A 71,755-nucleotide genomic window follows, 5' to 3' on the forward strand; every position below is an offset into this window, starting at 1 on the left:
GGATTGAGAGTTCATCTTGGTGGATTTTTCCTTTGATGAATATGAAGTGTCCTTCCTTATCTTTTTTGATGACTTTTAGTTGGAAATTGATTGTATGTGATATTAGAATGGCTACTCCAGCTTGCTTCTTCTGACCATTTGCTTGGAAAGTTGTTTTCCAGCCTTTCACTCTGAGGTAGTGTCTGTCTTTGTCTCTGAGGTGTGTTTCCTGTAGGCAGCAGAATGCAGGGTCCTCGTTGCGTATCCAGTTTGTTAATCTATGTCTTTTTATTGGGGAGTTGAGGCCATTGATATTGAGAGATATTAAGGAATAGTGATTATTGCTTCCCGTTATATTCATATTTGGATGTGAGGTTATGTTTGTGTGCTTTCATTCTCTTTGTTTTGTTGCCAAGACGATTAGTTTCTTGCTTCTTCTAGGGTATAGCTTGCCTCCTTATGTTGGGCTTTACCATTTATTATCCTTTTTAGTGCTGGATTTCTAGAAAGATATTGTGTAAATTTGGTTTTGTCATGGAATATCTTGGTTTCTCCATCAATGTTAATTGAGAGTTTTGCTGGATACAGTAATCTGGGCTGGCATTTGTGTTCTCTTAGGGTCTGTATAACATCAGTCCAGGATCTTCTGGCCTTCATAGTTTCTGGCAAGAAGTCTGGTGTTATTCTGATAGGTCTCCCTTTATATGTTACTTGACCTTTTTCCCTTACTGCTTTTAATATTCTTTCTTTATTTTGTGCGTTTGGTGTTTTGACAATTATGTGACGGGAGGTGTTTCTTTTCTGGTCCAATCTGTTTGGAGTTCTGTAGGCTTCTTGTATGTCTATGGGTATCTCTTTTTTTAGGTTAGGGAAGTTTTCTTCTATGATTTTGTTGAAGATATTTACTGGTCCTTTGAGCTGGTAGTCTTCACTCTCTTCTATACCTATTATCCTTAGGTTTGATCTTCTCATTGAGTCCTGGATTTCCTGTATGTTTTGGACCAGTAGCTTTTTCCGCTTTACATTATCTTTGACAGTTGAGTCAATGATTTCTATGGAATCTTCTGCTCCTGAGATTCTCTCTTCCATCTCTTGTATTCTGTTGGTGAAGCTTGTATCTACAGCTCCTTGTTTCTTCTTTTGGTTTTCTATATCCAGGGTTGTTTCCATGTGTTCTTTCTTGATTGCTTCTATTTCCATTTTTAATTCCTTCAACTGTTTGATTGTGTTTTCCTGGAATTCTTTCAGGGATTTTTGTGTCTCCTCTCTATGGGCTTCTACTTGTTTATTTATGTTTTCCTGGTATTCTTTCAGGGATTTTTGTATCTCCTCTCTATGGGCTTCTACTTGTTTATTTATGTTTTCCTGGAATTCTTTCAGGGATTTTTGCGATTCTTTCAGGCATTTTTGCAATTCCTCTCTGTAGGCTTCTACTTGTTTATTAATGTTTTCCTGTGTTTCTCTAAGGGAGTTCTTCATGTCTTTCTTGAAGTCCTCCAGCATCATGATCAAATATGATTTTGAAACTAGATCTTGCTTTTCTGGTGTGTTTGGATATTCCATGTTTGTTTTGGTGGGAGAATTGGGCTCCGATGATGGCATGTAGTCTTGGTTTCTGTTGCTTGGATTCCTGCGCTTGCCTCTCGCCATCAGATTATCTCTAGTGTTACTTTGTTCTGCTATTTCTGACAGTGGCTAGACTGTCCTATAAGCCTGTGTGTCAGGAGTGCTGTAGACCTGTTTTCCTCTCTTTCAGTCAGTTATGGGGACAGAGTGTTCTGCTTTCGGGCGTGTAGTTTCTCCTCTCTACAGGTCTTCAGCTGTTCCTGTGGGCCTGTGTCTTGAGTTCACCAGGCAGCTTTCTTGCAGCAGAAAATTTGGTCTGTCAGGACCTGTGGTCCTGAGGCTCAGGTTCGCTCGTGGGGTGCTGCCCAGGGGCTCTCTGCAGCGGCAGCAACCAGGAAGACCTGTGCCGCCCCTTCCGGGGGCTTCAGTGCACCAGGGTTCCAGATGGTCTGTGGCTTTTTCCTCTGGCGTCCGAGATGTGTGTACAGGGAGCAGTCTCTTCTGGTTTCCCAGGCTTGTCTGCCTCTCTGAAGGTTTAGCTCTCCCTCCCACGGGATTTGGGTGCAGAGAACTGTTTATCCGGTCTGTTTCCTTCAGGGTCCGGCGGTGTCTCTGGCAGGTGTCCTGCTGCTCCTGGGCCCTCCCCCACTGGAGCCCAGAGGCCTTATACAGTTTCCTCTTGGGCCAGGGATGTGGGCAGGGGTGAGCAGTGTTGGTGGTCTCTTCCACTCTGCAGCCTCAGGAGTGCCCACCTGACCAGGCGGTTGGGTCTCTCTCTCACCGGGTCTGGCTATCTCCATTTTCAATGTCACGCGGTTTCATCCTTTTACATTATTCCTGTTCTCTATTTATTGAGTACAAGCAATCATTGGCTTAGACTTGATACAAATTTGCCCTTTGTGACACTTTGAACTCTTCGGCCTTTGTTTAAGGTTTACTGTTCACTGATATTTAACTGCCTTATTCCTTGTGGTTGGTTAATTTTAATTTTCAGTATTTTGCTCTGGAGAGTTGTGGATTTTTGTGGATCACTAGGTCCTGAAATTCAATGGAGTTTTCCCTTAAGTGTTGGCTTTTTATATTTGTTTGTTTTGTCTTTTACTAATTCTTTCTCCTCTCGTTTCTTTCATCTGTTTTTTTTTTTTTTCTTCAATGAACATCTATTCATAGTATTGACCATCTTTGGCCGCCCAATCCTATTGTAGTATGACGATTTTTATTTTCATCATTGCATTTAGTATGTGTGTGCTCTTGGCTTTCTCTTTTGGGGTTGGTTATTTGGGTGGCTTTTACTTATGACTCTTCATATTTTCCCCTTAACTTTTTCATAATTTTGCTCTATTTTTCTAGTCTAGTTTTTACTTTGTCTTTTTTTTCTTTTGTTTGTTTCTTTTAGGTACCACAAGTGTAATTTTAGCTCCTATATTGCTCCATCTTTTTCATTATTTGATTCCATTTTTGTTATTTTTAGGTAGCATTAGTACTGATAAAATGCCTACAGAGACTGAGGAGGAGTTACCAACCCCTACACCCGAGCCCAGTATCTCTGAGGAGGGCAACTTCCATTCCCAATACCAAGTATTGAGGACAATTGGGCAAGGGGGCAACGCCAAAGTCCTCCTGGCCCACCACCGGCTCACAGGAACCCCGGTGGCTGTCAAAGTTCTGCGAAAGGACAAGCAGTGGTTCCAGCCAGCCATGATGGAAGCAAACATAATGAGAAAGATCAACCACCCCAACATAGTGTCTCTCATACAAGTTATTGAAAAGGAAACGAGAATATACCTCATAATGGAGCTGGTGGAAGGCCAAGAACTCTACCAGTACATCAGAGAGTCAGGGCACATAGAGGAGGATGAGGCCCGGCAAATATTTGAACAGATATTGTCAGCAGTGAGCTACTGCCATGGAAAGGGGATTGTTCACCGAGACCTCAAACTGGACAATATAATGATTGATAAAAACAAAAAGGTCAAAGTCATCGACTTTGGGCTTAGCACCCAATTTCAACCTGGAAAAATGCTAAACCACCACTGCGGCACGTACTCTTTTGGTTCCCCTGAACTCCTCCTTGGACATCGGTATGACGGGCCGAAGAATGATATGTGGATTATAGGAGTGGTCTTGTACTGTATGGTAGTGGGAAAGCTCCCATTTGATTCAGTGATCATCCAAGAACTGCAAAGACAAGTAGTGGCAGGGGTATATCCTGCTCCCTGTGGGGTTTCAAAAGAACTGGAGGACCTCCTTACTAAATTACTGAGAGTAAATTCCAACTTTAGACCAACAGCAAGAAAGGCGATGAAACACCCTTGGTTCAAAGAACACTGGAACGGATTGATAGGTCCCTATGAAGAACTGCTTGCCCTCACACCAGACCCGGCCATTTTGGATGCCATGAAAAGCATTGGATTCCAAGCCTCTGTAGTAAAACACTCTTTAAAACAAAGAAAATATAATGAGGAAATGGCAACTTATTTCTTTCTACAAAAGCAGGCTCTCCAGGGGGATGGCTGCACAGCCCAGGCACAGCAAGTGAGTCCCGTTGCAGCCCCATTCCCTAGCCTTGATCCTGCTGCTGCTTTTAGATTAGAACCAAAGAGGAGTGGAAGCCTGCCAGTCCTTGGCACCTTGCGGGTGTCATCCTCCCATGGTCACGTATCTCACTATGGCCAGAATGCTCATCCAAAAGGAGGCAAAAGATCCACTGTGGCTGGTCATCTCAGGCCACTACCGATGACACCTACACAGGACCACTATCACAAATGTGCCGTGAGTGTCCCATGCATTCAAACAACAAGCATCTTCAGTGAGAAGAGTAGCAATAAGGAAATCAAAGAAGACAACCCACTCTCCCACAGAGCCCCATTAGAGGATAAGCCCATCCCCAGCAGGGTCCGGCACAGAGGTTTTAAGGGGTGGACCAGGAATATAGCAAATGCCCTGATAAAGCTGTGTTGCTGCATGCCAAGGAGAAAGAAACCTCGCCTGGGGCAGAACAGAATCTCCCCCCAGAAATGAGCCACAGGGAGAGTCCAGAGAACAAGCAGCAGGCATAGCCCAGGTACCTTTGTGCTTTGTCCTTTTCAGTTTGCTCTATGCTGGTCCTTCCTCTGTCTCTGGTTTCCATTTTCCCCACAATTCTTACCTTGTATCTGCTCTAAGTTCTTTATGAGGTTTCCCCAACACCAAGCCTTCTCCCTCTTCTTGATTTCTCCTCTTCCCAGCAGGGACCCAATAGGATTGATGAGTTCCACACTCTACAGAGTTTTCTAGTTGGCCCATCCCTTCAGATGGACTCCAGCTCCCCCTTAGGCCAATAGCTCCCACAGGGTGAGGACAAGAGGTTCATGGGCTCATGGCCTCCTCCAGGGGCTACTGATCTTTTCACATGTGGTCATCAATCACAAGTGCTGCAGAACAGAGTCTTATGTTTTCAAATGTAACATCCCATTCCATTAAGCCTCAAAACTAATTAACAAGGTTTGTCATTGAATAAGTATCAACAACCTAGTTTGTGGGTTATAGTTGATGGTCAGAATCCTGCATGCATGCATATTATTTTGCATACTGGTTTTTTTTTTGTTCCTAAGACCTAGTGATCTATTGAATTTTATAGGTTGTAGTTCTAAATGGTTTCTTTCAAAGACCTCAACTGAGAAGTAGAAAAAAGAAGTTATAATATAGTAAGGCAAATCAAAGCCCCAAATGGTAAGCTAAGAATTCTACCTCACTGTCTTTTTTGCTTGGAATAAATTGTCTTGTCTATTTCACAGTGTCATCTGGAAATTCTTTCATGTCCTCAGTATAATAAACAGTAGGTGATTTCAGACACATGGCAATGGAAAAGACACCAGCAGAAACTACAGCAGCAACAGGAGTAGCAACAATAGCAGAAGCAGCATTAGGCACAGCAGCAGCAGGAGGAGGAGAACAAGGAGGGTAGGAGGAGGAGGAGGAGGAGGAAGATGAAGAGAGGAGGAGAAAGAAGAGGAGGAGGAGGAAGAGAAGGAAGAGGAGGAGAAAGAGGAGGATGAAGAGCAGGGGGAATATTTTGATTCCCTGTCCCCGTGAGAATTGCTGATGACTACTTCTGGACACAGATATCATGCTGAGAACTGTTTATCAAAATGATTTAACAGAATATTAATTTTCATAGAAGACATGTCAATGTTCCTAAGGGCATGCAGCCCGGGAAAAGAGAGCAAGATGGCAGAGGCAAGCAGTGTGGAATGTTCTTACTGAGGAAGACCTTCTCAAAGCTGATGATGTAATAGGTATGAAGGAGCATTTCATGGGAGTCACGGTCCCATGCCCCTGTGTCAGGGCACACAGAGCTCCTAGCCTTGCATCCTGCGTGAGAGGGGTCCTGGAATATTCCCTGATCCCAACAGGGTCCTGCATTGCATGGTTCCCCCTCAGTTATGGTCCTCCCTGTGCCTCATGGGGTACGCAGCTTCTATGGGATGAACTTATATCAGTGATTAACTGGAGCTGGACCACATCCACACCACAGGCAAGCCCTGGACACTGAGGACATTAAGAGCAGCAGACAACATCTCCTCCACTGCTTCTGACTCTGCTCCACAAGGCAAGGCAGCTCCCACACAGCAGGCATCCAGCCTAACTCCCAGCAGGGAGAGTGTGAGATGTCTGTGGATGAGCCCACAGGGACTACAGGATTCTGTGGGAAGACATCTGGTAGGTTCTGGAGCAGCTGCAGCAGCCAGGACACATGAACTACAGTGGAGGTGAGCTATAGGACCAGGTAGCAAAGAGCCTGATCTGGCCAATGCTGATCTGAATCCCTGAGGGCAGGCTGGAATGGTCACTCAGGGCTATTAGAGTGAAGGCCAGCCAAGGGCATACAATGTGTCACTAACATTCTCAAAGTCTTGTCCAGGAAATAAACCACTGGCCTTGACCACTAAAGTTGAGTCCAGACTCATGGGCTACAGGATAGCAGATTGAACTGAGTCTGAATTCCCATGAGTATGACCTCTGGCTGATCCCTAGGCTCATTATAGATGAGCATGAGAAGGCACCATTGCTGTGTTTGCAGGAGTAGCAGAGAGCTCGGAATACATGACCCACTCCTAACCCAGACTGGAGCCACTCTGGGGAGGAGATGGCATCATTTGAGAGATGGGCTTATGCGGGACACTGTGCTCTGGTTTGTGGCACATACATCTCCTGTCTTTCTTGCTGACAGTTCAGATCCTCAGCTGGCCTCATCACGGACAGTCCCATGAGGAGCGGGTGTTTGGTTCCTGCTTCCCAGTTAGGGTAGGAACAAGCCCAGACGCAGTGAGTAAGGACAGTGCTTCTGTCTTGACCCAGCTTCCTTGTCCTCCCCCCTCCCCCAACTCATATCAGGAGCCACCCAGAGACCTTCATAGGAGTGTGGGTCATGTTAATCGGAATGCACAGCTGGAGATTAAATTCTGGGTAAGGTCCCCATACAGCCCTGGTGGCTCCCACACCCTGCCTACCTAAGTTTTCCCAACTGGGTCCTCAGGGTCGTGGAGAATCTTCTACAGGCTGCCATGACGATACAGCCATTTTCTTGGTAACATTGTGTTTAGCAGAGGTTCTCTGCTTCAGGCACAGAGCCTTCCAGTGAGAGGGTTTGCTGAGTAGCACACCAGGACCAGAAAAGTGTAGAGCCCTCCAGTGGTAGAGTACTGCAGGAGTTTATTTCCTGATTTCTTCACATCTACCTTGTTCTAAAGGCTTTTTGTCAGACACATAGGGACCTAAGAAACTTGAGTTTGCAACCCCATAGGGAACCCAGGACACTAAACCAGCAGCCCTGTTAAACGTCGGCAGAGGACAGCCTGGGATCTGTGTTTGTAGAATGGCTCTAGAGTAGAATGAAGACTGATTGACCAGCCAGTCAAGGAGAGTTAGGGACAGTTAGACACTTGGAGGAGAGCATGAGCGGCAGACACAGCAGAGTCCAGGCCAACAGTGGAACCAGTTCATTTAATAGAGACGCATATGCCCTCCCAAAAAGCTATCAGCTTAAGGCACTGCACTGAAGACCTGACCCAATAACATGCCCAATTTACCCATCACCCACCTGTGGCTTGTGTAGGGTCCTCAGGGTAGATCCTAAAGTCCATCATGGCTGAATGGCAGAAGTTTGCCCATCATTGCAATGTGGAGGCAACTCTCTGCTGATGGGACCCACACAGTCTGTGAAAAAGTTTGCTTAAGTGAAATTTGGCCGTCCTTGAACTCTCTGGTCTTCCAGGGTAGTTTGTGTTGACCACATGCAGAGTCATTCCTGAAAAACATAAGTGCCAAAATTCAACAATAGGGAGAGAATCCTGTGCCAGATGGAATCCCTCAGGCCAGTGCGGATTCAGAGACATCCTATGCCATGGCATGGAGGCTCCCAAGGACTTCTAGGATCAATGTGAGCCACACAAGAGCCCACAGTCCATCCTGGGAGAACATTAAAGTATCTGGAATTATCAGGGACCCTAAGGTAGGTTCGTCAGGATATGGAGCTGATGCATGGTGGGATGCTTGGAGGATACAGCCTAAGGCAACGTAGAGGAAAGTGTGTTATGAGAGCTAAGACAGAGCAACCACACAGACTGAGAACAAGTTTGCTTAAGTGCAATTTGGCCGTCCTTGAACTCTCTGTTCTTCCAGGGTAGGATGGCCTATCGGGCCCAGGACAGAGCGACTATGCCAGAATTACAATGGTCTGTAATAGAGATGGAGAAGGTGTCAGGATGGGACTTGGGCAGTGGATGGAGCTCTATGACTGCAAAGCCTGCCTAGGCTCCAAGGACCCAGAGCTGGCTGCTGCAGGAAGTCATAGATCACAACTCTGCAGTTCCTCTTCCCAGGTCTTGCTTTTAACTACTGGACCCAACACAAAGCCTCCCTTGCAGGCTTACCAGAGCATGAAAATGAAATGGCCACCTCCTGTAACAAGAAAGACTTCTAGAAGAGGAAGGAGACATCAATACATTCACAAAACCTTCAACTCGAAATCTGTCTTGCCAATAAGTGTGCAGGGATAAAGGTAAAGCAGATATTGAGGGACCAACCAATCAATGAGTGACACAAAGTGAGATCTGTCTCATGTGACAGACACAACCTCTGACGTTATTTATGATATTCTTTCTGATTTACTTGCAGACAGAAAAGTAGCACACCTGTCTCCAGAGGCTTCACTCAGCAGCTGAAAGCCACAGCCAATCTTCAGATGGAGCTCGGGAAGTCTTGTGGAAGAGTGGGGGAGAGTGCCAAGCAAACTGGTTGGGTTAAAACACTACAAGAAGTCCCCTACCATCAGATACCTTGGACCATGGAGTATGCTAGAGCCTGTGCAACCAACCCCAGAGCCGGGTTAGCTATCTGCCGTTGGTCTCCATGTGGGTCATCTGACAAGTAGATCCAGGACTCTCTGTCTGTGTTGCCTGCATTGGATCTGTTCCCCATACCCGGACTGCCTGATTGTAAATCTGTGGGGCAGAATGTGCTCGGTCCACCTGGGACTAGAAGTCCCGGGGTGGTGTGGTACCCAAGGGACTCTCCCCTTGTCTTAAGAGAAGGGAGAGCATTATGGTAGTAAGGATTTTAAGGTGGGACTGGGAAGGGAAGAGGGAGAGTGACTGGGATCAGGATGTAACCTGAATAAAGAAGAAATTATTGGAACTAAAAAAGTTAGCCTGGAAAATGGAAAGATTGGTAAGTGGCTAAGAGCACTGAATGCTCTTCCAGAGGTCCTGAGTTCAAATCCCAGCAAACACATGGAGGCTCACAAATGTCTCTAATGACATCTGATGCCCTCTCTGGTCTTTCTAAATACAGCTACCCTGTACGTATGTATAACGAATGACTGAATGAATGAAAGAATGAATAAATAAATAAATAAATAAATAAATAAATAAATAAATAAATAAATTTTACCCTGTCTTAGTTATCAGGCAATGAATAAAATGTCGAGAAAATGTTCAAAACCATGTCATGGATTGCCTGGATCTTTTAGATCTGCAGGAAACATCTCAAGGAAGAATAAGAGAGGGTGGAGAAGAATGTAGAAGGGTTTGATCCCTGAAGTTCCTCAGTGTCCACTAGCACAGCACTTGTCTTTGGGAGGTGACATCTTTCACTCTTCCAGACTGTCTCACCAATCAGAATTACAAGCTCTGTGGATTAACCTGTAAGAAGGACAGTTGCTCTTGGGCCAATATGGAGGTTCCTGACCTCTCAGCAAGCTCACTGCTGCCTTTTGAGGTCTCTGGAGGGTGAGCAAAATGAAGACACACAGAGTAGCCTCAGGTTGAGTCAGCCAGGCCCAGGGGGCTCAGTGGTGTCTCTCAGATTCCCAGGCCCTCCCTGAGATTGAACACTCTACACAGTGTAAGAGGATTAGGGGATAACCAGGTAATGCAGTTGCTCAGGTGTCTGGCTCTGTAGGAGGGAAATAAATCACAGTGGGAAGCTTCAGGACATTCAGGTGACCTGAGCCCTCCACAGAGTCTAAGTCAAGACTCACAGACATTCATCTGTCCACAAGTCTCCTAAACACAGGCCTTGTCTGACCTGCAGTCCAGAGTATGTTATCGTACAGTGTCCCTTAGAGAGAGGACATACTTTCCAGTTAGGCCTCTTCTGTGTCACACTGAGACTGGGTTTGTTGTACAGGTGATGCAGATGGGGACTGGACACAAGTGGCAGTCTATCACAGATCATGCAATAAGTAAATACATACATACATACATACATAAATAAATAAATAAATAAATAAATAAATAAATAAATAAATAAATACCCACTTATCTCACTGCCTGCAATCCTCATTGTCACCACAAGGGAGCGCTGCTTTGACCTTCTCAGAAAGAAAAGCTGACTTCCCTCAGGGAAATGGATGGATGGATGGATGGATGGATGGATAGACAGATAAGTGATTTGACTTAATCAGTTTCTTCCAGTCCTACTTTTCTGAGCTAAACACCTTGGACATGGCTGCTGCAATTGCTTGTTCTACATTTCTGCTTTCTTTGGCTGTTCATTGAAGGGAGCCCCCTTAGAATCTGCTCCTCTAAATAAAGGCCCATCTGTGGAATGTATAGCTTCTCAGTTAGGAGCTGAAGGATTCTTGGAAGGACTTCCCGAAATCCCCTCTGGGGCAGTTGCCAGTGTCCTCTACTTCAGACAGCAGCTGCATGAAGCAAACACACACCTGTCTGAACATTCCAGCTTGGGTGCACGTCACAGTGCACCTGCCCCAGGGTCCCTGTCAGTTGCACATGCCACAGGGCCACTACTACAAGATCCCTTCCCCAGGACTCCTGCCCCATTGCATCTCCCCCAGGATCCCTGCTCTGTTGTAACTGAACCAGGGTCCCTGCCCTGTTGTTCCTGGCTCAGGGTTCCTACTCAGTTTTACCTGCCCCAACGACCCTGTCCCACTGCACCAGCCTCAGGGATCCTGTCCCATTGTGCCCACCATGCTGCACTTTCCTGAGAGTACCTACTAACTGTCCCGAGGTGGCATTTTTCAAAATCTAATTCAAAGATCTTGCCAGTCAGAACCCATTGTCTTTGGTAACACCAAGTAGATATTTGCAGGGCTTCCTCACCTACATTTAATCAATCCCTTCTCTCAGTTGTCCATGTGGAAGCAAAGAAACTAGCAGCAGAACATGGATTATTCATCCAGGATATCAGCACCCCTAGAATTCTCATGAGATGGGCTGCTGTGACTGTGATACAGGGGTGGCAGGGAGGCTTTGACACTGAACAAGCCCAGAGTGCTGACCCTGCTCACATGTGTGCCAGCACCTTAGCCTACCTCTAGATGTCCTAAACTCTGAGAGGAGGAAGGAGATCTTCCTACATAGAAGCTGTTCTCTGAATCTCTGCTGGCCAAGGTCAAGCCAGAGTGTTTGAACATGCCAGTTCCAGCCCCTGAGGATTCTCTGCCTGCCTGGTGTTTTGTTGTGCTTTACGTATGGCACGGTGAAGATGTGGTCCATACTAGGAATATCTTTGTAGACAACTGCCCTGGGTTCCCATGCTAAAATTCAATTAAGGACTGACAGGGACCTAAATACCAACAAGACAGTGCCAAGACCATGAGTTCCAAAATCAAGAGCAAATGGGGCCTTGATGCTATCCTGTGCTGGTCTGACAGGAGTCAGCACACACAATTCTCCTGCACATCCAATGCCCCTTGGAAAAATCCTCTGTCAAGGGCAGGTCATGCCTCATGAGAATGAACTGTCAGCGTAGGACAAGACACTTGGGACTACTGTCCTGAACTCACCAGTCTCAGAAGAATGGGCTTTGAAAAGTTTTCAGAACACAGGATAGGGGTGTGTAAGCAAGTGCAGGTAATCCTTGGGAAACACATAGTTCCTGAGGAGGTTCTGAGAGCTGTTGGATCCAATCCTGGAAAAGGCAGAATTGTGTTCAGGGGGGTAAGAAAGCAGGAGCCTGCTGATGTTTTCACAGTATTGCATGGGTACAGTAACAATGCCCATAGGAGCAGGATGTCCTAGCACTCTCAGATCAAGCAGACAGCCTAGAGCCTATTAGGCCCATATCCCAAGAGAATGCCGCTCATGTGTGAAGCTTCTATAGCCAGGAAGCTGAAGCAGGGAACATCGACATTGTCTCAGTTAGGGGTTTACTGCTGAGAACAGACACACCATGACCAATGCAGCTCTTATGAGGACAACATTAATGGACACAGGATTGCAGGTTCAGAGACTCAGTCCAGTATCATCAAGCTGGGAGCATGGCAGCATCCAGGCAGTCATGGTGCCAGAGTAAGTGAGAGGTCTACATATTCATCTGAAGGCTGCTTGGGGAAGATTGGCTTGCATGTGGATAGGAAAAGGGTTTTAAATCCCATGCCCACAGTGACACACCTACTTTAACAAGACCACGCCTCCTAATATTGCCACTCCCTGAGCTAAGCATATACAAACCATCATAGACATCTTGCAGGAGGGTGGTACTGTTCTATCAGAGAGAAGCCTCTGCTCCAGTTAATATATTGAGGTCAACCCTGGATAGGGCCCAGAGCCCTCCACACATCCTGGGACTCAGGGAGGCATCCTATGAAAGAGCTTTTTCCTAGAAGGACACATGGGTGTTAAGGCCTCCCTTCCAGTCAGGCTATAGGGAGTCTCCAATGCTAAACTCTGTCTCTTTGCAGAAGTGAAACAATAAAAATTCACCCTTCACAGTACAGTGAGTAGCAAAAATGGTGAAAGGTGTAAATAGAACCAATTAGTACCTGAGCATGAGGATTGGTTTTATATGAAATGTGGGTGGGTGCAGTGCAGTATCCTCCTCCATGTACCTACATGTTCAGTAACTACCCTGTTCGATGCTGCTTTACACAGAACCATCTGGAATCCATTCACTGAGGGACTCCATCCCTGGACTGGAAGCTACAGGTGGGACTTTTGTATCCAGGTCTCCCAGCCCTGGGACAGGGATGCATGGATAAAGTGGAGAGAAGCAGACTGGAATGGTGCAGAGGTTATCCTGCCAACAACCCCAAGCCCCCAGCTGCATGATAATGTAGAATAGCGAGCAGTTTCCCAGACAGCCTCACTCCCCAAAGACAGACTTCTTCCAGTCCCTCCTTATGCCAAGGGAAAGAAAATCAAAAAAAGCAGGAGCACGGAAAGAAAAATTGCACTACTCCCAGGAGCCAAGGACAAGCCCCCTCCCATCCTCTGATCTGACCCCATAACCATCCACAGCCAAGTCCTGGGCTCATCTCTAGAGGCACATGGACCCAGGCAGATGAGCCCTTGAATCATAATCGGCTCCTCAAAAGCATCCTATGGGTGTCAGTCCTAAGTCCATGAATCGGAGGGGCTCTGCACAGCTGTTCAGAGAAGCCTTCTCTTGATCTCTGTCAAAGATCTCTGTGTTGGATGTCAGAGGAGAGTGTCCACCCAGTATCAGTCCTGGGACTGTGGCCCTCTAATATGTTAGCCCATGTGAACCTCCCCACAGAGCGCCACCTCTCCTTGTGCAACTCCTCCTTGATCGCCTTCTATAGGAAGATATTTAGAGTCCCTTGCACGAGGCAGGGAAAATGGCACAAAGCTGAGGGTGGTAGACAAAGCTGGGAACACATCAAATATTGAGTTGGTGTGAGGCTCCCTAAGCCATGCTTGGGCCGGTCTGTGCCAACGATCCCATAAGTCCCTTTGATTCTCCCCATGTACACAGCAAGAACCAATTGCCAGGCCTACCCTCTGCCCAGAGCAAAGGGAGATTGGGACTTGGATTCCAACCTTGGCCATTATTGTAATACCTGACCTTGTAGCCCTTGCTCCCTTTGGGGCTCAACAGTCCCCCCAAATGTAGACAGCAATGTCTAGATGGTGTTCACAGCTTTTCTTGCCTGAAACTGTGCTGTGTTTGATACTACAAACCAGGAAGTAGGGACTTGAACTTGAGATCACTGACTCAGGCTAGGGAGGACTCCAGGGCACCTGAGCTCAGCTGCAAAGGCAGAAGCTGAACCACAGTGAGCAGAGGTGGCACATTTTCCTGTTTCTTTCCTTTTCTGCTCTCAGGCCTTTCAATGAACTCCACAGATGAGGATCTTTCCTCCCAGGCTTAGTGTCTGCAGCCATGAGGGTCCTCTCCAGGGGATTCAAAACCCCAGAAGAGTCTTCAGAAGGAAAGCGCTACACACTGCTCTGCCCCCAGCACTCTGAAAAACAGACCCTTTCTGGGCTTGGGCCAGTCAGTGCTCAATAGTTAGCTTCTGGCTGCACTGGCTGCTCACAAATAACACAGCTGCCTGGGTCCTGTGACCTGGCTCTCACAGACTGTGATTGAGAATTTATTTCAACTGTGTCAGCACAGCCACTCTGTTCCTTCTGGTCCCAAGTTGCACAGAGCTCCTTGTCCTCATACACGCCTGTTCCATCACTGGACCTTAATATTTAAAGTGAGCCCTACACTCAGGATGGACTTGGTTTTCTATACATCATGCCAACCTCTGTGTGAGAGGAAGTGTCTGCATGTGTATGCATACCCCCTTATGTGCCTAGGTGTCCATGCTACCACTACCCCATGTCCTGTCAGGGGCCATCCTCTGGTCAGGTCCTCACGCCTGCATGTCAGACCACCTGTCTTCAAGCCCCAACCCCTCCCCACTGCACAGATGCTGAGCTTGTGGGCTTTGCTGATGCATCCAACATTGATGGGGGTTTTGGGGATTCAAACTCAAGTCCTCACCCTTGGGAGGCAAGTGCTCTGCCTATCCCTGCAGCTTTGTCTCAGGTGTTTGATGATAACCTAGAGCCTTTCTGAGGATTTATGAGAACAGTGTCATCTTGATGGGTCAGTTTAGAAACACAGCTTTGTCTTTTTTCATTTTTTAAAATCTGTACCGTCAGTTTGAGGCTAATCATTCAGAATTCAAAGAAAAATTGACACAGCGAGCATAGACATGAGGACTTTAAAGCAGGGGGCACAGCAAATATTCAAAACAGAGAACTGAGGAGAGGTAAACATCTTACAGGCTTTGATTTCTAAAAGCCTAGTCTCTCCATAGCCCACAGAAGCCAGAGCCTTGAAGCCCTTCCCAACCATGTCATGACAGGTCCTATTGTGACCTCATGAGGAGCGACTGTGAGGAGGTCCAGCCAACAGATGTTAAGCTGTAGCCAGGCCTGGATTTCTTTGAGTGCTTTGAGAGGAGGTGTGGAGTGGAGCCCTCTGCGACTTGGTTTTATCTAGTGAGCTGTGTGTGGTTGTATCGGATTTTACTGTACTGTGTATATGTGTATGTGTCTATGTGTGTAGGATGATGTGTGTTGACAGATTTGCTTGTGTGTGACTGTGTGTACACTTTCGCCCGTGTTTGTCAGTATATGTAGGATTGTGTGAGTTTACAGGTTTGTGTGTATGTGTTTGTATGTGTGTACGTTTTCTTGTGCATGTGTGTGTCCCTGTGTGTATGTTTGTGTGTGTCTGTGATGTGCGTTTTTATTGGTGTGCTTGTGTGTAAGTATGTGTGTACCTGTTCATATGTGATTGGGTTTTGTGTGAATCTGGGTGTTTGTAAGAGTTTGTCTGTGTGAGTATAAGTACACTTTTGTGTATTTCTGTGTGTGCTTCTGTGTGTGCCTATGTGTGTGTGTGTGTGTGTGTGTGTGTGTGTGTGTGTACACACGTTCCCATCCCCTTTTGCCCCTTCTTGTATCTATATTACCTTCACCTCAGTGCAAGCGAGTGTAGAGGCCAGAAGTCAGCCCGGGCTCCTGTTCCTAAGGTAGGTCATCAACCTCATTTTCAAGACAGGCTCTCTCACTGGCCTGGAGCTGCCCAAGTACCTGTGTTGGCTGACCAGTGGCTCCCAGGATTTTGATATGCCAACCCCATAATATCAGATTAAAGGCCTACGTAGACGGCTGCCTGCTCATTTATGGTTTGATTTTTTTTTTCTGTGTTTAAGAGATAGAATTAGGCCATATATTCTCAAGACCACTGGCTATTTCCTTATTGTGGTTTTGATTTTTCTTTCTTTCTATCTTTCTTCATTATGGATTGCTGGTTTCATTTTTTGGTGGTGGTTTTTATGTTCTCACATGCTATATTACTGCTTTGATTATATACATTTGTGCAGTCGGATGATTCACTCTATCTCCATTTTCAATGTCCTGCGGTTTCATCCTTTTACATTATTCCTGTTTCTCTATTTATTGAGTACAAGCAATCATTGGCTTAGTCTTGATACAAATTTGCCCTTTGTGACATTTTGACTCTTCAGCCTTTGTTTAAGGTTTACTGTTCACTGATATTTAACTGCCTTATTCCTTGTGGTTGTTTAATTTTAATATTCAGTATTTTGCTCTGGAGAGTTGTGGAGTTTTGTGGATCACTAGGTCCTGAATTTCAATGGAGTTTCCCTTAAGTGTTGGCTTTTTACATTTCTTTGTTTTGTCTTATACTAATTGTTTCTCCTCCCGTTTCTTTCATCTGACCCTTTTCTTCAAACTACACCCATTCACAGTATTGATCAGCTTTGGCTGCCCAATCCTATTGTAGTGTGACGATTTTTATTTTCATCATTGCATTTAGTATGTGTGTGCTCTTGGCTTTCTCTTTTGGGGTTGGTTATTTGGGTGGCTTTTACTTATGATTCTTCATATTTTCCCCCTTTTCATAATTTTATTCTATTTTTCTAGTCTAGTCTTTTCTTTGTTTTTATTTTTTTTCTTTTTGTTTCGTTTGTTTCTTTTAGGTTCCACATGTGTAATTTTAGTTCCTGAATTGCTCCATCTTTTTCATTATTTGATTCCATTTTTTTTGTTACTTTTAGGTAGCATTAGTACTGATAAAATGCCTACAGAGATTGAGAAGGAGTTACCCCCTCCTAGGCCCGATCCCAGTATCTCTCAGGAGGGAACCTTTCATTCCCAATATAAAGTACTGAAGACTATTGGAAAAGGAAGCCATGCCAAGGTCCTCCTGGCCCACCACCAGCTCACAGGAACCCCAGTGGCGGTCAAAGTTCTCCGAAAGAACAAGCAGTGGTTCCAGCCAGCCATGACAGAAGCAAACATAATGAGAAAGATCAACCACCCCAACATTGTTTCTCTCTTACAAGTCATTGAAAACAAAACTAGAATATACCTCATAATGGAGCTGGTGGAAGGCCAACAACTCTACCAGTACATCAGAGAGTCAGGGCACATAGAGGAGGATGAGGCCCAGCAAATATTTGAACAGATATTGTCAGCAGTGAGCTACTGCCATGGAAAGGGGATTGTTCACCGAGACCTGAAAGTGGACAATATAATGATCAATAAAAACAAAAAGGTCAAAGTCATCGACTTTCAGCTTAGCACCGAAACACAACCTGGACATATGCTAAACCAGCACTGCGGTGCGTACTCTTTTGGTTCCCCGGAACTCTTCCTTGGACTTCTGTATGACGGGATGAAGAATGACATGTGGACAATAGGAGTGGTCTTGTATTATATGGTAGTGGGAAAGCTTCCATTTGATTCAGTGATCATCCAAGAATTACAAATACAAGTTGTTGCAGGGGTGTATCCTGCCCCCTGTGGGGTTTCAGAAGAACTGGAGAACCTCCTTACTCAATTACTAACAGTAAATCCAATGTATAGACCAACAGCCAGTGAGGTGGTGAAACATGCCTGGTTCAAAGAACACGGGAAGGGGTTCACAGGTCGTTGTGAAGAACTGCTTCCCCTCAGGCCAGACCCTGAAATTTTGGGTGCGATGAAATGCATGGGATTTCAAACCTCTGTAATAAAATACTCCCTAATAAAAAGAAAATATAATGAGGAAATTGCAACTTATTACTTCCTACAACAGCAGGCCCTCCCGGGGTATGGCTGTACAGCCCAGGCACAGCAAGTGCGTCCCATTGCAGCCCCATTTCCTAGCCTTGATCCTGCAGGTGCTTTTAGATTACAAAGAAAGAGGAGTGGAAGCCTGCCAGTCCTTGGCACCTTGCAGGTGTCATTCTCCCACAGTCAAGTATATCAGTATGGCCAGAAGGCTCATCCAAAAGGAGGAAGAAGGTCAACAGTGCCTGGTCCTCTCAGGGCACTACCACTTTCACAAATGTGCCATGAGTGTCCCATGCATTCAAACAACAAGCATCTTCAGTGAGAAGAGTAGCAACAAGGAAATAAAAGAAGATAATCTACTCTCCCACAGAGCCCCATTAGAGGATAAGCCCATCTCCAGCAGGGTCCGGCACAGAGGTTTTAAGGTGTGGACCATGAATATAGCAAATGCCCTGATTAATCTTTGTTGCTGCTTGCCAAGGAGAAAGAAACCTCGCCTGGTGCAGAACAGCATCTCACCCGAGAAATGAGCCACAGGGAGAGTCCAGAGAACAAGCAGCAGGCATAGCCCAGGTATCTTTGTGCTTTGTCCTTTCCAGTTTGCTCTATGCTCCTCCTTCCTCTGTCTCTGGTTTCCATTTTCCCCACAATTCTTACCTTGTATCTTCTCTAAGTTCTTTATGAGGTTTCCCCAACACCAAGCCTCCTGCCTCTTCTTGATTTCTCCTCTTCCCAGCAGGGACCCAATATGAATGATGAGTTCCCCACTCTAAAGAGTTGTCTTGTTGACCCATCCCTTCAGATGGACTCCAGCTCCCCCTTAGGCCAATAGCTCCCACAGGGTGAGGACTAGAGGTTCATGGGATCTTGGACTCTTCCATGGGCTACTGGTCCTAGCACATGTGGTCATCAATTCCAAGTGCTGCAGAACAGAGTCTTATCTTTTCAAATGTGACGTCCCATTCCATTAAGCCTTAAAATTAATAACAAGGTTTGTCATTGAATAAGTATCAACAACCTAGTTTGTGGGTTATTGTTGATGGTCAGAATCCTGGATGCATGCATAGTTTTTTGCATACTGATTTTTTTTTGTTCCTAAGGCCTACTGATTGGTAACATTTCTAAATGATTTCTTTCATAAATCTTAACTGAGAAGTAGAAGAGAAGAAGTAATAAAATAATAAAGCAATCAAAGCTGCAAACGGTAATCTAAGTATTCTACCTCATATTTTTTTTTGCTTAGAATAAATTCTTTTTTTCTTTCACAGTGCCATCTTGAAATTCTGTCATATCCTGTGTGTAAACAGGTGGTGATTTCAGACACATGGCCAATGAAAAGACACCAGAAGAAGCTACAGCACCAACAGGAGTAACAGCAATAGCACCAGCAGCATTAGCAGTAGCAGAAGGAGGAAGAGGAGGAAGAGGAGGAGGAGGAGGAGTAGGCAGAGCAGGAGGAGGAGGCAGAGCAGGAGGAGGAGGAGAAAAATCTGGAGGAGAAGGAATAGGAGAAGTGGAATAGGAGGAGAAGAAGGAGGAGGAGAAGGAGGAGGAGGGGTAGGAGGAGGAGGAAGAGGAGGAGGACTTTGCTTCCCTGTCCTGGGATAATTGCTGAATGACTTCTTTTGGAGACAGATACTATGCTGAGCAATGTTTATGAAACAAATTATCAGAATATTAACCATTCATAGAAGACATGTCAATATTCCTGAAGAGGATCACCCCTGGAAGACAGAATTAGATGGCAGTGCAAGCTGTGCGGAAAGTCCTTAATGAGGACGACTTTCTCAAAGCTGATGATGTAATAGTTCTGAAGGAGCATTTTGTGGGAGTCAGGGTCCCATCTACCTCTGTCTGGGCACACAGAGCTCCTGGCCTTGCATCCTGCCTGAGAGGTGACCTGGATTATTGGCTTCCCTGGTCCACACAGGGTCCTGGATTGCTTGGTTGCCCCTCATTCCTGGTCTACCCTGTGCCCCATGGTGTTTGCAGCTTCTATGGGCTGAATTTAATCAGTGATTCACTGGAGCTGGATCTGAACCCAAACCACAGGGAAGCCCTGGGCACTGAGGACAATAAGAGCAACAGACAACATCTCCTCCACCGCTTATCTCTCTGCTCCACAAGGCAAGGCAGCTCTCACACAGGTGGTATCCAACCTAACTCCCAGCAGGGTGAGTGTGAGATGTCTGTGGATGAGCCCACATTACAGTACGATTCTGTGGGAAGACATCTGATAGCTTCTGGTGCAGCTGCAGCAGTCAGGACACATGGAACTACAGTGGAGGTGAGCTATAGGACCAGGTAGCAAAGAGTCTGATCTGGCCAATGCTGATCTGAATCCCTGGGTGCTCAGGGCTACAATGAATGCCAGTCATGGGCATGCAATGTGTCATTAACACTGTGTGTGACCACATTCTGAAAGTCTTGTCCAGAAAAAAACAAGTGGTCTTGAGCACTGAGTTTCAGTCCCGACTCATGGGGTACAGGATAGCAGATTGATCTGAGTATGAAATCGCATGAATATGCCCTCTGGCTGCTCCCTGGGCTCAGGATAGATGGGCCCTGAGAATGCACCATTCATGGGTCTGCAGGAATAGGGGAGAGCTTGGCATTCATGAGGCACTCCTAACCCTTACTTGAGCCACTCTGGGGAGGAGATGGCATCATTTGTGAGATGGGCTTATGTGGGACACTATGCTTCGATGTATGGCACAGACAGCTCCTGTCCTTGCTGACAGTTCAGACCCACAGCTGGCCTCATCTCAGACAGTCCCATGAGGAGTGGTGTTTGGTTCCTGCTTCACAGTTAGGGCAGGAAAATACCTAGGATACGATGGGCCACTGCAGTGAGTACGGGCCATGTGCCTGTCTTGTCCTTGCTTACTTGTTTTTTCCTCTTCCTCCTCCTCCTCCCCCTCCTTCTTCTCCTCCTCTTCTTCTTCCTCCTTCTCCTTCTCCTCCTCCTCCTCCTCCTCCTCCTTCTCCTCCTCTTCCTCCACCTAATTTCGGGAACCACCCAGAGACCTTCACAGGAGTGTAGTTCATGCTAATCAGAATGCAGGGCTGGAGGTCAAATTCTGGGTAAGGTCTCCATCCAGCCCTGGTTGCTCCCCCACACACCCTGCCTACCTGAGATTTCCAAATTGTGTTCTCAGGGTCGTGGAGAATCCTCTACAGTTAGCCCTGCCGGTACAGCCAGTTTCTTGGGAACACTGGGTTTAGCAGGAGTCCTCTCCATCAGGCTCAGAACCTTAGAGTGAGTGAGAGGGCTTGCTGAGTGGCACACTAGGACCAGAAAGGTGTAGAGCCCTCCAGTGGTAGTCATGAAGTACTGCAGGAGTTTATTTCCTGATTTCTTCACCTCTACCTTGTTCTAAAGCCTTTTCAGGGACACCTAGGGACCTAAGAAACTTGACTTTGGACCCCCATAGCGCAACAGAGAGACTAAAGCAGCAGCCCTGTGAAACTTCTGCAGAGGACAGTGTGGGCTCTGTGTTGTAGAGTGGCTGTGGAGTGGCATGAAGGCTGACTGACCAGCCAGTCACAGAGAGCTAGGGACAGTTAGATTCTTGGAGGAGGGAGCATGAGCGGCAGACACAGCAGAGTTGAGGCCTTCAGAGGAGCCAGCTCATTTAATAGAGAAGCATATGCCCTCCCAAAAGCCTGACAGCTTAAGACACTGCACTGAAGACCTGACCCAGTAACATGCCTCATTTACACATCACCTACCTGTGCCTTGTGTAGGGTCCTCAGGTTAGATCCTAAAGTCCATCATGGCTGAAAGGCAGAAGTTTGCACATCACTGCAATGTGGAGGCTACTCTCAGCTGATGGGACCCACGCAGTCTGTGGACAAGTTTGCTTAAGTGAAAGTTGGCCGTCCTTGAACTCTCGGGTCTTCCAGGGTAGTGTGTGTTGACCATATGCAGTCATTCCTAAAGATATAAGTGCCAAAATTCAACAATAGGGAGAGAATCCTATACTGGATGGAATCACTCGGCTCAGTGTGGACACAAAGATATCCTATGCCATGGCATGGAGGCTCCCAAGAACTTCTAGGATGAATTGAGGCACACAAGAGCCCACAGTGCAGCCTGGGAGAACATTAAAGTATCTGGAATTATCAGGGACCCTAAGGTATTTTGGGCAGGATATGGAGCTGATGCATGCTGGGATGCTTGGAGGAGACAGCCTGAGGTAAAATAGAGGGCAGTGTGTCATGAAAGCTAAGACAGAGCAACCAACAGGATGGCTTATCTGGCCCAGGACAGATCGACTCTGCCAGAATTAGATGGTCTATGTAGACGTTCAGTCCTGGGATTGTAGGAGCATAGAAAGTGCCAAAAGTCAGGGTGCGGACTACCTCCATGTTTTCTATCTCCCTGTAGGTTGAAGAGGCAGAGAACAACCGCAGAGGTGCCCAGTATGTCCTCAGCCTGGACAACAAGTGTCTACTCAATCATACAGACAGCTCATGACTCTCTCACCCAGCGAAACCTGAGACTGCACACTGGTGGACCAGCTGGTTCCTCAAGAGGTTAGCTCTCTCAATGGCATGAAGTTCAGGTGCTACCTCTTCCTATACTGGCCTGGTGAAGACAGAACCCTGGAGGACATTGTGGTCTGGGCAAGAGATATCCAGCAGCCCTTTCTGTGCCAGCCAGCCTTGAAGGTTGCTTGAGATCATTCCAGCATGACCAGTCTCCAGCTTTTTCCAAGCAAGTCAGTTGTTGGCCCTTACCACTTCTGCCCACCACATCAGTCGCCTTTCCCTGCCCACTTGTAGGAGATGGGACTAGCTCTGACTTAATCATAGGGCTTTGGATGGGCTCTATTTTTCCTGTTTCTGGTTGTAAGCTACTAGGATTCTCAGGAGCGTAAGTGTATGAGAGAAACAAGTGTCTTGTTAGCCCTGAAGCAGCCTGGACTCTGGTCTTATCTGCTAGAGAAGGTGTCATGAAGGGACATGGGCAGTAGAGGGAGGTCTATGACTGCAAAGCCTGCCTAGGCTCCAATAATCCAAACTGGGTACTGCAGAATTTCCGAGATCACAGCTCTGCAGTTACCCTTCTCATGTCCTGGTTTTAACTACTGCACCCAACACAAAGCCTCCCTTGCAGTATGTCTCAGATCCATTTGAGACTCTGCAAACCAGACATCTTTGTACGGAATGGAAAAGAACCCTTACTGCACATCTCAGGTTGTGGAGGCTGGTCCATCCTGTCTGACAGTGTTTCTGAGTCACTGGTATAGGGCTGTTTGGGGTCTCCTCTCCTCACCTTAGCCAAGGAGGTCCAGGGTCATCAAGCAGGTACAGTCCATGGGCTCTGATATGGTTCATGGTATGTTATCTACTCATGGAGCCCTCAAGATTTCTTTACTGCCCAGGCTCCAAAGAAGTATTTGATGTCCCTCTACTTGGATGAGAGGAGACTTGAATGTCACTGCTGCTCACAGGTTCTTGGTAGTTGAGCCCAATAGTGGATGCATTTTTGTGAGTCATATCTGCACCTCCTCCTAACATCTGTTAGAGTAGATGAAGTCTGTCTGGCTGGGTGGGGCAGTACCTCCTCATCTAGGCCTTCTTGTGTGCATCTTGACCTCGGCCAGAACATGTGGAGTTGGGACAACCATTCTGGATGTCAGCTGATGCAATGCCTCACACAGAGGTGCTGGCAGAACTGAGGGTTCTATTCCCTGGACATTGTGACACGAAACAGACTGGGAACAGTGGGAAGAGGAGGGTCCACAAGGCTAGCTCAGACTCCAATCTCTAAAGATCAGATTTCATCTTTCGTAGAAAATCTGGTGAACTAGCCCTGCACAAGACGCATATTACCTTCCATTAGAAAACCTTTGGGAACAAAAACCCTAGTGTAAAGTGGGGTCTGTGCCAACTGTGGGTGCCTGGCATCGGTCAGGTCTGGTGTCAGGATAGGCCCATTCACAGACATACACAGGCACACACACACACACACACACACACACACACACACACACAAACACATCATTTCATGCAAGCCTACACCGCCCCCCCCCCAATCACCTGCTATCTTGGGATGTGTCCAGGTTGCCTCAACTTAGCTTCTTCCCACCACATATGTCCCTAAATTGTGTGAACCAAGGGTGGTCACTCCCCTTACTGGGTTCCCTATTCCTCAAGTTCAGGTGAGGTCACTCTGCTCCTCCTGATCCTTTCCTGGTCTAGAGCTTGTCACCTGACCCTGTGGTTCACAAGTGCTCCCAAGGAAGAAATAATCCATGTCTCCATGTTTACGTGGTTGCCCATACTGCTGATTCCTGGCAGGAGTCATGTGTGGATGGGTACTTGACAGGGTCTTGGTCCTTAGTTTGTCAGTGTCTCCATCACCACAGCATTCCTGTGAGACCAAAGCACTCCAGACACAGCTTGGGATATGCTGAGTGGCATGGCAGAGTATGCCCCTGAAGAGCAGGCAGGCCCAGCATGGCCACAGAACAGCCTTGGATGTGCCTGTCTGCCTTTCCCACCAGAGCATGACCTGCTGTAACAGGTGCTTGTCATTATCTTGGGGAACACAGCAGTGAGAACCCTGCTGGGGCTTCTGGTCTCCAGGGAGCAGGCAGGGGCCTTGTGCTCACTTGTCCCTCACTAGTCCCCTTGGTCCAGGGATTGTGGTTTTCAGGACTCCCAGAAGCATCAGAGGCCAGCACAAGTCATCCTTAGTGTGTGCAGCAGCTACAGGTGCATGCAGGTCAGGACCTGTGCCCTGTGTCTTCAGAGACAAGAAGGAGCCAAGAGCATTGGCTGACCCTGAGAAGCCACTTGGGTCTCATAAAGATTCTATTTATGTCCTTCCTCTGGGCCTGTGGAGACATTGTAGGGAACTATACCAATTTCCTTGGATGCCAGGCTGTGCAGAACTGCAGACTGTGGTCACAATCCATAGGGAATGGACAGGACAATTACAGGCCACGCTCTGCCATGCCTCTGCCTAAAAGTGTGCAATGGGGTCAGGGTATGGGCATAAGGAGGAGCCCACGCAGATTCGAGTCTCCTTCCAATATTCATCTGTGGGCTGGGTAAAGAAAGCCAGCACAAAATCACAGTAACTTTATATGATTGTCTTTTAAAAGAAACATCAAAGATAACAGGTGTAAATCATGAAAATGGCATCTGTGTGTGCGTAGACAGCTGTTTGCATGGAGAGTGTGTACCCACACTCCAAGCACAGACTACAGGCATGGGGAGTGTCTGTCTACACTTGGAGCAGAGCATACATGCTATCAAACACACAATAAAGGCCATCATGCCCAGGCCCTGGGTCTATAAGCCACTGAAAGCCTCTCACTCCTCAGTGGGGTCTGATGTCCAATACCTTAGAGACATCTGCAGACTGTGCTGTCAGAACATGAAGAGCCATGAGAGTCTCCCCCGGGAACTCTGTAGTCTTGCTGGAAATGCAAGAGGAAAGCCCAGCCTCTAGGCCAACGTGTAGCATAGTTCATACAAGTATCACTGACACACAAACATGTTGAAGACAACATGGCAGGGCCTGGCAGAGATGTAACTTGGACAAAGGTGGAGTGGCTGGGACAAATGAACAATCATGGCTGTGGTAGCTCCCTAAAGCCTGGATTTCTGCCCCCTCTATTATGGGGTCTCTGAAGAAGACAAACGGGTGGACTCCTAGAGCATCCTGTTGATTAGCTTGCTGTTCAGATGTGGGATGTGGTCACAGTGCTCTGACAAGGCCACAAGAACATCCATGGGAGTGGAAACTAGCCTAGGTGTGTCCTACTGTGCCCAGGGATCTGCACTCTGGCTTATGGTGTGGAGGCCCAGGGTGCAATGGGGTCAAGGTGTGGCATAAGGAGGAGCCCACGCAGCATAGCATGTGAGTCCTTGAACTCACTGCATTTAAGTCCTGGGGTGAGTCTCATGTGGTCAAACTCTGCATGACTCAGGTGGCTGACATCTTACCTGCTGTGATTGACATCACCGGCTTTTACAATGTGGGTGTAGCCTTAAGAGCCATGTTATATACTTGTCAACTGGAAAACAGAACTTGTGTTTCACTTAGGATGGATGTGTGTCCTTCCAAAGTGTGAGTGTACCATACTTTTGTTTTCTTCCCTCCCTCTCCACTTCCAAAGTGTGGAAGGCCTCCTTGATGTGGGCTCTAGACCGCCAACGCTCACTGCAATGATCACTTGGGTTTGCCATGAATGAACTTCTGTACTGGGAACTGACCTGGCACAGGGCTAGGCTTCCCTTCCTTGCTGACCGAGTAGAAACCTGTGACAATCAAGTGACACCTGAAAGAGTTCCTGTGCACCAAGTTGGGGTGCAGTTCTCTGAGTTGCATGCCTCTGTGGATGAGTCCCACAAACGCCAAGGCACTGGTGACAGGCCTGGAAAAGGACAGCATAAGTCACAGGAGACCCCAGGTTGATCTGGCAAGGGATAAGCACTCTTTGCTATGATTAACCTTATCTTGCTCATGGACAGACAATTCTCATGTGAACCAAGTGTGCTAAGTTTAAGAAAATGGGCTGGGGCTGGAGAGCAGGCTCAGTGGTTCAGAGCCTGGCTGCACTTTCAAAGGTCCTGAGTTTGATTCCAGTCACCATATTATGGATACTAACTAACTATAATCAGATCTGATGCCCTCTTTGGACACACAGATGTACATGCAGATAGACCACTCAAATAATTGAATCTTAAAAGAAAGGAACAAAGGAATGAAAGAAGGAAGAAAAGAAAGTTAAAGAATGAAAGAAAGAAAAGAATGAAAGAAAGGAAGGAAAGTATGAAAGAACGAACGAAAGAAAGAACGAAAAATCAAGAAAGGCAGAGAGAGAGAGAGAGAGAGAGAAAGAGAGAGAGAGAGAAAGGAAGGAAGGAAGAATGAAAGAAAGAGAGAGATAAAAAGGAGAAGAAAAGAAAGGAGGAAGCAAGCAAGCTGGTCAACTGTAGAGAAATGGGCCTGTAATACCAGACAATCAAGACACTCAGTAGGAAGGGGGATCAGAAGTTCAAGGCTAGCCTGGTCTACAGCATGAGTTCAAGGTCACCATGGACAACTTAGTCACACCCTTTTTCTAAAGGTGAGGAGGGCTCAGGCTACTAACTCAGTGGTAGAGCACTCGTGGGGAAAGCAGACTGCTGTCCATTGATACCTCTCCTTCCTTGCTCGGAAATACACAATGGTATTAGAAGAGTCAAAGGTTCTTGGCCTAGTATCCACTATTCTATTTGCTACATCGTTAAGGGTGCAGTTTTTGGTATTTTGGTCAGGGATCAAATCTATGAAATAAATCTTAAGCAATACTCTTATTGCTGTCAGAGTGGAAGGTGGATGATAAATGCTTGCCCACCTGCATCAGTACAAAGCTGGTTCCTTGGACTCCCTGCAAACACATCACTGCTAACTGTATGCCCTGTGTAGGCTTTTCCAGCACTGTACATAGCTTGAAAACCTTACCTGCTATGGACCCTTGAGTGGGCATCCTGCCTCTCTCAGTCTCAGAATGGAGCACCTGGTCACCTCTAGGCTCACAGGTCAGGGACCTCTTCCATCCCATGGTGAACAAGACTGGCACGGCTGCACACACCTTGAAAAAAGAATATATTGGCAACCCTTAACGAAAAAGATGGTTCTTACTTTCCATTATGGCATTCTATAAAATACGGGTATTTCCTGGTACAATTACACATGTCATTGATTGTGTGTGTGCGTATATTTTTGGAGGTTGGAGGGGGATAATTCATTTCTCTAAGCCAATTCCTCAATGCGAGGCGAAAAACATTGACTCTCATACAGACTTTTAATAATTACACAGTATTTTATATATTTTTAAGATTTGTTAATTTCTCCAACTTTTTTTAGCGCTCTCTCTCTCTCTCTCTCTCTCTCTCTCTCTCTCTCTCTCTGTGTGTGTGTGTGTGTGTGTGTGTGTGTGTGTGGGTATGTGTGTGTAATTAGATATAATACTCAGGGTCAGTACATCCTAGACTTGAGCTACCCTATAACTTTTTATGTTTTAAACCGCTTTATTATGATATCGTTGACATATAAAGCTGATATGTGCTAGAGGTGAGCATATTGATGTTCTTAAAGACATGTTCTTTCTCAGATACAGAACGCGAGCTGGCTAAAATCCTTGCTGCTCATGCAGATTAACCTTGTCATGCACTGAAGCAATGGGGCACATACTAAGCACACTCCCTGAGATGCCTCCTAGGTCGGTAGCACTGGCTCCATCCCCGGCACAGCTGGAGTGGGCAGCTGTAAGGTTGTGGACCTGCATTTAGGACACTGGGCCCCAGGAGCACCTTACCTGCAGGTCATCCTTTCTACCTCTGAATGTCACTCCTGGGTTCTCACTGCCTGGCACTTAACCATAGACAGCACTGTAGAACTGTCTAAGGCCAGAAGGGCAAAAACATTGTTGTTATAAATTTCTACTATGTAAATGTCAAATGTTGAGCTTCTTGAACAGTATTCTGAAATGAACCTGGGAGAAACACAAGAAATATGGTCTGAAGTCTCTTCTGGAACTGCCACTCCAGCATATTCTTCCACAGGCAGTCACTCTCCTCTGCACTACCGTCCCCCTTGTTTTGCAGCTCATGGATCTCCTTGCTTAGCATATCCACAAGGTGCATTTGCTGTTGCTTCTCCAGCTTCTCCCTGGCATCTTGTTTCCATGGGTCTGGAGACAGACTCCCCAGAGGACAACTCCTCTTTACTGATAGTTATGAACTGCAGATCCCTGTGCTCAATAGTGGGGGGCTGCTGCGGGGACTACAACACCAGAATGACTGTTTCTTGGGGCCTCTGCAGTGTGGAAGGTTTTCCTGGTTTGGTCGGTGTGGTCAAAGAAGAGAAGGAAGCAGGTTCAGGGAATGAGAGTGCATCTGTCACCCATTCCTCTCCTGCTCCCTGTACTTCCTCTCTGCTTCCTTGTCCAGGCAGGCCTTCTATATCTCAGACCACCGCTGCTGCTCCTCACTCTCTTTTGCTAGCCAGCAGCCACCTGAACAGACTGGGATCCTGCCTTGTTTGCAGAAGGTGGTGGGAGGGGCAAATCCACTAAAATGCCGCCAAAATCTGGTGTAGTGGACCTGTGGTAGAGGAGGTGGTGGAGGGAGGTCTGTTCATATGGGCTGGGAGACAGTAACAGTGGTGGCCAGCACCTCTGCTGGGGTTTCCCAATGGCCAGGACCACTCTTAGTCAGAGTGGAAGCAGGGGTAACTGACTTGGAGGAAGGGTTCAGGTGCTCCTGTCTGGATGTCATAGATTCCAATGAGGAGCGCTGGATCCACATATTACTGTCACACTAGAGACCCTTGCCAGCCTCTACTCAATGGAGCTCAAGTAGGTAAAACTCTTCCTGAAGTTCTTCCTTGGAAGTGGTAAGAGGCTGAGAAAAGAAAAGAGGAAGCTCTACTACTTCAGAGACTCACCAGAGATGTTAGCAAAATTTCATGCATGTTTCTTCCTCACAGAGGAGGTAACAAAAACTGGGGAATGGGTGAATAACCAGACCTGACACTGCTTTATGGCTCACCCGCCAAGTAGCCAGCTGTTCCTGTGTCTATGAAGGAATAAAAAGATTTTTCTATACACTGATGCATGCTGTTTGTGGCATTGTCACTCCTGCAATTTAGCTCCTAACCAGGTCTAGGTTGAGGGGTCTGCTCTTGTGAAATGTAAAGAAATAAACAATCAGATGCTTAAACCTGCATGAAAGGTGTACTTTTTCCTCAGGGATCTGTTTTACAATCTTTTAAAAAGCATTCAAGGGGGTTCAAACCCCGAAAGGAGCTTTGCCATTTCAGGAAAGGGCGATGGAGGGAAGATTTGTATGGTGGGTTACTGGGAAGACAGGAAGGTCTAATATTGGATTATAAAGGAAATAAATAAATGGTTTTCTAAAAAGCATGTATTTTAAATGCTGTGCTAAAAATGTAATGTTGACCCTATGCTTTCAATAAAAAACATTTCACATTTTCTTATTTACTCATTTACACTAATTCGCATTTTCCCAGATTCAATAATTTAGTATTAGTTTACTTGAGTAGCGTAATAAAAATAAAACTTCAGTGAACAAAATTCAGGAATGATAGTTAATGTAATTTGTTGAGAACTGTATCAAAGAAGTCAGATATTTCACAAGTAAGAAAGTGTTCCAGCTCATCTCAGACCTCAGTGCAGAGGTCTCCAGTGGAGACAGATGTTAGCTGCTGTTCTAGTGGTATATGCACACTTCTCTCCAGGAATAGGAGGCTGATCTATTAGAAATAGTGTTAAAAACCCAAGTGTCACATTAAATGACAAGTAAAATAAACATAACAATGTTCCTTTAAATGCAGGAGCCATGTCATACCCATCATACACTGAGGGCAGGATGTTTAGCACTGAGCCAGAGACAAAGATGTACCAGAAGTCGGCTTCACGCACCCCTACAAGTCTCCTGACACCACAGACCAGGATAAGGACTTTCTCCAGGACCAGATGAGATCTGTGCTAGAGACATGAGAGTAAATACGTGAAGCCTTTTGGAGGTTGAAGCCTTTTGGAGGTTGGGGTCCCTATTCAGGATATTCCATCCTCACTACTTTGTTAGCCAGCCTTTTAAGTGTAAAAATGATCTCCACTACCTTGGAAACCTGACACTTTTTTGAAGACACATTTACAGTGCATTTTGATCTATAAGGTCAAGGGGTTTTCAAGTAAAATCCTAATTTTGGACTAATTTGAGACCTCTATGAAAACAACAATGATCGAAGTACAATGTGCCTCACTGGCTTCTGGGTTACAAGGTGACTTAGAGAGTGCCTCCTCTTGTCACATTGGGGCTGAAAAGGTGATCTGCTCTGTTTTTCATCAGCCTGTCTTTACCAGGCAGATTCGTTGCATCACTGTGCTCTGTCCAAGGCTTTTGAGGACTCTCTGGGGAGCCGTTTTGAGCTGAATTATTATCGAGCTCAAAACCTTTACTCTTCCACCTATCGATGATGGACAATGCCATCGTCTGCTACACATGTGGCTGGAGCCATGGATCCCTCCATGTGTACTCATTAGTTGATAGTTTGCTACCTGGTAGTTCTGGTGGGTTGTGGTTGGTTGATATTGTTGTTCTTCCTGTGGGGTTGCAAACCCCTTCAGCACCTTCAGTCCTTTCTCTAACTCCTCCATTGGGGTCCCCCTATTCAGTGCAATGGTTACATGCAAGCATCCTTATTCCAGAGCACTGAGATGGGAATGGGTGTGTGGGAGCGGGAGCATCCACATAGAAGCAGAGGCAGGGGGTTGGGAGAGCATGGGAAGGGGATAACGTTTGAAATGTGAATACATAAAATATCCAAGAAAAATAAAACTCATAAAAACTTCACTCTGTGCTCTGGGTTTACCTGAGCCATAACGATCTGAAACTGAAACCAAAGCCAATTCATTCATTCTCTCCCTCTTACTGGTTCTAAGACTTGAAGAGCTTCAAAGTATGCGTCTAAAATTCTTATATTTAATAACTGCTCTTGGTACAATAGGGTGATCTTTATATACATTCTTTGACTAGCATAAAAATGCAAAAACAACCAAGCAATCAGAAGAAACCATAGCCTAGGGTCTCACTATATATTTGAGGCTGGCCTGGAATTCACTACACAGACAGGGGCACCGGAAACTAACAGAAATCTGCCTCTTTCTGCATTCTTAGAGCTGGCATTAAAGGTACATGCCACCACAAATAGCTTTATATGAACATTTTCAAAAGCTTTTACATATATTGTGTCTAGAAAAACATTTCATTTACTTAATAAGTATCTATGGGGGAAACTGACCTTATTTTTTTTCTCAACACCTGAATTGTAAATTGTAAATAACAAAGTAACCTTTTTTAGAGTATTTTTTAAAAAGCACTCAACTTCTCTTCTCTCACCTTATAACACACATATTATTATCCATCAGAATGACAGCATCACATGGTGCTGTCACCTGGTGTGATTATCCACACCTGTTCACAGTTTAGTCTTCCTGTCTGCTCACCTGGGACTCATTTGTTACCCACGTCCCTCTTTGAGTTAGTAAATGGTGTTCTGCTTTAAGATGCCAACACATGGTCTAGCCAGGATTGTTTCCTGTCCTACGCTTTAGTAAACAGGATTCTAGGCTGTCAGATGCTGATACTGTTGTTGATACTCCAGCTACAAAGGTCAGGGCTAGGGTGTGCAGGTTCCACAGCTGAGTCAGGGTCAGAAGAGTGTTCACAATACTGCACTTAACAGACTGTGAATGTATCTAGGAAACTGTACCATCAGATCTGATCTGGATAAAGATCCAGAAGTATTTCTCAGCATCATGCACTCAGTCTCAACTAACTTCTTCCTTGAAGAGCTGAGCAAGAGCTGTGGTAGGAGCTACTACATGGGACTTTTTGAGCCTCTCTTTATAAATATAATTTATGTGTATGAGTGTTTGCCCAGCATGTGTGCACTTGAATGTTTGACTGGTGTCCAAAGAACTTAGAAGAAGGTTTCAAATCCCCTGAAATTAGGGGCAATTGTGAGCTAACACTGGTGTTGTAAAATACTGAACCATCTTTCAAGCCCCAGATTTTGATAACTTTTAGGAGGAGCCATATCTCAATACAGGATTACTATATATTGGCTAACCTGGCTTGAGTCACTAGCTCTTACCTCTCTGCACCATGGAGGACAATGGGTTGGTAAGAAAGGTGGACAGGCAGTGAGAGAGGATGTCTTGATTTGCAACTTCCAGGGTAACCGTGGAACTGGTACTAGTCATGAGTTCAGCTGCCTTAGGTAGAAAAGAAACAGCGGTCACTGTCACAGTAGAGTCTATGTTCAGAATACTTGTGCTTAGGTTCCTCAACCAGGTTGCTGTGTGGGAAATAAACTAGGCTTTCAGAAGATTATGTCCTGTCCACATCACTTATGATAATTAATTATAAAACAGGTAAATATATTCTATTCTATAACATTAACATTAAGATATTTAAACATTTTACAAGCTCTAAGTATAAGTGTACATATTTATATAATTATTTAAGGAAATACTCTAAAGAATATACATTCTTATGAGTGAACACAAATGAGATTCATGTGCTCTAACAACTAGGATTATAGGGTAAGATGAGTAAACACAAAGAGCTTTTACATCACTTCTTTTTGAATTCAAATTTCAAAATAAAAAGCAAAATATCACTTCAATACAGTAAGACTAACCAATCAGCTTTAAAGTAACCAATTAGTCATACCTTTCCTGAGAAAGTCCAACCAGACTAAATCCATCCACAATGAGGAGTTGGTCATGGGCACCTAGTTGTCCAACCTGAGCCACCAGAAGGATGCAGGTGTAGGGAGAAAAGAAAAAAGGTAGCGTCAATGCACAGCAGCATTCCTCACAGCACACAGTCAGTGCACAGCAGCATTCCTCACACCACACAGTCAGTGCACAGCAGCATTCCTCACACCACACAGTCAGTGCACAGCAGCATTCCTCACACCACACAGTCAGTGCACAGCAGCATTCCTCACACCCTTGCTGATTTCCCTCTAGGACTAAATAGGAATAGAAGTGAACACAACTTAGACACATTGCTCTCCTCATCTTCCAATGGCCTAGTGTCTCCCTATGATCATAAGGCTAGTCAAAGAGGAAGCAGAAGTGCCATTGGGCATGCCCTTCTTTTCAGGACACTCCCAACAACACCCACAGTGAACAAAGCATACATACACACCAGAAGTATCCTGTGTCTTCACTCAACAATCAGCCATACTTAGAAGAGCTGTATCAACGAGAAAACAGAGGACGACCTACTTTCCTGCTGTCTCTCAGCAGAGAGCAGGACATTCCCCAGCTCGGGATTTCCCAGAGGCATTAAAGGATGAACCAATTCCAATGGGGAAATTCACTGATGAAGTTGTGTTGCTGCTTTCCTTCAAGAATGAAACCTTACAAGGGGGTGGGGGAAGAGTTTTCTCCCAGAAATGTGGCCCAGGGAGATTGTCCAGAGAACACGCAGATGGCAAAACCCAAGTGCCTATGTACTTTGTCCTTCCCAGTTTGCTCTGTGCTCATTCTTCCTTTGGCTCTGTTTTCCAGTTCCCCATAATTCTTACCTTCTAATATCCTCTAAGTATTTTATGATTCTTCCCCCAACCCAAGCCTTCTCCCTCTTCTGGATTTCTTCTCTTCCCAGCAAGGACTCAATATGACTGCTGTGTAGCCCACTCTAGAGCGTGGTGCAGCTGAATGCATCCATTCACCTGAAGTTTATCACACTCTAAAAACACCAGCTTCCACAAAGTGAGGTGGAGAGTGGTATGAGCTGAAGAAGTCTTCCATAGTTTACTGGTCCTATCACACACGGCATTTATCACAAGAGGTATAGAACAAATTCTTAAGCTTTCAAAAGTAACATCTCATTTCATTCAGCCTGAAATCTAATAACCAGCAATGACTTTGAAAAATTGAAATTACAGTTGCTGCAACAGTGCAGATCCTGTGAAGAGGTAGGTCCTGCGACAGTGGAGGCACTGAAATAGCGCCGGTTCTGTGACAGTGAAGGTCCTTTGAAAGTGGAGGCACTGAGATCGTGGAGGTCAATCTACATACAGGGGAGCTGCTGCACAATTGAGGTTCTGCTACAGTGGAGGTCCTGCAAAATTGGAATTGCTGATACAGGGGTATTCCTGTCACTGTAGAGATCCTGGGGCAGTGAAGTTGCAGAATCATGGGAGATCTTGCTTCAGTTGATGTCCTGAAACACTTTAGTTGCTACGGGTGGTGCTATGACAGTGGAATTCCTGGGATAGTGGAGGTTATAGGACAGTGGGTGTCCTGAGACAGTTGTAGTGCTCCTACAGTGGAAATCCTGTGACAGTGGAGGTCCCGCAATAGCAGTATTGCTTGGACAGTCCAGTTCTTGGACAAAGGAGGTCCTGTGACACTTGAGATGCTGAGACTCTTGAGCTCCTGAACAGTAGAAGTGCTGTGATAGTTGAAGTGCTGAGACACTTGTGGTCCTGTAACAGTGGAGTTGACACACAGACAGTGGACTTCCTGAGGTAGTGGTGGTGCTTAAACAGTGGATGTCCTGTGACAGAGGAGGTCCTGCAATAGAGGAAGAACAATATATGCTGGCTGATGACCCAGAGCTTCCAGAAAATAGACCACCAATCAATATACATCAGAGGATGGCATTATTTGAAAGCAATGGGATGGAAGGCCCTTGGTCCTGTGGAGATGTGATGCTCGAACATAGGAGGAGGCTGGAGTGGTGGGTTTCGAAAAGTTGGGTGAGTTTAGGAGCAGCATCATAGTGGCAAAATGGAGGGAGGAGGGAGAAGATGTAGGAGTGGGCATTTGTGGATTGGCACCTAGGACGTGGGACATCATTTGAGATGTTAACAACAGTGGAAATGATAAGGTTTACATTGTCTGACCCAAACCTAAGGGATACTACATAAGGAACACAAAAACCCACAGGTGCTCACCAACAATCAGTTAAAATTTGGCCTTATGTGCTCTACTCCAAAGATACTATTCCAAGAACACTGTTTTTTGTTTTTTCAAACAAAGTTTAAAACTCTTAAGTGTACTCTCAAATCTGCCCTAATTCGCATAAATTGGTCAAAACTGTTGGCTTTGTAAATACTTCTATCTTGTCCCACTAGTCACATGCTGGTCATCCCAACAACATGATACTTGTCAAGGTGGGAGTCAATCAACATGGGATTCTAGTTCCAACTGGGTCATGCAGACCCTGAGCTCACCTTCAGTTTCTCACACACAATACACACACACACACACACACACACACACACACATACACACACACACACACAGACACAGAAACACACACACATGCACACACACACTCACAGACACGGACACAACCACCCATGAGAGGGGGAGAGGTAGAAACAGAGTGAGTGAGAGAGAGAGAGAGAGAGAGAGAGAGAGAGAGAGAGAGAGAGAGAGAGAGAGAGAAGAGAGTGCTTATCATCTATTTTCTAAGGCATATTGTGTGCTCTTCACGTTGAGCACAGAGACTTGCACATGTAAACCAGTCTTGTACACCTAGGAACATTTTCTGTTCTGTATATTCTCTTTTCTATCCAGTTTTTAGGATATCTTTAAAAGCAAGTAGGACATTGTCCTACCATGAAATCTTGGACCTAAAGGTACATTTTAATACAAAGCTTACATGTCACTTACAGATGACTCTAGTAGGAAGTACATTAAGTTCAGAATCATTCAATCAGAAACCCTTAGTGTGTATACATCATTCTCACTGCCTTCACTTAACCTCATGTTTGGACCACTGTTCCTAGCTGGAGATTCCTATTTATCTCCCAGAATAAAAGGGAGTCTCCGTGCTCAAGTGGAACAGCAAATTCAAGGTGGGACTGTTGTGGGACATTACAGTGAACATCAGGGACTGTCCCACGGAGGGAGGACATGGCCCTTTCTTTACTCCTGGGGAAGCAGTATCTACATTGTCCTGAGCAGGGAAGGATCCTCTCATTCTAGCAGATATTCTGGATGACACAAGGAATGTGAATAGATTATGAGATCACTTTTCCACATTTCTTTCTGAGGCAGAGACCCTTGAGACCCTTGGCTCAGGAGTAACTGTTCCAGATAGCAAGGTAAGGTCAGTGTGGGCCCTGTGTTGACCTATGAATAGTTATTTATGTTAATCACCAAATCTTTAAAACTTACAGCATGTGAGAGAAAAGTCTCCCAGGAGTCTCAGCTAAAAGTAATCAATGAGTTTTTAAGAACAAGAACAAGTAGGAAATTTAAATTCTTGTGATTGCTACAAACAAAGCAAGAAACTGTCACTAGATCACCTTTGTGTAAGGGCCCTGACGACCTACACAACTTAAGATGTGAAGTGCTCAGCTAGCATGCTTCCTGCATGAACCCAAGACACAGCTTCTCTGTGTCTCATCACCTCTGAAGCATGGTCCACAAACAATGGCAACAAACCTTCTCTTCCTCAGAGTTCAAAGTTACCTTTATTGTTAGTGATAGTTTCCACAGTTAACTAACCTCTACTGGATAGACAGCTTTGACTAACCTTCTCTGAGCTTCTCCCAACCATGTACAGATGGTACATCCCTCTGCACATGAGGCCTGTTCCTCTCAGGCCTGCTGTTCTCCTTCCCAGATTAGAAACTGGATACCTTTCAAGCCTACATTCTTAAGTCATCTATCAACTTTGGGTACATGATAAGCACAGCATGACATTGGGTGCCAAATAACACTTTCCTACCTGACAATGAATATGATCCAGGGGTACCAAACATGGAAACTGGTCAGGTAAGGTCAGGTAACCCCCATGCTATCTCCATGTGGAGATGAAGATTGACACACCTTCCCAAGCAGACTTTCTCAGCTGTCTCAGCCCACACAGCAGTCCTTTGCTGAGCTTCCTTACTCCCAGTGACTGATGAGAGTACATGAGAAGATGCCTGATTTCTGGAAAGCGCTGGGTCCCATGACCCACAGTAGCAGCAGCTTCTGATCATAGGTGATTTCAGGAACTGAAAATGCCTAATGTTCCTGTGTTGATTTGAATATGCTCAGCCCAGGGAGTGGGACTCTTTGCAGATGAGCCCTCATTGGATAGGTGTAGCCTTGATTGAGGAAGTGTGTCACTGTAGATGTTCCTTGTCCTAGCTGCATGAAAATCAGTTTTCTAGTAGCGGCCTTCAGATGATGATGTAGAACACCCAGCTCCTCCTGTACCATGTCGGCCTAGATGCTGCCATGCTCCCACCTTGATGATAATGAACCAAACTGCTGAACTTGTAAGCCAAACCCAAAGCAGTGTTCTTCTTATAAGATTTGCATTGGTCATGGTGTCTGTTAATAGCAGGAAATCCCTAAGTAAGTCACTTTCTACCACAGATTACGAGGTTAATTGAGTGATGTCATCACCTGAGGGGACATGGCCTCTTATTAAGGTTCTAATGTCCTAAGTAATTGCAGGCTCTCTTCTGGCCTAGGCATTGGCTATAAGATTAATCTTCCCAGTGTCTTCTTCTCTGTAAACTATACATTTTGCATTTCTATTTCCCCATTTGCTCTTTTTCATTGAAGTCCTATAACCTCAGTATAACAGAGGCCATACTGGGCTCTCTTCAAATTTTCATCGAAGAAATTTGTTTATTACTTTTTAATTTAGCCTCAGGTAGGTTTTTAGGATGTGGGCTGAAGGAAGCCACATTTTTGTAAAAGCATCATACAAATTATCCCAGGCTAGTTACAAATATTATTGCCTTCTGAATCCACTTGTCCTGGGCTTCCACATTCTGGATAGGTCTTGGCACTCCTGACTCCCAAGCTCCTGCCAGTATACCCCATTAAACTCTTCTTAGAGCACTGGGCCACTTCTAATTCAAAGTTCTGAATTCTTGCATATTTTCCAAAACAAGTAACAAGCACAAACTGGCATGTTCAGGTATCACAGAGCAAGAGTCCGCTCTATTACATCCCCTTCTGCATTAGTTACCTTTGTATTTCTGTGACAGAAATGCCATGAGCACAGCAAAATATAAAACATGTAGGCGATTAGTGATCCTATTTCACAGACCACCTGTTACCATAGGTTAAGTTCTATGACGACAGGGCACAGTGGAAGGAGCAGGAAGCAGAGGACTCACATCTGCAATCACAAGTACAAAGCAGACAGTGCACAGGGAGTGGTGCAGAGCACTAAAACCTCAAAGCCCAGCCCCACTGGCATTCTTTCTCCAGCAAGGGCACACCTCCTGAGTCTTCCCAAACAGAGTCACGAACTGGGAAAGGAGTACTCAAATGCCCGAGACAGTGGAGGATAGCTCATGCAAAATGTCATGATGATTCAGGAATTCGAATCAGTAACAGAGAGAACCTTCACTCTGGGTCAATGTGTGTTGCTGCAAAGCCAGCAAGCTGCTCTCCCTCCTCTTGAACATAAGATGTGGATTAAGTAAAAATGTAAACAAGCATCTCCATGGAAAATCAACAGCCCTGTTAATCTGGTCATACTTATAGGATAAGTCCAGAGGTGCTGGATACTGAAATCAGAGAAGAAGCCAACACAAACTCAAACCGTTTAGTCTATAGGAATAAAAATACCACAGAAGCCAAAACGGGTAACGATATGGAGCAAACGCTCACTCACTCAGCAGATAAAATTACACCTAGCCCTTACTCACAGACCTACTTCATAAACAGTGTACATTCTGCTGGTACCTACTCAACACAATCCTAAATGCTGCAATCAAACCAAATGGTTTCTTACTTTGTTGAGTATGACTTAAAAACACTGAAGTACTCTGAAGGAGGTTAATGGAAACTTCTCAGGGCCTGGGGAAGTTGGCTGAGGGAGTACAGATTAACAAAGCAACACAACCCAATTTCCCCACCAGCAAGCAGAAACCGGCCTGATGTCAGTTGCCAATTCCTGAGGGTTTAAGAGAAGCCTACAGACTGGAAGGACTGAGGTAGGTGAGATTAAAGTACAGTTACACTGAATGCTCACTTGAGGAATGGGTAGGGTAGCAACTGGAAAGTGCTCTGTGTGTGTGTGTGTGTGTGTGTGTGTGTGTGTGTGTGTGTGTGTGTTCCATGCATGTGTTTCTGTGTGAGTTTGGTTGGGTTGTTGCTGTTGTGTGCTTAATTTGAGACAGAGTGTTACCACAAACTGAAGCTGTCCTAAAACTCACCCTGTGCACAAGGGTGGTTTGGACAGTAAAGAGACCTTCTCTCTCATGAAAGGGGGATTAATGCTGTGTAGCACAAGCTATGTGTGAATGTAAATTTCAAAATCTGAAGATTTCATAAATCTCCTTTGGCTTGCTTTAACAATGCTGGTGATTATAGCAATACATGGTACACTGAGGACAGAACAGAATATATAGTGTGTGCTTTTGAGATGGTTCAGAGGTGAAAGGAATAGCTGATGATCTGAGTTTAGTTCCAGAGGCACTGTTAATAATCAAACACAAATGTAGCCGACTTTTATCCTGTGTAAAAATCAGTCAGGGCATCCAGTCATCTAAAGTCTGGAAGCTGGGGAAGGGAACATGGAAAATGAATATCCTAGTAAGAGCACCATTGGAAGGGGAAGCCCTGGGTCCTGCTAAGACTGAACCCCCAGTGAACTAGATTGTTGGGAGGAGGGCGACAAGGGGGGGAGCATGGGGAGGAGGGAGGGGGACGTTTGCACGGAAACTGGGAAAGGGAATACTGGAAATGTATATAAAAAATACTCAAGTTAATGTATATATATATATATATATATATATATATATATATATATATATATATATATATACACACACACACACACTGAGGTCAACCCTAGATAGGGCATAGAGCAATCCACCCATCATGGGATTCAACGGGGAGTTTTATGAAAGAGCTATTTCCCAGGAGCACACCTGTGTGTCAAGGCCTCCCTTCCAGCTTGGCCTTTGGAATCTCCACTGCTAAACACTGTCTCTTCCTTTGCAGAAGTGAAACATAATAAAAATTCACACTTCACAGTACAGTGAATAGCAGTAATCGCGAAAGGTGTAAATAGAACCGATGAGTACCAGAGTATGTGGATTGATGTTATATGAAATGTGTTTGGGTGCAGTGCAGTATCCTCTTCCATGTTCCTACATACTGAGCAACGACCCTGTACAATTTCTCTCTAGACAGAACCATCTGGAATTCACTCACTGAGGGACTTATGCCCTGGAGTGGCAGCTACAGGTAGGACTTGTGCAACCATGTCACGAAGCGAAGAGACAGAGATGCATGGATTAAATGGAGAGAAGCAGATTGGAATGGTTGAGAGGCTAACCTGCCAACAACTCCAAACCCCCAGCAGGATGACAATGGAGAACAGCGAGCAGTTTCCCAGCCAGCCTCACTCTCCATAGCCAGACTTCTTCCAGTCCTTCCATTTTCCCAAGGAAAGAAAAGTTCAAAAAGCAGGGACAGGGAAAGAAAAACTGCTCTACTCCCAGGAGCCAAGGGCAAACCCCCTGGCACCTCCCTGTCTGAGCCCATAAGCAGAGACAGCCCAGTCCTGGGATCATCTCTAGAGGCTCAGGGACCCAGGCAGATGAGCCCTTGAATCACAAAGCGTTCCTCTACAGCATTCTATGGGTGTCAGTCCTGAGTCCCTGAGCCTGAGGTGCTCTGCACATCTATTCAGAGAAGCCTTCTCCTGATCTCTGTACAAAGATCTCTGTGTTGGATGTCAGAGGAGAGTGTCCACCCAGCATGGTTTGGGGCTCTGGCCCTCTAATCTGTTGGTCCATGTTAACTTCTCCACAGAGAAAGCTTATGAGCTTTGCTGATGCATCCATTTGGCGTTTGGGGGATTCAAACTCAAGTCTCTGCCTAGTCCTGCAGCTTTGTCTCAGGTGTTTGATGATAACCTAGAGCCTTTCTGAGGACTTATGAGAACAGTGTCCTCTTGATGGGTCAGTTTAGAAACAGCTTTGTCTTTAAAAAAAGAAAACTATACCATCAGTTTGAGGCTAATCCTTCAGAATTCAAAGATAACGTGACACCCTGAGTGTAGACATGAGGACTTTAAAGCAGGATGCAGAGTAAACATTCAAAACAGAGAACTATGGACAGCTAAACATCTTACAGGGTTTTATTTCTAACAGCCTAAAGTCTTTCCATAGCCCATAGAAGCCACAGTCTCAGAGTCCTTCCCAACCATGTCTTGACAGGTCCTATTGTGACCTCATGAGGAGCGATTGTGAGGCGGCCCAGCAAACACATATTAAGCTGTTGCCAGGCCTGGAATTCTTTGAGTGCTTTGAGAGGAGGTGTGGAGTGGATCCCTCTGCGACTTGGTTGTATCTAGTGAGCTGTGTGTGGTTGTGTCGAATTTTACTGTACTGTGTATATGTGTATGTATCAGTGTGTGTAAGAGAGTGTGTGTTGACAGATTGGCCTGTGTGTGAGTGCGTGTACACTTTTGCCTGTGTGTTTGTCAGTATATGTAGGAGTGTGTGAGTTTACAGGTTTGTATGTGTGTATGTGTTTGTATGTGTGTATGTCTTCTTGTGCGTATGTGTATCCCTGTGTGTATGTGTGTATGTGTCTGACGTGTGTTTTTCCAGGTTTGCTTGTGTGTAAGTATGCGTGTTTTGTGTGAATCTGGGTGTTTGTAAGAGTTTGTGTGAGTATAAGTTCACTTCTGTGTATTTCTGTGTGTGTGCCTGTGTGTGTGCCTGTGCCTGTGTGAGTGCCCGTGTGTGTGTGTGTGTGTGCGTGTGTGTGTGTGTGTGTGTGTGTGTGTGTGTGTGTGTCTGTGTGTGCACGTGCCCATCCCCTTTTGCCCCTTGTATCTATATTACCTGCACCTCAGTGCAAGAGAGTGTAGAGGCCAGAAGTCACCCCGGCTGCTGTTCCTAAGGTAGGTTCTCAACCTTATTTTCAAGACAGGCTCTCTCACTGGCCTGCAGCTGCCCAAGTATCTGGGCTGGCTGACCAGTCGCTCCCAGGCATTTGGTATGCCAACCCCATAATATCAGTTTAAAGGCCTATGGAGATGGCTGGCTGCCTATTTCTTGATTGATTGATTGATTTTTGGATGACTTCAAGAGAAAGAATTAGGTCACATATTGCCACGCCACTGGCTATTTCCTTATTGGGTTTTGTTTTTTGTTTTAATTATTTATTTATTTATTATGGATTGCTGGTTTCATTTTTTAGTGGTTTTTATGTTATCACATGCTATATTACTGCTTTGATTATTTACGGTTCTGCAGTCGTATGATTCACTCTATCTGCATTTTCAATGTCCTGCGGTTTCATCCTTTTACATTATTCCTGTTTCTCTATTTATTGAGTACAAGCAATCATTGGCTTAGACTTGATACAAATTTGCCCTTTGTGACACTTTGACACTTCGGCCTTTGTTTAAGGTTTACTATTCACTGATTTTAACTGCCTTATTCCTTGTGGTTGGTTAATTTTAATTTTCAGTATTTTGCTCTGGAGAGTTGTGGATTTTTGTGGATCACTAGGTCCTGAAATTCAATGGAGTTTTCCCTTAAGTGTTGGCTTTTTATATTTGTTTGTTTTGTCTTATACTAATTCTTTCTCCTCTCATTTCTTTCATCTGTTTTTTTTTTTTCTTCAATGAACATCTATTCATAGTATTGACCATCTTTGGCCGCCCAATCCTATTGTAGTATGACGATTTTTATTTTCATCATTGCATTTAGTATGTGTGTGCTCTTGGCTTTCTCTTTTGGGGTTGGTTATTTGGGTGGCTTTTACTTATGACTCTTCATATTTTCCCCTTAACTTTTTCATAATTTTGCTCTATTTTTCTAGTCTAGTTTTTACTTTGTCTTTGTTTGTTTTTTTTTTCTTTTTCTTTTGTTTGTTTCTTTTAGGTACCACAAGTGTAATTTTAGCTCCTATATTGCTCCATCTTTTTCATTATTTGATTCCATTTTTGTTATTTTTAGGTAGCATTAGTACTGATAAAATGCCTACAGAGACTGAGGAGGAGTTACCAACCCCTACACCCGAGCCCAGTATCTCTGAGGAGGGCAACTTCCATTCCCAATACCAAGTATTGGGGACAATTGTGCAAGGGGGCAACGCCAAAGTCCTCCTGGCCCACCACCGGCTCACAGGAACCCCGGTGGCTGTCAAAGTTCTGCGAAAGGACAAGCAGTGGTTCCAGCCAGCCATGATGGAAGCAAACATAATGAGAAAGATCAACCACCCCAACATAGTGTCTCTCATACAAGTTATTGAAAAGGAAACGAGAATATACCTCATAATGGAGCTGGTGGAAGGCCAAGAACTCTACCAGTACATCAGAGAGTCAGGGCACATAGAGGAGGATGAGGCCCGGCAAATATTTGAACAGATATTGTCAGCAGTGAGCTACTGCCATGGAAAGGGGATTGTTCGCCGAGACCTCAAACTGGACAATATAATGATTGATAAAAACAAAAAGGTCAAAGTCATCGACTTTGGGCTTAGCACCCAATTTCAACCTGGAAAACTGCTAAACCACCACTGCGGCACGTACTCTTTTGGTTCCCCTGAACTCCTCCTTGGCCATCGGTATGACGGGCCGAAGAATGATATGTGGATTATAGGAGTGGTCTTGTACTGTATGGTAGTGGGAAAGCTCCCATTTGATTCAGTGATCATCCAAGAACTGCAAAGACAAGTAGTGGCAGGGGTATATCCTGCTCCCTGTGGGGTTTCAAAAGAGCTGGAGGACCTCCTTAGTAAATTACTGAGGGTAAATCCCAACTTTAGACCAACAGCAAGAAAGGCGATGAAACACCCTTGGTTAAAAGAACACTGGAACGGATTGATAGGTCCCTATGAAGAACTGCTTCCCCTCACACCAGACCTGGCCATTTTGGATGCCATGAAAAGCATTGGATTCCAAGCCTCTGTAGTAAAACACTCTTTAAAACAAAGAAAATATAATGAGGAAATGGCAACTTATTTCTTTCTACAAAAGCAGGCTCTCCAGGGGGATGGCTGCACAGCCCAGGCACAGCAAGTGAGTTCCCTTGCAGCACCATTCCCTAGCCTTGATCCTGCTGCTGCTTTTAGATTAGAACCAAAGAGGAGTGGAAGCCTGCCAGTCCTTGGCACCTTGCGGGTGTCATCCTCCCATGGTCACGTATCTCACTATGGCCAGAATGCTCATCCAAAAGGAGGCAAAAGATCCACTGTGGCTGGTCGTCTCAGGCCTCTACCGATGACACCTACACAGGACCTCTATCACAAATGTGCCGTGAGTGTCCCATGCATTCAAACAACAAGAATCTTCAGTGAGAAGAGTAGCAATAAGGAAATCAAAGAAGACAACCCACTCTCCCACAGAGCCCCATTAGAGGATAAGCCTATCCCCAGCAGGGTACGGCACAGAGGTTTTAAGGGGTGGACCAGGAATATAGCAAATGCCCTGATAAAGCTGTGTTGCTGCATGCCAAGGAGAAAGAAACCTCGCCTGGGGCAGAACAGAATCTCCCCCCAGAAATGAGCCACAGGGAGAGTCCAGAGAACAAGAAGCAGGCATAGCCCAGGTAAATTTGTGCTTTGTCCTTTTCAGTTTGCTCTATGCTGGTCTTCCTCTGTCTCTGGTTTCCATTTTCCCCACAATTCTTACCTTGTATCTGCTCTAAGTTCTTTATGAGGTTTCCCCAACACCAAGCCTTCTCCCTCTTCTTGATTTCTCCTCTTCCCAGCAGGGACCCAATAGGATTGATGAGTTCAACACTCTACAGAGTTTTCTAGTTGGCCCAACCCTTCAGATGGACTCCAGCTACCCCTTAGGCCAATAGCTCCCACAGGGTGAGGACTAGAGATTCATGGGCTCATGGACTCCTCCAGGGGCTACTGATCTTTTCACATGTGGTCATCAATCACAAGTGCTGCAGAACACAGTCTTATGTTTTCAAATGTAACATCCCATTCCATTAAGCCTCAAAACTAATTAACAAGGTTTGTCATTGAATAAGTATCAACAACCTAGTTTGTGGGTTATAGTTGATGGTCAGAATCCTGCATGCATGCATATTGTTTTGCATACTGGTTTTTTTTTGTTCCTAAGACCTAGTGATCTATTGAATTTTATAGGTAGTAGTCTAAATGGTTTCTTTCAAAGACCTCAACTGAGAAGTAGAAAAAAGAAGTTATAATATAGTAAGGAAAATCAAAGCCCCAAATGGTAAGCTAAGAATTCTACCTCACTGTCTTTTTTGCTTGGAATAAATTGTCTTGTCTATTTCACAGTGTCATCTGGAAATTCTTTCATGTCCTCAGTATAATAAACAGTAGGTGATTTCAGACACATGGCAATGGAAAAGACACCAGCGGAAACTACAGCAGCAACAGGAGTAGCAACAATAGCAGAAGCAGCATTAGGCACAGCAGCAGCAGGAGGAGGAGAACGAGGAGGGTAGGAGGAGGAGGAGGAGGAGGAATATGAAGAGAGGAGGAGAAAGAAGAGGAGGAGGAGGAAGAGAAGGAAGAGGAGGAGAAAGAGGAGGATGAAGGGCAGGGAGAAGATTTTGATTCCCTGTCCCCGTGAGAATTGCTGATGACTACTTCTGGACACAGATATCATGCTGAGAACTGTTTATCAAAATGATTTAACAGAATATTAATTTTCATAGAAGACAAGTCAATGTTCCTGAGGGCATGCAGCCCTGGAAAAGAGAGCCAGATGGCAGAGGCAAGCAGTGTGGGATGTTCTTACTGAGGAAGACCTTCTCAAAGCTGATGATGTAATAGGTATGAAGGAGCATTTCATGGGAGTCACGGTCCCATGCCCCTGTGTCAGGGCACATAGAGCTCCTAGCCTTGCATCCTGCGTGAGAGGGGACCTGGAATATTCCCTGATCCCAACAGGGTCCTGGATTGCATGGTTCCCCCTCAGTGATGGTCCTCCCTGCGCCTCATGGGGTACGCAGCTTCTATGGGCTGAATTTATATCAGTGATTAACTGGAGCTGGACCACAACCACACCACAGGCAAGCCCTGGGCACTGAGGACATTAAGAGCAGCAGACAACATCTCCTCCACTGCTTCTGACTCTGCTCCACAAGCCAAGGCAGCTCCCACACAGCAGGCATCCAGCCTAACTCCCAGCAGGGAGAGTGTGAGATGTCTGTGGATGAGCCCACAGGGACTACAGGATTCTGTGGGAAGACATCTGGTAGCTTCTGGAACAGCTGCAGCAGCCTGGACACATGAACTACAGTGGAGGTGAGCTATAGGAACAGGTAGCAAAGAGCCTGATCTGGCCAATGCTGATCTGAATCTCTGGGTGCAGGCTGGAAGGGTCACTCAGGGCTATTAGAGTGAAGGCCAGCCAAGGGCATACAATGTGTCACTAACATTCTCAAAGTCTTGTCCAGGAAAAAAACCACTGGCCTTGACCAGTAAAGTTGAGTCCAGACTCATGGGCTACAGGATAGCAGATTGAACTGAGTCTGAATCCCATGAGTATGACCTCTGGCTGCTCCCTAGGCTCAGTATAGATGAGCATGAGAAGGCACCATTGCTGTGTTTGCAGGAGTAGCAGAGAGCTCGGAATACATGACCCACTCCTAACCCAGACTGGAGCCACTCTGGGGAGGAGATGGCATCATTTGAGAGATGGGCTAATGCGGGACACTGTGCTCTGGTTTGTGGTACATACAGCTCCTGTCTTTCTTGCTGACAGTTCAGATCCTCAGCTGGCCTCATCACGGACAGTCCCATGATTAGTGGGTGTTTGGTTCCTGCTTCCCAGTTAGGGCAGGAACAAGCCCAGACGCAGTGAGTAAGGACAGTGCTTCTGTCTTGACCCAGCTTCCTTGTCCTCCCCCCTCCCCCAACTCATATCAGGAGCCACCCAGAGACCTTCATAGGAGTGTGGGTCATGTTAATCGGAATGCACAGCTGGAGATTAAATTCTGGGTAAGGTCTCCATACAGCCCTGTTGGCTCCCACATCCTGCCTACCTAAGTTTTCCCAATTGGGTCCTCAGGGTCGTGGAGAATCTTGTACAGGCTGCCATGAAGATACAGCCAGTTTCTTGGTAACATTGTGTTTAGCAGAGGTTCTCTGCTTCAGGCACAGAGCCTTCCAGTGAGAGGGTTTGCTGAGTAGCACACCAGGACCAGAAAAGTGTAGAGCCCTCCAGTGGTAGACATCAAGTACTGCAGGAGTTTATTTCCTGATTTCTTCACATCTACCTTGTTCTAAAGGCTTTTTGTCAGACACATAGGGACCTAAGAAACTTGAGTTTGCAACCCCATAGGGAACCCAGGACACTAAACCATCAGCCCTGATAAACGTCGGCAGAGGACAGTCTGGGATCTGTGTTTGTAGAATGGCTCTAGACTAGAATGAAGGCTGATTGACCAGCCAGTCAAGGAGAGTTAGGGACAGTTAGAGACTTGGAGGAGAGCATGAGCGGCAGACACAGCAGACTGCAGGCCAACAGTGGAACCGGTTCATTTAATAGAGACGCATATGCCCTCCCAAAAGGCTGTCAGCTTAAGGCACTGCACTGAAGACCTGACCCAATAACATGCCCAATTTACACATCACCCACCTGTGGCTTGTGTAGGGTCCTCATGGTATATACTAAAGTCCATCATGGCTGAAAGGCAGAAGTTTGCACATCATTGCAATGTGGAGGCTACTCTCTGCTGATGGGACCCACACAGTCTGTGAAAAAGTTTGCTTACGTGAAAGTTGGCCGTCCTTGAACTCTCTGGTCTTCCAGGGTAGTGTGTGTTGATCACATGCAGAGCCATTCCTGAAAAACATAAGTGCCAAAATTCAACAATAGGGAGAGAATCCTGTGCCAGATGGAATCCCTCAGGCCAGTGCGGATTCAGAGACATCCTATGCCATGGCATGGAGGCTCCCAAGGACTTCTAGGATCAATGTGAGCCACACAAGAGCCCACAGTCCATCCTGGGAGAACATTAAAGTATCTGGAATTATCAGGGACCCTAAGGTAGGTTCGTCAGGATATGGAGCTGATGCATGGTGGGATGCTTGGAGGATACAGCCTAAGGCAACGTAGAGGAAAGTGTGTTATGAGAATGAAGACAGAGCAACCACACAGTCTGAGAACAAGTTTGCTTAAGTGAAATTTGGCCGTCCTTGAACTCTCTGTTCTTCCAGGGTAGGATGGCCTATCGGGCCCAGGACAGGGCGACTATGCCTGCATTACAATGGTCTGTAATAGAGACGGAGAAGGTGTCAGGATGGGACTTGGGCAGTGGATGGAGCTCTATGACTGCAAAGCCTGCCTAGGCTCCCAGGACCCAGAGCTGGCTGCTGCAGGAAGTCCTAGATCACAACTCTGCCGTTCCTCTTCCCAGGTCTTGCTTTTAACTACTGTACCCAACACAACGCCTCCCTTGCAGGCTTACCAGAGCATGAAAACGAAATGGCCACCTCCTGTAACAAGAAACACTTCTAGAAGAGGAAGGAGACATCAATACAGTCACAAAACCTTCAACTCGAAATCTGTCTTGCCAATAAGTGTGCAGGGATAAAGGTAAAGCAGATATTGAGGGACCAACCAGTCAATGACTGACACAAAGTGAGATCTGTCTCATGTGACAGACAAAACCTCTGATGCTATTCATGATATTCTTTCTGATTTACTTGCAGACAGAAAAGTAGCACACCTGTCTCCAGAGGCTTCACTCAGCGGCTGAAAGCCACAGCCAATCCTCAGATGGAGCTCAGTAAGTCTTGTGGAAGAGAGGGGGGAGAGTGACAAGGCAACTGGTTGGGTTAAAACACTACAAGAAGTCCCCTACCGTCAGATACCTTGGACCATGGAGTATGCTAGAGCCTGTGCAACCAACCCCAGAGCCGGGTTAGCTATCTGCAGTTGGTCTCCATGTGGGTCATCTGACAAGTAGATCCAGGACTGTCTCAGTCTGTGTTGCCTGCCATTGGATCTGTTCCCCATACCCGGACTACCTGATTGTAAATCTGTGGGGCAGAATGTGCTCGGGCCACTTGGGACTAGATGTCCCGGGGTGGTGTGGTACCCAGGGAGTCTCCCCTTGTCCAAAGAGAAGGGAGAGCATTATGGTAGAAAGGATTTGTAAGGTGGGACTGGGAAGGGAAGAGGGAGAGTGACTGGGATCAGGATGTAACCTGAATAAAGAAGACATTAATGGAAGTAAAAAAGTTAGCCTGGAAAATGGAAAGAATGATAAGTGGCTAAGAGCACTGATTGCTCTTTCAGAGGTCCTGAGTTCAAATCCCAGCAAACACATGGAGGCTCACAAATGTCTCTAATGACATCTCATGCCCTCTCTGGTCTTTCTAAATACAGCTACCTTGTACGTATGTATAACGAATGATTGATTGAATGAATGAATGAATGAATGAATGAATAAATAAATAAATTTTACCTAGTCTTAGTTATCAGGCAATGAATAAAATGTCGAGATTATGTTCAAACCCATGTCATGGATTGCCTCGATCTTTTAGATCTGCAGGAAACATCTCAACGAAGAACAAGAGAGGCTGGAGAAGAATGGGGAAGGGTTTGATCTCTGAAGTTCCTCAGTGTCCACTAGCACAGCACTTGTCCTTGGGAGATGACATCTTTCACTCTTCCTGACTGTTGCACCAATCAGAATTACAAGCTCTGTGGATGAACCTGTAAAAGAGGACAGTTGCTCTTGGGCCAATATGGAGGTTCCTGACCTCTCAGCAAGCTCACGGCTGACTTTTGAGGTCTCTTGAGGGTGAGCAAAATGAAGACACACAGAGTAGCCTCAGGTTGAGTCAGCCAGGACCAGAGGGCTCAGTGGTGTCTCTCAGATTCCCAGGCCCTCCCTGAGATTGAACACACTACACAGTTTAAGAGGATTAGGGGATTACCAGGAAATGCAGTTGCTCAGGTGTCTGGCTCTGTAGGAGGGAAATAAATCACAGTGGGAAGCTTCAGGACAGTCAGGTGACCTGAGCCCTCACAGAGTCTAAGTCCAGACTCACAGACATTCATCTGTCCACAAGTCTCCTAAACACAGGCCTTGACTGACCTGCAGTCCAGAGTATGTTATTATACAGTGTCGCTTAGAGAGAGGACATACTTTCCAATTAGGCCTTTTCTGTGTCACACTGAGACTGGGTTTATGGTACAGCTGATGCAGATGGGGACTGGCCACAAGTGGCAGTCTATCGCAGATCATGAAATAAATAAATAAATAAATAAATAAATAAATAAATAAATAAATAAATAAATACCCACTAATCTCACTGCCTGCAATCCTCCTTGTCACCACAAGGGAGCGCTGCTTTGACCTTCTCAGAAATAAAAGCTGACTTACCTCAGGGAAATGGATGGATGGATGGATGGATGGATGGATGGATGGATGGATGGATGGATGGATGGATGGATGGGTGGATGGGTGGGTGGATGGATGGATGGATGGATGGATGGATGGATGGATGGATGGATGGATGGATAGACAGAGAAGTGATTTGACTTAATCAGTTTCTTCCAGTCCTACTTTTCTGGTCGAAAACACACTGAACATGTCTGCTGCAATTGCTTGTTCTTCATTTCTGCTTTCTTTGGCTGTTCATTCAAGGCAGCTCCCTTAGAATCTGCTCATCTCAATAAAGGTCCATCTGTGGAATGTATAGCTTCTCAGTTAGGAGCTAAGGGATTCTTGGAAGGAGTTCCCAAAATCCCCTCTGGGGCAGTTGCCAGTGTTCTCTACTTCAGACAGCAGCTGCATGAAGCAAACACACACCTGTCTGAACATTCCAGCTTGGGTGCACATCACAGTGCACGTGCCCCAGGGTCCCTGCCAGTTGCACACTACTACAAGATCCCTTCCCCAGGACTCATGCCCCCTTGCATCTCCCCCAGGATTCCTGCTCTGTTGTAACTGAACCAGGGTCCCTGCCCGGTTGTTCCTGGCTCACGTTTCCTACTCAGTTTTTCCTGCCCCAACGACCCTGTCCCACTGCACCAGCCTCAGGGATCCTGTCCCATTGTGCCCACCATGCTGCACCTTCCTGAGAGTTCCTACTAACTGTTCCTAGGTGGCATTTTTCAAAATCTAATTCAAAGATCTTGCCAGTCAGAACCCATTTTCTTTATTAACACCAAGTAGATATTTGCAGGGCTTCCTCACCTACACTTAATCAATCCCTTCTCTCAGTTGTCCATGTGGAAGCAAAGAAACTAGCAGCAGAACATGGATTATTCATCCAGGATATCAGCAGCCCTAGAATTCTCATGAGATGGGCTGCTGTGACTGTGATACAGGGGTGGCAGGGAGGCTTTGACACTGAACAAGCCCAGAGTGCTGCCTCTGCTCACATTGTGCCAGCACCTTAGCCTACATCTAGATGTCCTAAACTCTGAGAGGAGGAAGGAGATCTTCCTACATAGAAGATGTTCTCTGAATCTGTGCTGGCCAAGATCAAGCCAGAGTGTTTGAACATTCCAGTTCCAGCCCCTGAGGGTTCTCTGCCTGCCTGGTGTTTTGTTGTGCTTTACGTCTGGCAAGGTGAAGATGTGGCCCATACTAGGAATATCTTTGAAGACAACTGCCCTGGGTTCCCATGCTAAAATTCAATTAGGGACTGACAGGGACCTAAATAACAAGACAGAGCCAAGACCATGAGTTCCAAAATCAAGAGCAAATGGGGCCTTGATGGTATCCTGTGCTGATCTGACAGGAGTCAGCACACACAATTCTCCTGCACATCCAATGCCCCTTGGAAAAATCCTCTGTCAAGGGTAAGTGATGCCTCATGAGAATGAACTGTCAGCGTAGGACAAGACACTTGGGACTACTGTCCTGAACTCACCAGTCTCAGATGAATGGGCTTTGAAAAGTTTTCAGGACACAGAATAGGGGTGTGTAAGCAAGTGCAGGTAATCCTTGGGAAACACATAGTTCCTGAGGAGGTTCTGAGATATGTTGGATCCACTCCTGGAAAAGGCAGCATTGTGTTCAGGGGGGTAAGAAAGCATGAGCCTGCTGATGTTTTCACAGTATTGCATGGGAACAGTAACAATGCCCTTAGGAGCAGGATGTCCTAACACTCTCAGATCAAGCAGACAGCCTAGAGCGTATTAGGCCCATATCCCAAGAGAATACCGGTCATGTGTGAAGCTTCTATAGCCAGGAAGCTGGAGCAGGGAACATTGACATTGTCTCAGTTAGGGGTTTACTGCTGAGAACAGACACACCATGACCAATGCAGCTCTTATGAGGACAACTTTAATGGACACAGGATTGCAGGTTCAGAGACTCAGTCCAGTATCATCAAGCTGGGAGCATGGCAGCATCCAGGCAGTCATGGTGCCAGAGTAAGTGAGAGGTCTACATATTCATCTGAAGTCTGCTTGGGGAAGATTGGCTTGCATGTGGATAGGAAAAGGGTTTTAAATCCCATGCCCACAGTGACACACCTACTTTAACAAGACCACGCCTCCTAATATTGCCACTCCCTGAGCTAAGCATATACAAACCATCATAGACATCTTGCAGGAGGGTGGTACTGTTCTATCAGAGAGAAGCCTCTGCCTCCGTTAATATACTGAGGTCAACCCTGGGTAGGGCACAGAGCCCTCCACACATCCTGGGACTCAGGGAGGCATCCTATGAAAGAGCTTTTTCCTAGAAGGACACATGGGTGTAGGCCTCCCTTCCAGCCAGGCTGTAGGGAGTCTCCAATGCTAAACTCTGTCTTTTTGCAGAAGTGAAACAATGAAAATTAACCCTTAACAGTACAGTGAATAGCAAAAATGGTGAAAGGTATAAAAAGAACCAATTAGTACCAGAGCATGAGGATTGGTTTTATATGAAATGTGGGTGGATGCAGTGCAGTATCCTCCTCCATATACACACATGTTCAGTAACTACCCTGTTCGATGGAGCTTTACACAGAACCATCTGAAATCCATTCACTGAGGGACTCCATCCCTGGACTGGAAGCTACAGGTGGGACTTTTGTATCCAGGTCTCCCAGCCCTGGGAGAGTGATGCATGGATAAAGTGGAGAGAAGCAGACTGGAATGGTGCAGAGGTTATCCTGCCAACAACCCCAAGCCCCCAGCTGCATGACAATGTAGAACAGCGAGCAGTTTCCCAGCCAGCCTCACTCCCCATAGACAGACTTCTTCCAGTCCCTCCTTATGCCAAGGAAAGAAAAGCAAAAAAAGTAGGGGCAGGGAAAGAAAAATTGTTCTACTCCCAGGAGCCAAGGACAAGCCCCTTCCCATCCTCTGATCTGACCCCATAACCATCCACAGCCAAGTCCTGGGCTCATCTCTAGAGGCACATGGACCCAGGCAGATGAGCCCTTGAATCACAATCGGCTCCTCAAAGCATCCTATGGGTGTCAGTCCTAAGTCCATGAATCGGAGGTTCTCTGCACAGCTATTCAGAGAAGCCTTCTCTTGATCTCTGTGAAGATCTCTCTGTTGGATGTCAGAGGAGGGTGTCCATCCAGCATCAGTCCTGGGACTGTGGCCCTCTAATGTGTTAGCCCATGTAACCTCCCCACAGAGCCCCACCTGTTTTTGTGCAACTCCTCCTTGATCGCCTTTTATAGGAAGATATTTAGAGTCCCTTGCAGGAGGCAGGGAAAATGGCACACAGCTGAGGGTGGTAGACAAAACTGGGAACACATCAAATATTGAGTTGGTGTAGGCTCCCTAAGCCATGCTTGGGCAGGTCTGTGCCAGCGATCCCATAATACCCTTTGATTCTCCCCATGTACACAGCAGGAACCAATTGCCAGGCCTACCCTCTGCCCAGAGCAAAGGGAGATTGGAACTTGGATTCCAACCCTGGCCATTCCTATAATACCTGACCTTGTAACCCTTGCTCCCTTTGGGGCTCAACAGTCCCCCTCAAATGTAGACAACAATGTCTAGATGGTGTTCACAGCTTTTCTTGCCTGAAACTGTGCTTTGTTTGATACTACAAACCAGGAAGTATGGACTTAAACTTGAGATCACTGACTCAGGCTAGGGAGGACTCCAGGGCACCTGAGCTCAGCTGCAAAGGCAGAAGCTGAACCACAGTGAGCAGAGGTGGCACATTTTGCTGTTTCTTTCCTTTTCTGCTCTCAGGCCTTTCAGTGAACTCTACAAATGAGGATCTTTCCTCCCAGGCTTAGTGTCTGCAGCCATGATAGTACTCTACAGGGGACTCCAAACCCCAGAAAAGTCTTCAGAAGGAAAGCGCTACACACTGCACTGCCCCCAGCACTCTGAGAAACAGAGACCCTTTCTGGGCTTGGGCCAGTCAGTGCTCAATAGTTAGCTTCTGGCTGCACTGGCTGCTCACAAATAACACAGCAGACTGGGTCCTGTGACCTGGCTGTCACAGACTGTGATTGAGAATTCATTTCAACTGTGTCAGCATAGCCACTCTGTTCCTTCTCGCCCCAGGTTGCACAGAGCTCCTTGTCCTCATACATGCCTCTTCCATCACTGGACCTTAATATTTAAAGTGAGCCCTACACTCAGGATGGACTTGGTTTTCTATACATCATGCCAACCTCTGTGTGATAGGAAATGTCTGCCTGTGTATGCATACCCCCTTATGTGCCTAGGTGTCCATGCTACCACTACCCCATGTCCTGTCAGAGGCCATCCTCTGACAGGTCCTCACGCCTGCATGTCAGACCACCTGTCTTCACGCCCCAACCCCTCCCCACTCCACAGATGTTGAGCTTATGGGCTTTGCTGATGCATCCAACATTGATGGGGGTTTTGGGGATTGAAACTCAATTCCTTACCCTTGGGAGGCAAGTGCTCTGCCTATCCCTGCAGCTTGGTCTCAGGTGTTTGATGATAACCTAGAGCCTTTCTGAGGATTTATGAAATCAGTGTCATCTTGATGGGTCAGTTTAGAAACACAGCTTTGTTTTTTTTTTTATTTTTTTTAACAGTGTACCATCAGTTTGAGGCTAATCATTCAGAATTCAAAGAAAAAGTGACACAGCGAGCATAGACATGACGACTTTGAAGCAGGAGGCACAGCAAATATTCAAAACAGAGAACTGAGGAGAGGTAAACATCTTACAGGCTTTGATTTCTAAAAGCCTAAAGTCTCTCCATAGCCCACAGAAGCCAGAGCCTTGAAGCCCTTCCCAACCATGTCATGACAGGTCCTATTGTGACCTCATGAGGAGCGACTGTGAGGAGGTCCAGCCAACAGATGTTAAGCTGTAGCCAGGCCTGGATTTCTTTGAGTGCTTTGAGAGGAGGTGTGGAGTGGAGCCCTCTGGGACTTGGTTGTATCTTGTGAGCTGTGTGTGGTTGTATTGGATTTTACTGTACTGTGTATATGTGTATGTATCAATGTGTGTAGGATGATGTGTGTTGACAGATTTGCTTGTGTGTGACTGTGTGTACACTTTGGCCCGTGTTTGTCAGTATATATAGGAGTGTGTGAGTTTACAGGTTTGTTTGTGTGTATGTGTTTGTATGTGTGTACGTTTTCTTGTGCATGTGTGTGTCCCCGTGTGTATGTTTGTGTGTGTCTGTGATGTGCGTTTTTATTGGTGTGCTTGTGTGTAAGTATGTGTGTACCTGTTCATATGTGATTGGGTTTTGTGTGAATCTGGGTGTTTGTAAGAGTTTGTCTGTGTGTATAAGTACACTTTTGTGTATTTCTGTGTGTGCTTCTGTGTGTGCCTATGTGTGTGTGTGTGTGTGTGTGTGTGTGTGTGTACACACGTGCCCATCCCCTTTTGCACCTTCTTGTATCTATATTACCTGCACCTCAGTGCAAGAGAATGTAGAGCCCAGAAGCCAGCCCAGCTGCTGTTCCTGAGGTAGGTCATCAACCGTATTTTCAAGACAGGCTCTCTCACTGGCCTGCAGGTGCCCAAGTACCTGTGTTGGCTTACCAGTGGCTCCCAGGGATTTGATATGCCAACCCCATAATATCAGATTAAAGGCCTACGTAGACGGCTGCCTGCTCATTTATGGTTTGATTTTTTTTTCTCTGTTTAAGAGATAGAATTAGGCCATATATTCTCAAGACCACTGGCTATTTCCTTATTGTGGTTTTGATTTTTAGTTATGCTTTATTTATTTATTTATTTATTTATTTATTTATTTATTTATTATGGTTGCTGGATTCAGTTTGGTGGTGGTTTTTATGTTCTCACATGCTATATTATTGTTTTGATTATTTACGTTTCTGCAGTCAGATGATTCACTCTATCTCCATTTTCAATGTCCTGCGGTTTCTTCCTTTTACATTATTCCTGTTTCTCTATTTATTGAGTACAAGCAATCATTGGCTTAGACCTGATACAAATTTGCGCTTTGTGACACTTTGACTCTTCGGCCTTTGTTTAAGGTTTACTATTCACTGATATTTAACTGCCTTATTCCTTGTGATTGGTTAATTTTAATTTTCAGTATTTTGCTCTGGAGAGTTGTGGAGTTTTGTGGATCACTGGGTCCTGAAATTCAATGGAGTTTTCCCTTAAGTGTTGGTTTTTTTATATTTCTTTGTTTTGTCTTATACTAATTGTTTCTCCTCTCGTTTCTTTCATCTGACCTTTTTCTTCAAACTACATCCATTCACAGTATTGATCAGATTTGGCCGCCCAATCCTATTGTAGTATGACGATTTTTATTTAGATCATTGCATTTAGTATGTGTGTGCTCTTTGCTTTCTCTTTTGGGGTTGGTTATTTGGGTGGCTTTTACTTATGATGCTTCATATTTTCCCCCTTTTAATAATTTTACTCTATTTTTCTAGTCTAGTCTTTTCTTTGTTTTTATTTTTTTTTCTTTTTGTTTCGTTTGTTTCTTTTAGGATCCACATGTGTAATTTTAGTTCCTGAATTGCTCCATCTTTTTCATTATTTGATTCCATTTTTTGTTATTTTTAGGTATCATTAGTACTGATAAAATGCCTACAGAGATTGAGGAGGAGTTACCACCTCCTAGCCCCGATCCCAGTATCACTCAGGAGGGAACCTTTCATTCCCAATATAAAGTATTTAGACTATTGGAAAAAGAAGCCATGCCAAGGTCCTCCTTGCCGACCACTGGCTCACAGGATCCCCGGTGGCGATCAAAGTTCTCCGAAAGGACAAGCAGTGATTCCAGCCAGCCATGACAGAAGCAAACATAATGAGAAAGATCAACCACCCCAACATTGTTTCTCTCTTACAAGTCATTGAAAACAAAACTAGAATATACCTCATAATGGAGCTGGTGGAAGGCCAACAACTCCACCAGTACATCAGAGAGTCAGGGCACATAGAGGAGGATGAGACTCGGCAAATATTTGAACAGATATTATCAGCAGTGAGCTACTGCCATGGAAAGGGGATTGTTCACCGAGACCTGAAACTGGACAATACAATGATCGATAAAAACAAAAAGGTCAAAGTCATCGACTTTGGGCTTAGCACCAAAACACAACCTGGACAAATGCTAAACCAGCACTGAGGTGCGTACTCTTTTGGTTCCCCGGAACTCTTCCTTGGACTTCTGTATGATGGGACGAAGAATGACATGTGGACAATAGGAGTGGTCTTGTATTATATGGTAGTGGGAAAGCTCCCATTTGATTCAGTGATCATACAAGAATTACAAAAACAAGTTGTTTCAGGGGTGTATCCTGCCCCCTGTGGGGTTTCAGAAGAACTGGAGAACCTCCTTAGTCAATTACTAACAGTAAATCCAATGTATAGACCAACAGACAGTGAGGTGATGAAACACGCCTGGTTCAAAGTACACGGGAAGGGGTTCACAGGTCGTTGTAAAGAACTGCTTCCCCTCAGGCCAGACCCTGAAATTTTGGGTGCGATGAAATGCATGGGATTTCAAGCCTCTGTAATAAAATACTACCTAATAAAAAGAAAATATAATGAGGAAATGGCAACTTATTGCTTCCTACAACAGCAGGCTCTCCCAGGGTATGGCTGCACAGCCCAGGCACAGCAAGTGCGTCCCGTTACATTCCCATTCCCTAGCCTTGATCCTGCTGCTGCTTTTAGATTAGAACCAAAGAGGAGTGGAAACCTGCCAGTCCTTGGCACCTTGCGGGTGTCATTCTCCCATGGTCAAGTATCTCACTTTGGCCAGAAGGGTCATCTAAAAGCAGGCAAAAGAACCACTGTGGCTGGTCGTCTCAGGCCACTACCGATGACACCTACACAGGACCACTATCACAAATGTGCCATGAGTGTCCCATGCATTCAAACAAGCATCTTCAGTGAGAAGAGTAGCAATAAGGAAATCAAAGAAGACAACCCACTCTCCTACAGAGCCCCATTAGAGGATAAGCCCATCCCCAGCAGGGTCCGGCACAGAGGTTTTAAGGTATGGACCATGAATATAGCAAATGCCCTGATTAATCTTTGTTGCTGCTTGTCAAGGAGAAAGAAACCTCGCCTGGGGCAGAACAGCATCTCACCCGAGAAATGAGCCACAGGGAGAGTCCAGAGAACAAGCAGCAGGCATATTCCAGGTGCTTTGTCCTTTCCAGTTTGCTCTATGCACCTCCTTCCTCTGTCTCTGGTGTCCATTTTCCCCACAATTCTTACCTTGTATCTTCTCTAAGTTCTTTCTGAGGTTTCCCCAACACCAAGCCTCCTGTCTCTTCTTGATTTCTCCTATTCCCAGCAGGGACCCAATAGGATTGTTGAGTTCCCCACTCTACAGAATTGTCTTTCTGACCCATCCCTTCAGATGGACTCCATCCCCCCCCTTAGGCCAATAGCTCTCACAGGGTGAGGACTAGAGGTTCATGGAATCTTGGACTCCTCCATGGGCTACTGGTCCTAGCACATGTGGTCATCAATCCCAAGTGCTGCAGAACAGAGTCTTATCTTTTCAAATGTGACGTCCCATTCCATTAAGCCTTAAAATTAATAACAAGGTTTGTCATTGAATAAGTATCAACAACCTAGTTTGTGGGTTATTGTTGATGGTCAGAATCCTGGATGCATGCATAGTTTTTTGCATACTGATTTTTTTTGTTCCTAAGGCCTACTGATTGGTAACATTTCTAAATGATTTCTTTCAAAAATCTTAACTGAGAAGTAGAAGAGAAGAAGTAATAAAATAATAACGCAATCAAAGCTCCAAATGGTAATCTAAGTATTCTACCTCATATTTTTTTGCTTAGAATAAATTCTTTTTTCCTTTCACAGTGCCATCTTGAAATTCTGTCATATCCTGTGTATAAACAGGTGGTGATTTCAGACACATTGCTAATGAAAAGACACCAGCAGAAGCTACAGCACCAACAGGAGTAACAGCAATAGCACCAGCAGCATTAGCAGTAGCAGAAGGAGGAAGAGGAGGAGGAGGAAGAGGAGGAGGAGGAGGAGGAGGAGGAGGAGGCAGAGCAGGAGGAGGAGGCAGAGCAGGAGGAGGAGGAGAAAAATCTGGAGGAATAAGTAATAGGAAAAGTGGAATAGGAGGAGAAGAAGGAGGAGGAGAAGGAGGAGGAGCGGGAGGAGGAGGAGGAAGAGGAGGAGGAGGAGGAGGAGGAGGAGGAGGAGGAGGAGGAGGAGGAGGAGGACTTTGCTTCCCTGTCCTGGGATAATTGCTGAATGACTTCTTTTGGAGACAGATACTATGCTGAGCAATGTTTATGAAACAAATTATCAGAATATTAACCATTCATAGAAGACATGTCAATATTCCTGAAGAGGATCACCCCTGGAAGACAGAGTTAGATGGCAGTGCAAGCTGTGCGGAAAGTCCTTAATGAGGACGACTTTCTCAAAGCTGATGATGTAATAGTTCTGAAGGAGCATTTTGTGGGAGTCAGGGTCCCATCTACCTCTGTCTGGGCACACAGAGGTCCTGGCCTTGCATCCTGCCTGAGAGGTGACCTGGATTATTGGCTTCCCTGGTCCACACAGGGTCCTGGATTGCTTGGTTGCCCCTCATTCCTGGTCTACCCTGTGCCCCATGGTGTTTGCAGCTTCTATGGGCTGAATTTAATCAGTGATTCACTGGAGCTGGATCTGAACCCAGACCGCAGGGAAGCCCTGGGCACTGAGGACAATAAGAGCAGCAGACAACATCTCCTCCACTGCTTCCCTCTCTGCTCCACAAGGCAAGGCAGCTCTCACAAGGAGGCATCCAGCCTAACTCCCAGCAGGGAGAGTGTGAGATGTCTGTGGATGAGCCCACATTACAGTACGATTCTGTGGGAAGACATCTGGTAGCTTCTGGTGCAGCTGCAGCAGTCAGGACACATGGAACTACAGTGGAGGTGAGCTATAGGACCAGGTAGCAAAGAGTCTGATCTGGCCAATGCTGATCTGAATCCCTGGGTGCTCAGGGCTACAATGAATGCCAGTCATGGGCATGCAATGTGTCACTAACACTGTGTGTGACCACATTCTGAAAGTCTTGTCCAGAAAAAAAAGTGGTCTTGAGCACTGAGTTTCAGTCCCGACTCATGGGGTACAGGATAGCAGATTGACCTGAGTATGAAATCGCATGAATATGCCCTCTGGCTGCTCCCTGGGCTCAGGATAGATGGGCCCTGAGAAGGCACCATTCATGGGTCTGCAGTAGTAGGGGAGAGCTTGGCATTCATGAGGCACTCCTAACCCTTACTTGAGCCAGTCTGGGGAGGAGATGGCATCATTTGTGATATGGACTTACGTGGGACACTATGCTTTGATGTATGGCACAGACAGCTCCCGTCCTCCTTGCTGACAGTTCAGACCCACAGCTGGCCTCATCTCAGACAGTCCCATGAGGAGTGGTGTTTGGTTCCTGCTTCACAGTTAGGGCAGGAAAACACCTAGGATATGATGGGCCACTGCAGTGAATACAGGCCATGCGACTGTCTTGTCCTTGCTTACTTGTTTTTTCCTCTTCCTCCTCTTCCTCCTCCCCCTCCTTCTCCTCCTCTTCTTCCTCCTTCTCCTTCTCCTCCTCCTCCTTCTCCTCCTCTTCCTCCACCTAATTTCAGGAACCACCCAGAGACCTTCACAGGAGTGTAGTTCATGCTAATCAGAATGCAGGGCTGGAGATCAAATTCTGGGTAAGGTCTCCATCCAGACCTGGTTGCTCCCCCACACACCCTGCCTACCCGAGATTTCCAAATTGTGTTCTCAGGGTCATGGAGAATCCTCTACAGTTAGCCCTGCAGATACAGCCAGTTTCTTGGGAGCACTGGGTTTAGCAGGAGTCCTCTCCATCAGGCTCAGAAGCTTAGAGTGAGTGAGAGGGCTTGCTGAGTGGCACACTAGGACCAGAAAGGTGTAGAGCCCTCCAGTGGTAGTCATGAAGTACTGCAGGAGTTTATTTCCTGATTTCCTCACCTCTACCTTGTTCTAAAGCCTTTTCAGGGACCCCTAGAGACCTAAGAAACTTGACTTTGGACCCCCATAGCGCAACAGAGAGACTAAAGCAGCAGCCCTGTGAAATTTCTGCAGAGGACAGTGTGGGCTCTGTGTTATAGAGTGGCTGTGGACTGGCATGAAGGCTGACTGACCAGCCAGTCACAGAGAGCTAGGGACAGTTAGATTCTTGGAGGAGGGAGCATGAGCGGCAGACACAGCAGAGTTGAGGCCTTCAGAGGAGCCAGCTCATTTAATAGAGAAGCATATGCCCTCCCAAAAGCCTGTCAGCTTAAGACACTGCACTGAAGACCTGACCCAGTAACAATGCCTCATTTACACATCACCTACCTGTGCCTTGTGTAGGGTCCTCAGGTTAGATCCTAAAGTCCATCATGACTTAAAAGCAGAAGTTTGCACATCACTGTAATGTGGAGGCTACTCTCAGCTGATGGGACCCACGCAGTCTGTGGACAAGTTTGCTTAAGTGAAAGTTGGCCGTCCTTGAACTCTCGGGTCTTCCAGGGTAATGTGTGTTGACCACATGCAGAGTCATTCCCTAAAAACATAAGTGCCAACATTCAACAATAGGGAGAGAATCCTATACTGGATGGAATCACTCGGCTCAGTGTGGACACAAAGATATCCTATGCAATGGCATGGAGGCTCCCAAGAACTTCTAGGATGAATGTGAGGCACACAAGAGCCCACAGTGCAGCCTGGGAGAACATTAAAGTATCTGGAATTATCAGGGACCCTAAGGTATGTTGGGCAGGATATGGAGCTGATGCATGCTGGGATGCTTGGAGGAGACAGCCTGAGGTAAAATAGAGGGCAGTGTGTAATGAAAGCTAAGACAGAGCAACCAACAGGATGGCTTATCTGGCCCAGGACAGATCGACTCTGCCAGAATTAGATGGTCTATGTAGAGCTTCAGTCCTGGGATTGTAGGAGCATAGAAAGCGCCAAAAGTCAGGGTGCAGACTACCTCCATGTTTTCGTATCTCCCTGTAGGTTGAAGAGGCAGAGAACAAACGCAGAGGTGCCCAGTATGTCCTCAGCCTGGACAACAAGTGTCTGTTCAATCATACAGACAGCCCACGACTCTCTCACCCAGCGAAACCTGAGACTGCACACTGGTGGACCAGCTGGTTCCTCAAGAGGTTAGCTCTCTCAATGGCATGAAGTTCAGGTGCTACCTCTTCCTATACTGGCCTGGTGAAGACAGAACCCTGGAGGACATTGTGGTCTGGGCAAGAGATATACAGCAGCCCTTTCTGTGCCAGCCAGCCTTGAAGGTTGCTTGACATCATTCCAGCATGACCAGTCTCCAGCCTTTTCCAAGCAAGTCAGTTGTTGGCCCTTACCACTTCTGCCCACCACATCAGTCGCCTTTCCCTGCCCACTTGTAGGAGATGGGACTAGCTCTGACTTAATCATAGGGCTTTTGATGGGCTCTATTTTTCCTGTTTCTGGTTGTAAGCTACTAGGATTCTCAGGAGCATAAGTGTATGAGAGAAACAAGTGTCTTGTTAGCCCTGAAGCAGCCTGGACTCTGGTCTTATCTGCTAGAGAAGGTGTCATGAAGGGACATGGGCAGTAGAGGGAGGTCTATGGCTGCAAAGCCTGCCTAGGCTCCAATAATCCAAACTGGGTACTGCAGAATTTCCGAGATCACAGCTCTGCAGTTACCCTTCTCATGTCCTGGTTTTAACTACTGCACCCAACACAAAGCCTCCCTTGCAGTATGTCTCAGATCCATTTGAGACTCTGCAAACCAGACATCTTTGTACGGAATGGAAAAGAACCCTTACTGCACATCTCAGGTTGTGGAGGCTGATCCATCCTGTCTGGCAGTGTTTCTTTTTTTTTTTTTTTCTTTTTTTTTTTCCGGAGCTGGGGACCGAACTCAGGGCCTTGCGCTCGCTAGGCAAGCGCTCTACTGCTGAGCTAAATCCCCAACCCCTATGACAGTGTTTCTGAGTCACTGGTATAGGCTGTTTGGGGTCTCCTCTCCTCACCTTAGCCAAGGAGGTCCAGGGTTATCAAGCAGGTACAGTCCATGGGCTCTGATATGGTTTATGGTATGTTATCTACTCATGGAGCCCTCAAGATTTCTTTACTGCCCAGGGTCCAAAGAAGTATTTGATGCCCCTTTACTTGGATGAGAGGAGACTTGAATGTCACTGCTGCTCACAGGTTCTTGGTAGTTGAGCCCAATAGTGGATGCATTTTTGTGAGTCATATCTGCACCTCCTCCTAACATCTGTTAGAGTAGATGAAGTCTGTCTGGCTGGGTGGGGCAGTACCTCCTCCCCTAGGCCTTCTTGTGTGCATCTTGACCTCGGCCAGAACATGTGGAGTTGGGACAACCATTCTGGATGTCAGCTGATGCAATGCCTCACACAGAGGTGCTGGCAGAACTGAGGGTTCTATTCCCTGGACATTGTGACACGAAACAGACTGGGAACAGTGGGAAGAGGAGGGTCCACAAGGCTAGCTCAGACTCCAATCTCTAAAGATCAGATTTCATCTTTCGTACAAAATCTGGTGAACTAGCCCTGTACGAGACGCATATTACCTTCCATTAGAAAACCTCTGGGAACAAAAACCCTAGTGTAAAGTGGGGTCTGTGCCAACTGTGGGTGCCTGGCATCGGTCAGGTCTGGTGTCAGTATAGGCCCATCCACAGACACACACAGGCACACACACACACACACACACACACACACACACACACACACACAGAAACACATCATTTCATGCAAGCCTACACCGCTCCCCCCAATCACCTGCTATCTTGGGATGTGTCCAGGCTGCCTCAACTTAGCTTCTTCCCACCACATATGTCCCTAAATTGTGTGAACCAGGGGTGGTCACTTCCCTTCCTGGGTTCCCTATTCCTCAAGTTCAGGTGAGGTCACTCTGCTCCTCCTGATCCTTTCCTGGTCTAGAGCTTGTCACCTGACCCTGTGGTTCACAAGTGCTCCCAAGGAAGAAATAATCCATGTCTCCATGTTTACGTGGTTGTCCATACTGCTGATTCCTGGCAGGAGTCATGTGTGGATGGGTACTTGACAGTTTCTTGGTCCTTAGTTTGTCAGTGTCTCCATGAACACAGCATTCCTGTGAGACCAAAGCACTCCAGACAGCTTGGGATATGCTGAGTGGCATGGCAGAGTATGCCCCTGAAGAGCAGGCAGGCCCAGCATGGCCACAGTACACCTTGGATGTGCCTGTCTGACTTTCCCACCAGAGCACGACCTGCTGTAACAGGAGCTTGTCATTATCTTGGGGAACACAGCAGTGAGAACCCTGCTGGGGCTTCTGGTCTCCAGGGAGCAGGCAGGGGCCTTGTGCTCACTTGTCCCTCACTAGTCCCCTTGGCCCAGGGATTGTGGTTTTCAGGACTCCCAGAAGCATCAGAGGCCAGCACAAGTCATCCTTAGTGTGTGCAGCAGCTACAGGTGCATGCAGGTCAGGACCTGTGCCCTGTGTCTTCAGAGACAAGAAGGAGCCAAGAGCATTGGCTGACCCTGAGAAGCCACTTGGGTCTCATAAAGATTCTATTTATGTCCTTCCTCTGGGCCTGTGGAGACATTGTAGGGAACTATGCCAATTTCCTTGGATGCCAGGCTGTGCAGAACTGCAGACTGTGGTCACAATCCACAGGGAATGGACAGGACAATTACAGGCCACGCTCTGCCATGCCTCTGCCTAAAAGTGTGCAATGGGGTCAGGGTATGGGCATAAGGAGGAGCCCACGCAGATTCGAGTCTCCTTCCAATATTCATCTGTGGGCTGGGTAAAGAAAGCCAGCACAAAATCACAGTAACTTTATATGATTGTCTTTTAAAAGAAACATCAAAGATAACAGGTGTAAATCATGAAAATGGCACCTGTGTGTGCGTAGACAGCTGTTTGCATGGAGAGTATGTACCCACACTCCAAGCACAGACTACAGGCATGGGGAGTGTCTGTCTACACTTGGAGCAGAGCATACATGCTATCAAACACACAATAAAGGCCATCATGCCCAGGCCCTGGGTCTATAGGCCACTGAAAGCCTCTCACTCCTCAGTGGGGTCTGATGTCCAATACCTTAGAGACATCTGCAGACTGTGCTGTCAGAACATGAAGAGCCATGAGCGTCTCCCCCGGGAACTCTGTAGTCTTGCTGGAAATGCAAGAGGAAAGCCCAGCCTCTAGGCCAACTTGTAGCATAGTTCATACAAGTATCACTGACACACAAACATGTTGAAGACAACATGGCTGGGCCTGGCAGAGCTGTAACTTGGCCAAAGGCAGAATGGTTGGGACAAATGAACAATCATGGCTGTGGTAGCTCCCTAAAGCCTGGATTTCTGCCCCCTCTATTATGGGGTCTCTGAAGAAGACAAACGGATGGACTCCTTGAGCATCCTGTTGATTAGCTTGCTGTTCAGATGTGGGATGTGGTCACAGTGCTCTGATAAGGCCACAAGAACATCCATGGGAGTGGAAACTAGCCTAGGTGTGTCCTACTGTGCCCAGGGACCTGCACTCTGGCTTATGGTGTGGAGGCCCAGGGTGCAATGGGGTCAAGGAGTGGCATAAGGAGGAGCCCACGCAGCATAGCATGTGAGTCCTTGAACTCACTGCATTTAAGTCCTAGGGTGAGTCTCATGTGGTCAAACTCTGCATGACTCAGGTGGCTGACATCTTACCTGCTGTGATTGACATCACTGGCTTTTACAATGTGGGTGTAGCCTTAAGAGCCATGTTATATACTTGTCAACTGGAAAACAGAACTTGTGTTTCACTTAGGATGGATGTGTGTCCTTCCAAAGTGTGAGTGTACCATACTTTTGTTTTCTTCCCTCCCTCTCCACTTCCAAAGTCTGGAAGGCCTCCTTGATGTGGGCTCTAGACAGCCAACGCTCACTGCAATGATCACTTGGGTTTGCCATGAATGAACTTCTGTACTGGGAACTGACCTGGCGCAGGGCTAGGCTTCCCTTCCTTGCTGACCGAGCAGAAACCTGTGACAATCAAGTGACACCTGAAAGACTTCCTGTGCACCAAGTTGTGGTACCGTTCTCTGAGTTGCATGCCTCTGTGGATGAGTCCCACAAACGCCAAGGCACTGATGACAGGCCTGGAAAAGGACAGCATAAGTCACAGGAGACCCCAGGTTGATCTGGCAAGGGATAAGGACTCTTTGCTATGATTAACCTTATCTTGCTCATGGACAGACAATTCTCATGTGAACCAAGTGTGCTAAGTTTAAGAAATTGGGCTGGGGCTGGAGAGCAGGCTCAGTGGTTCAGAGCCTGGCTGCACTTTCAAAGGTCCTGAGTTTGATTCCAGTCACCATATTATGGATACTAACTAACTATAATCAGATCTGATGCCCTCTTTGGACACACAGATGTACATGCAGATAGACCACTCAAATAATTGAATCTTAAAAGAAAGGAACACAGGAATGAAAGAAGGAAGAAAAGAAAGTTAAAGCATGAAAGAAAGGAAGGAAAGTATGAAAGAACGAATGAAAGAAAGAACGAAAAATCAAGAAAGGCAGAGAGAGAGAGAGAAAGAGAGAGAGAGAGAGAGAGAGAGAGAGAGAGAGAGAGAGAGAGAAAGGAAGAACGAAAGAAAGAGAGAGATAGAAAGGAGAAGAAAAGAAAGGAGGAAGTAAGCAAGCTGGTCAGCTGTAGAGAAATGGACCTGTAATACCAGACAATCAAGACACACAGTAGGAAGGGGGATCAGAAGTTCAAGGCTAGCCTGGTCTACAGCATGAGTTCAAGGTCATCATGGACAACTTAGTCACACCCTTTTTCTAAAGGTGAGGAGGGCTAAGGCTACTAACTCAGTGGTAGAGCACTCGTGGGGAAAGCAGACTGCTGTCCATTGATACCTCTCCTTCCTTGCTCTGAAATACACAATGGTATTAGAAGAGTCAAAGGTTCTTGGCCTAGTATCCACTATTCTATTTGCTACATCGTTAAGGGTGCAGTTTTTGGTATTTTGTCAGGGATCAGATCTATGAAATAAAACTTAAGCAATACTCTTATTGCTGTCAGAGTGGCAGGTGGATGATAAATGCTTGCCCACCTGCATCAGTACAAAGCTGGTTCCTTGGACTCCCTGCAAACACATCACTGCTAATTGTATGCCCTGTGTAGGCTTTTCCAGCACTGTACATAGCTTGAAAACCTTCCCTGCTATGGACCCTTGAGTGGGCATCCTGCCTCTCTCAGTCTCAGAATGGAGCACCTGGTCACCTCTAGGCTCACAGGTCAGGGACCTCTTCCATCCCATGGTGAACAAGACTGGCACGGCTGCACACACTTTGAAAAAAGAATATATTGGCAACCCTTAACGAAAAAGATGGTTCTTACTTTCCATTATGGCATTCTATAAAATACGGGTATTTCCTGGTACAATTACACATGTCATTGATTGTGTGTGTGCGTATGTTTTTGGAGGTTGGAGGGGGATAATTCATTTCTCTAAGCCCCTTCCTCAATGCGAGGCGAAAAACATTGACACTCATACAGACTTTTAATAATTACACAGTTATTTATATATTTTAAGATTTGTTTATTTTTCCAACTTTTTTAGCGCTCTCTCTATATATATATCTCTCTCTCTCTCTCTCTCTCTCTCTCTCTCTCTCTCTCTCTCTCTCTCTCTCTGTGTGTGTGTGTGTGTGTGTAATTAGATATAATACTCAGGGTCAGTACATCCTACACTTGAGCTACCCTATAACTTTTTATGTTTTAAACAGCCTTATTATGATATCTTTGACATACAAAGGTGATATGTGCTAGAGGTGAGCATATTGATGTTCTTAAAGACATGTTCTTTCTCAGATACAGAACGCGAGCTGGCTAAAATCCTTGCTGCTCCTGCAGATTAACCTTGTCATGCACTGAAGCAATGGGACACATACTAAGCACACTCCCTGAGATGCCTCCTAGGTTGGTAGCACTGGCTCCATCCCAGGCACAGCTGGAGTGGGCAGCTGTAAGGTTGAGGACCTGGATTCAGGACACTGGGCCCCAGGAGCACCTCACCTGCTGGTCATCCTGTGTACCTCTGAATGTCACTCCTGGGTTCTCACTGCCTGGCACTTAACCATAGACACCACTGTAGAACTGTCTAAGGCCAGAAGGGCAAAAACATTGTTGTTATAAATTTCTACTATGGAAACATCAAATGTTGTGCTTCTTGAACAGTTTTATGAAATGAAACTGGGAGAAACGCAAGAAATATGGCCTGAAGTCTCTTCTGGAACTGCCACTCCAGCATATTCTTCCACAGGCAGTCACTCTCCTCTGCACTACCGTCCCCCTTGTTTTGCAGCTCATGGATCTCCTTGCTTAGCATATCCACAAGGTGCATTTGCTGTTGCTTCTCCAGCTTCTCCCTGGTATCTTGTTTCCATGGGTCTGGAGACAGACTCCCCAGAGGACAACTCCTCTTTACTGATAGTTATGAACTGCAGATCCCTGTGCTCAATAGTGGGGTGTTGCTGTGGGGACTACAACACCAGAATGACTGTTTCTTGGGGCCTCTGCAGTGTGGAAGGTTTTCCTGGTTTGGTCGGTGTTGTCAAAGAAGAGAAGGAAGCAGGTTCAGGGAACGAGAGTGCATCTCTCACCCATTCCTCTCCTGCTCCCTGTGCTTCCTCTCTGCTTCCTTGTCCAGGCAGGCCTTCTATATCTCAGGCCACCGCTGCTGCTCCTCACTCTTTTTTGCTACCCAGCAGCCACCTGAACAGACTGGGATCCTGCCTTGTTTGCACAAGGTGGTGGGAGGGGCAAATCCACTAAAATGCCGCCAAAATCTGGTGTAGTGGACCTGTGGTAGAGGAGGTGGTGGAGGGAGGTCTGTTCATATGGGCTGGGAGACAGTGACAGTGGTGGGCAGCACCTCTGCTGGGGTTTCCCAATGGCCTGGACCACTCTTAGTCAGAGTGGAAGCAGGGGTAACTGACTTGGAGGAAGGGTTCAGGTGCTCCTGTCTGGATGTCATAGATTCCAATGAGGAGCGCTGGATCCACATATTACTGTCACACTAGAGACCCTTGCCAGCCTCTACTCAATGGAGCTCAAGTAGGTAAAACTCTTCCTGAAGTTCTTCCTTGGAAGGGGTAAGAGGCTGAGAAAAGTAAAGAGGAAGCTCTACTAATTCAGGGACTCCCAGAGATGTTAGCAAAATTTCATGCATGTTTCTTCCTCACAGAGGAGGTAACAAAAACTGGGGAATGGGTGAATAACCAGACCTGGCACTGCTTTATGGCTCACCCGCCAAGTAGCCAGCTGTTCCTGTGTCTATGAAGGAATAAAAAGATTTTTCTATACACTGATGCATGCTGTTTGTGGCACTGTCACTCCTGCAATTTAGCTCCTAACCAGGTCTAGGTTGAGGGGTCTGCTCTTGTGAAATGTAAAGAAATAAACAATCAGATGCTTAAACCTGCATAAAGGCGTACTTTTTCCTCAGGGATCTGTTTTACAATCTTTTAAAAAGCATTCAAGGGGGTTGAAACCCCGAAAGGAGCTTTGCCATTTCAGGAAAGGGCGATGGAGGGAAGATTTGTATGGTGGGTTACTGGGAAGACAGGAAGGGCTAATATTGGATTATAAAGGAAATAAATAAATGGTTTTCTAAAAAGCATGTATTTTAAATGCTGTGCTAAAAATGTAATGTTGACCCTATGCTTTCAATAAAAAACATTTCACATTTTCTTATTTACTCATTTACACTAATTCGCATTTTCCCAGATTCAATAATTTAGTATTAGTTTACTTGAGTAGCGTAATAAAAATAAAACTGCTGTGAACAAAATTCAGGAATGATAGTTAATGTAATTTGTTGAGAACTGTATCAAAGAAGTAAGATATTTCACAAGTAAGAAAGTGTTCCAGCTCATCTCAGACCTCAGTGCAGAGGTCTCCAGTGGAGACAGATGTTAGCTGCTGTTCTAGTGGTATATGCACACTTCTCTCCAGGAATAGGAGGCTGATCTATTAGAAATAGTGTTAAAAACCCAAGTGTCACATTAAATGACAAGTAAAATAAACATAACAACATTCCTTTAAATGCAGGAGCCATGTCATACCCATCATACACTGAGGGCAGGATATTTAGCACTGAGCCAGAGACAAAGATGTATCAGAAGTTGGCTTCACGCACCCCTACAAGTCTCCTGACACCACAGACCAGGAGAAGGACTTTTCTCCAGGACTAGATGAGATCTGTGCTAGAGACATGAGAGTAAATACGTGAAGCCTTTTGGAGGTTGAAGCCTTTTGGAGGTTGGGGTCCCTATTCAGGATACTCCATCCTCACTACTTTGTTAGCCAGCCTTTTATGTGTAAAAATGATCTCCACTACCTTGGAAACCTGACACTTTTTTGAAGACACATTTACAGTGCATTTTGATTCTATAAGGTCAAGGGGTTTTCAAGTAAAATCCTAATTTTGGACTAATTTGAGACCTCTATGAAAACAACAATGATCAAAGTACAATGTGCCTCACTGCCTTCTGGGTTACAAGGTGACTTAGAGAGTGCCTCCTCTTGTCACATTGGGGCTGAAAAGGTGATCTGCTCTGTTTTTCATCAGCCTGTCTTTACCAGGCAGTTTCGTTGGATCACTGTGCTCTGTCCAAGGCTTTTGAGGACTCTCTGGGGAGCCGTTTTGAGCTGAATTATTATAGAGCTCAAAACCTTTACTCTTCCACCTATCGATGATGGACAATGCCATCGTCTGCTACACATGTGGCTGGAGCCATGGATCCCTCCATGTGTACTCATTAGTTGATAGTTTGCTACCTGGTAGTTCTGGTGGGTTGTGGTTGGTTGATATTGTTGTTCTTCCTGTGGGGTTGCAAACCCCTCCAGCACCTTCAGTCCTTTCTCTAACTCCTCCATTGGGGTCCCCCTATTCAGTGCAATGGTTACATGCAAGCATCCTTATTCCAGAGCACTGAGATGGGAATGGGTGTGTGGG

General features: G+C 46.0%; 2 protein-coding genes and 2 pseudogenes across 3 annotated transcripts in view; all 4 read left to right on the forward strand.

The window, feature by feature from the left end:
- Window positions 1-4,947, forward strand: part of LOC134485048 (sperm motility kinase Y-like) — a 10,154-nt gene extending 5,207 nt beyond the window's left edge. Inside the window, exon 2 of the mRNA XM_063280862.1 lies at window positions 3,017-4,947. Coding sequence (XP_063136932.1) covers window positions 3,037-4,566 — 1,530 coding nt within the window. The 5' untranslated portion in view covers window positions 3,017-3,036 and the 3' untranslated portion in view covers window positions 4,567-4,947. The remainder of the gene's footprint in view (window positions 1-3,016) is intronic.
- Window positions 4,948-14,942: 9,995 nt separating this feature from the next.
- LOC134485051 (sperm motility kinase Y-like) lies at window positions 14,943-27,012 on the forward strand (annotated as a pseudogene).
- A 14,647-nt stretch (window positions 27,013-41,659) lies between these two features.
- Window positions 41,660-46,804, forward strand: LOC134485047 (sperm motility kinase Y-like). 2 transcript variants are annotated; one of them, XM_063280861.1, is made up of 3 exons: window positions 41,660-42,323; window positions 43,387-44,979; window positions 45,689-46,804. In XM_063280861.1, exon 2 carries the CDS (start codon window positions 43,407-43,409, stop codon window positions 44,934-44,936), a length of 1,530 nt encoding a protein of 509 aa, XP_063136931.1. In that variant the 5' UTR covers window positions 41,660-42,323; window positions 43,387-43,406; the 3' UTR covers window positions 44,937-44,979; window positions 45,689-46,804. The 2 variants fall into 2 exon arrangements, with proteins under 2 accessions (XP_063136931.1, XP_063136930.1); XM_063280860.1 differs by lacking the exon at window positions 41,660-42,323 and having other exon boundaries at window positions 43,279-44,979.
- A 9,710-nt stretch (window positions 46,805-56,514) lies between these two features.
- On the forward strand, window positions 56,515-59,485 carry LOC134485049 (sperm motility kinase Y-like; annotated as a pseudogene).
- The last annotated feature ends 12,270 nt before the right edge of the window (window positions 59,486-71,755 follow it).

This window comes from Rattus norvegicus, chromosome 1, assembly GCF_036323735.1.
Source record: "Rattus norvegicus strain BN/NHsdMcwi chromosome 1, GRCr8, whole genome shotgun sequence".
Lineage (NCBI taxonomy): Eukaryota > Metazoa > Chordata > Mammalia > Rodentia > Muridae > Rattus > Rattus norvegicus.

Bases quoted from the DNA above. Each gene is read 5' to 3' on its own strand.
- LOC134485047 (XM_063280861.1), top strand. From the start codon at position 43,407: ATGCCTACAGAGACTGAGGAGGAGTTACCAACCCCTACACCCGAGCCC.